Consider the following 67,544-nt stretch of genomic DNA (forward strand, 5'->3'; position numbering starts at 1 on the left):
TTATATTATTTAACTTTCACCTAACAAATTCCATTCATCCCACAAGTCCCCATTAATTAATTATTTTAAAAATTATAAATATAAAATAATTATATATTTTTATTACATGACTTTCGCTTAACAAAATTCATGCATCGCGCAGATCCCCGCTAATTATAAAATATATAAAAGACAGGCCGACAATCAATTTGGGCCCAGTCTAAAACCCGGACCGGAATCATTACGCCGTTTTGTGAGTCGAGAGCGAAGCCGTGGCCACGGTTTTTTGTCCGTCCATGAGTGGATGTTGCTAAAGCCCAAGCTAAGCCTGAGGCGCTCTCTCTCTCTGACTCTCTCTCTCTCATGTTTTCCACAACAATGGCAAATTAGAACCCAAAATCCAAGTACAGAAATCAACTCATCGTTCCATGGCGGTCGTTGCTCTTCACGTCACTAGAGTTTCCCGCCATTTTCGTTTGTTGTCCCCGTTCACACCAATCTCGTCATCGGTTCTGAAGAGGCCCGGAGGCCCTGGACAATTATGTGTTCGAAGAAAATATCGCCGGAGTTGCAGTTTCTTCGGATGGTTTCCTACCCGGGAACTCACTATTGTCGCGTCGGGCTCTCGAGGTACTGCAAAGAAAGTTTAGCTCTCTATCCGTGTCTCTCCGTCATTTTATCGAGCATCCACTAGTTTAGTTGCGATGTCCCATAAATTGGATAATCAAGAAAATTGGAGACGTCAATGGTGAATTATGTAGCTAGGTTATTCATTTAAGTTATTTAAGAAGTCGAAAGTGTTGTTGTTAGTATCTAAGTGAAAGTCGAAAGTTAAGGTATTTGTTCATATGTCATTGCATTAGTTGATCTGAATTACTTTTCATATCCCTGAAAGTGTATCTTTTTTAAAGTTCTCTTTGTTTGAACTACTAACCTCTTCAGACTGCTTTTCTGCACGTAATTGTTTGCCTATAATACATATAGCTAGTTGGTTAGTTTACTTTACTCTGATTTGTTTTGTAATATGGAGATGATTGTTTTCTTGTTGTTCGGAAAACTGTATGAATGCCCTTGGTTACTTTCTAACTATGGATAAAATCTTGTTGAAATCCATTCACCTTTGGGGTTTATTGAAATTAAGCTTATTGTTGTGTTCTGCATCCATATTGTGATTTAAGTTTCTCAGTTGTGTTTTGCCTAGTTATGCATTTTGTTTTGCATCATAAGCTTTTCTTTAAATTCTTAAATAAATTAATAAAATATATTCAGGTGGTATATTTTAAAAGGGCATAGGGTGAAGTAGTGTGAATTAATTTGGAGGCTCATGATCGAACAATGAAATGGCCATTTGACAGAGTTTAATGGTGAAATGAGACTCATTTAACCAAGACCATATAGTTCGTATAGGCTTTGTCAAATTAAGTATTATAAAAGCAGTGCTTTATAGTCTTTGGAACAAATTTTTTCTTCATGACATGGATTTTTAAGAAATAAGTAATCTAGTATCTAGAGTATTGGATACCTCAGTTTGTCCAACACTATTGTTAAAACCATAAGAAAGGAAGTTGAAAAGAAAGTGAATGAAGCTAAATATAGGGCTTATGATGAGTTTTGCCATAATTTAGGCACTAAAGAGGGAGAAAAAGGAATGTATAAACTAGCAAAGCTGAGAGAAAGGAAAGATAGAGGTTTCAACCATGTTAGGTGCATTAAAGATGAAGACCAAAGAATCTTGGTAAAAGATGAAAAAATCAAACAAAGATGGAAAAACTATTTTGAAAAATTGTTAAATTAACAACAAGGAGAGGGTGCTAATAGAGGAAAAACTAGGAATACTAATAGAGTTATATGTACTAAAGTAAAAGAGGTAGTAAATAAGATGAAGAAAGGAAAGGCGTTAGGACCCAATGGGATTCCAATAGAAGTGTGGAAGTGTATGGGAGAGGTAGGTGTATTATTGGCTAACTAAGCTACTTAATAAGATACTAAAAGAAAAGAGGATGATCGATGATTGGAGAAATAGCAGTATGGTGCCTATATTTAAGAACATAGGTGATATATGAAGTTGTAATAACTATCGAGGGATTAAACTCATGAGCCACACCGTGATTTTTTTTTTTTTGATAATTAAGAAGAGAATAAATGAATAAGGATTATGACTTGAAACAAGTGTATCGGAGAAGCAATTTGGCTTTATGCTAGGGAGATCAACCATGGAAGATACATTGTTTTTGAGACAATTGATAGAAAAATTTAGAGAGAAGAAGAAATATCTCTATATTAGTGTTCATTGATCTAGAAAAGGCTTATGATAGAGTTCTTAAAGAGATAATATGGTGGGTCTTGGAAAAGAAAAGGGTTCAAAATAGGTATATAGACCTAATTAAGGATATGTATAAGGGGGCAACAACCAATGTTAGAATAGATGTGATTTAGACCAATAAAAAATAGTAAAAATATTTCTGATTATAGTAGAAGAGGAAGACAAGAAGAAGAAGACAAGAAGAAGAAGAAGGGAGAATGGACAAGAAGGGAGAAAGAAGGAGTTCGATAATCTCCTATTTCTCCACTCTAATCTTTTATTAATCTTACTAAGATTACATAAATTACAAGTTTTCCCTTAAGTGGGCGTCCACCTCATCATCATACTTAGAAAACATAAAAAAGAATTAAAGACCCATTAAGAACAAATAACAAGAATAAACTAATCAATAAGATAGAAATGGGCTAGGGCCCATTCGGCCCAGTCTCTCTACACTCCCCCTCAAGTTGAGCATAGATATCAATCATGCCCAACTTGCTTATATAGTGAACCAGCTTTCCTTTAAGAACACCTTTTGTTAAAACATCAGCCAACTGTTCTTAAGAAGCAACAAATGGCAGATAGACTTTTCTTGAAGCAACTCTTTCCCGTATAAAGTGCCTGTCAACTTCTATGTGCTTAGTTCTATCATGCTGAACAAGATTATGTGCAATGTTGATAATGGCTTGGTTGTCACAATATAACATCATTGGCTTCTCACAGTTTATACCCAATTCTTCTAAAAGTGATCTCAACCACAAAAGTTCTGAAACTCCATGTGCCATTGCCCTGTACTCTGCTTCAGCCGAGGATCTAGCCACTACAGATTGCTTCTTACTCTATGATACAATGTTCCCTGCCACCATAGCACAGTAACCTAAAGTGGACCTCCTATCATCAATACATCCAGCCTAGTCAGCATCAGTGTATGCTTCCAGCTTCATGTGTCCATGCTTAGCAAACAAGATACCTTTCCCTAGAGTCCCTTTTAGACCCTCATAGCAGTTGCTAAATGTGTATCTCTGGGAGAATGCATGAACTGACTAACTACACTAATTGCATAGGAAATATCTAGTCGAGTCTTGCAAAGATATAATAACTTTCCAACCAGTCTCTGGAACAATCCCCTATCAATCAACAGTTCACCATCAATAGCTGACAGCTTATGATTTAGGTCTACCGGACTGGAAGCTGGTCGAGCACCAAGTTTGCCAGTCTTTGCAAGAAGATCAAGAACATACTTACGCTGAGAAATGAAGATACCATCCTTAGACCTTGCAACTTCAATTCCCAAGAAATTTCTAAGTTCACCCAAGTCTTTAATCTCAAAGTCAGTGTTAAGAAATCTTTTGAGATGAGTAACTTCCTAAGTATCATTACCAGTAACCACAATATCATTAACATAGACAATTAGAAGGGTCACTAAAGAATCTCTCTTCTTAACAAACAGGGTATGATCAGACTGAGTCTATATGTACCCAAAAGTAACAAGGGCAGCCCGAAATCTATCAAACCAAGGTCTAAGAGATTGCTTAAGGCCATAAAGGGACTTCTTTAGTTTATAGACTTTCCCTTGCATCTCCTTTCCATACACCCCTAGAGGTAAAGGCATATAGACCTCTTCATGTAGGCTCCCATTCAAGAAAGCATTTTTAACATCGAATTGATGAAGCGGCCAATCAAAAGTAGCAACTAAAGATAGCAAAACTCGAATTGAAGTCATTTTGGTCATTGGGGCAAAAGTCTCCAAGTAATCAATACCATACATCTAAGTGTATCCTTTAGCAACCAAACGGGCCTTAAATCTTTCAATAGTACTATCTAAATGATACTTGATAGTGAATACCCACTTATAGTCAACCGGTTCCTTTCCCCCAGGCAAATCCACAATTTCCCAAGTATTGTTCTTATGCAAAGCATCTAATTCAATCATCATAGCATCCTTTCATTTTGGTTTGGATAAGGCTTCTGGGATAGATCTAGGAATCACATGTGTGGAAACAAAGACAACAAAGGAATAGTAGGAAGGGGAAAGAAGGCTATAGGACAGGTGCTTGGAAATGCAATGAGTTGTACATTTCCGTTTTCCTTTGCAAAGAGTAATAGGGAGATCAAGGTCAGGGAAGGTATCAGAAGTGGTAGAAGGGGGCTGACTTGTTACCTCAGTAGTGATGGGAGGAGCAAGAGGCTCATTTGAAGGTGTGGAAACAACTTGCACTTCCCTGAGTCTTTGTCTCTGGTACCACCTTTGAACAATAGGATGGGAAGAAAAAGCGGGAGGATGAGCAGGAGGAGGGGGAGCAGGAACATGAGAAGAAGACCCAATAGAAGACTCGATGAGAGGAGACTCAATAGAAGACTCAATGGGGATTGGAAGAGGGACAAATGGTGACATTGCAAACAACTCCTCTGAATGCTCCCCCCCTCAGGAGAAGTACCAAAGAAAGGAACAGACTCAACAAATGTGACATCTCTGGAAATAAAGCAAGTGCCACGAACCGGATCAAAACAACAATACCCCTTTTGTGTGGATTCATATTCCCAAGAAGGCACACTTGTGTGCTTTAGGCTCAAACTTATGTCTCTGATGATTGTGAACATGAACATAACAAGTGCACCCAAACACTCGGAGAGGAAGAGAGAAGAGATCCTCATTTGGAAATAGGAGGCTAATGCGGGTTTTAAAACTTAGAACTCGGGAAGGCATCAATCTTATCAAGTATGTAGCTGTAAGGACAACATCCCCCCAAAACTTAACAAGAACATGAGAAGCAAAAAGGAGGCTCCTCGCAACCTCAGCCACATGTTGGTTCTTTCTTTCCACCACTCCATTTTGTTGTGGAGTGTAGGAACAAGAGCTTTGATGAATAACTCCAAAGGTATCAAAGTAGGAGGAAAGGCTCTTCTCAAAATATTGCTTTGCATTATTAAATTGGAAGATTTTGATCCGAGTATTAAACTGGGTAAAAATAAGCTCATGAAATTTTTATACAATATTTAGCACTTCATCCTGGGATCTCATAAGGTAAATCCAGGTGTAATGAAATACTTGTAATCCCCCATAGCAGATAAATGATATGTCCCCCACACATCAGAGTGCACTATGGAAAGGAGAAGTTGATCTTTTATTGCTCATTGAAAAAGATTGTCTACAATGTTTTGCAAGTTCACATGACTCACAATGAAGACTCGATAGGGATATTCCCTTAAACATTTTTGGGAACAAATAACTCAAAGTTGAAAAAGACAAATGATCAAATTTCAAATGACATAACATGACTCTATCAACTGACTCTGATGAGATAAGACTCCAAAGCTACTCCACTAGGTGGTCCAGGACTTCATCAGAGATATCCAACAAATATGTTCCATTTGTTTCATGGCCACTCCCAATTGTCCTCCGAGTTTTCAGGTCCTGAAAAACACAATGAGTAGGAAAGAAGGTTATGCTGCAATTCATTGATTTAGTTAAGCTACTAATAGATAAAAGGTTGGTGTTAAGTTTGGGAACATAAAGGACAAAGGACAAAACAAGGGAGTCGGAGGCTCTAATATTCCCTTTGCCAGAGATGGGAGCAAGAGACCCATCGACAAGGGAAATCTTCTCTCTATCAGAGAGGAGCTGGTATGAACATAAAAGGTTAGATATGCTGGTCATATAGTTTGATGCACCAGAATGTATAATCCAAGGAATTCTACGATTACTTGAGGTTGTAGCATGATTTGCAGAAGCACGAATACCTAAATGGGCAAATGCGGATGAAGAGGTATTACCAGAGGAGGAAGTTGCAATAGTAGTCTCTAAGTGATTAATTAACCTCCCATATCTCTCAACTTCTGCCTTCACTGCTACTAGCTGCTCCACAATAGATTTTTCTTCACTTTCTCTATTTACACCTTCAAATGCTGTAGCAACATTTGCATTCTTGGGCTTTCCAGACTGATCACTTTTCTTAAAGTTGTTGTTGTTGTTCTGAAACCTATCTGGAAGAAGTTTCCAACAAGTATCCTTAGTATGTTTTGGTTTCTTGCATTGTTCACATTATCACCTCTTTCTTCTCAATTGGCCCCTTTGGTTTTATGCATGTACAAAATTGTTCTGGAGGTGGTGGACCCTGTAACTGTACCTGTCGCTTGCTCTCTTCACTACTCACCATAGTATGCCTGAGCAAGTGTTACTTCATCCTTAGCTAGAATATTCTATCTCGTAATATCAAATTCAGGGTTGAGTCCTGTAAGAAACTCAAACACCCTATTTCTTTTCACAAATTTCTTGAATTTCTCTACATCCTTGGTGCTTTCCCATACAACTGCTTCCATAACATCAATCTCCTGCCATAGTGACTTCAACATTGAGTAGTAGACATCTACACTCTTCTCCCCCTGTTTCAGATTTTTCACATCATTCTTCAGTTTGTAGGCCCTTGCAACATCCAATTTCTGAGAATATGTTTCTGTAACACCATACCAAATCTCCTTGGCTGAAGTCATCCAAAGATAATGTTGACTTATGTGGGGTTGCATAGAATTTACCAACCATCCAATAACTGTGTAGTTATCTTGCATCCATTTCTCACAAGGTTTAAAATGTCGATGTCGATGGAAATGTCGCTTACCAAAATATAGGACATATGTCGGAAATGTCGAGGGGAAATATTGTAAAAATTAGAGACATTGTGGAAATATTATGAAATATGTGGAAATATGCAAAGATATTTTGTAAAATGATAAAAGAAGCATTAATACATATTTCTAGACTATTATCTTATTCCCAACCATTATATAAAGCTAAGAAACTAAGATCAATAACAAATTAGTAAATGATGATTTACTGATTTATTATGCATTTTGATGTTTTTACAAGGTTATCTGATATTTTCTTTTCTTATTTTTAATTCTGATTTATTGTAAATTCTAATATATTTATTTCACACTAGTAAATAGAAATACATTTATTCTGATTTTTTAAATATTAAAGTTATAATACATTATGTTTTATTATAAATTTAATAAACTGATTCTCCTTTTTGCAGTATTAAGATTATGATAAATTCTGATTTCTTATAAAACTTAATGAATTTATTATGATTTTTAATACTAAATTTATAATAAATTATGATTTAGTATAAAATTTATTAAATTTATTCTGATTTTTTATATTAAATGTAGAATATGGTTTATTATAAAATTTAATAAACATTTTCTGATTTTAATAAATATTTTAAAAAATACTAACTAGTTAATATTTTATTACTTGAAAAATATTTTATGTTTTATATTATAAAGTAATTAATTTATTCTTTTGTTTTTATATTTTGTTAATTCTTTTTATAAATATTTTATTTGAAATATTAAATAGAAATTATTAATGGAATAATCTATATTAATATGCTGTATTATATTAATATAATATACTAATATATTATATTTTTAATGTACATTAGTCGACATAATAGGAAAAATTGTATTTTTTTGGGTTATTTGGACCGATTTGGTCGACATTTCCGAAATATAGGAAATGTCGACCGACATAATGTAATTTTTATATTACCGTCCACTTTCATGTCGGTGAGCCTCGACATCAACATATGTTGGGCAACATTAGCGATATTTGGCGACATTTGAAACCATGATTTCTCATATATAGGATCAGTCTCTTTTAGTTTCTCCTTACTACCCGTGAGAAATCCTAATTTACCTCTACTGTAGACATGAATCTTTATAGATTTTTCCCAAGCTAAATAATTTGTTCCATTAAGTTTGATTGTAGTCACTCCTGTCAAAATGGAATCTACAAAACCAACCCTCGACACTGGGATCTACTTCATCTCACTTCCAGATTGCTCCATTGATCAAACAAAAATAAAAAAACAAGGCTTTCAAGCTTTATAGACCTAACTGAGGTCAGTTCAACCCTTAAAAATCCCAAAACTAAGGTTTCACTGTACCTGGCCTCCGGGGAGAAAGAGAGAAGAAGAAGCCGCTCCAACCAGAGCTTCCCAAACCTCTTCCAATTGCAACCACCCACTTTTGGAGATCAAAAGGAACCCTCCAAGCCTTGAGCGCATACCCAAGTAGTCTCTTTAACCTGTAACTGGAAACTCTCTAGTCGGCTTGGGTTTTGGGCAAAAAATTAGCAGCCCCACTTTCTTGCCAATCTATAGCTAGATTCTGACTATCCAAACCATCTACCAACTAGGCATACAAGTTCTCTGAATAATCAACAACTTATCTCTTCATATACTCTTCTAATCGAAAGGTGTATGGGAAAAGAAAAGAAAAAAATATAAAAGAATGAAGACCTGCTCTGATACCAAGATGTTATTCTAACCAATATAATAAGTAGTAAAAATAAAAAGGAAGAGAAGAAGAAGAAGACAACAAGAAGAAGAAGAGAGAAAGAAGATGGAGTTCGATAATAGCTCCTATTCACCCACTGGTCTTGAAAATAGAGACAACATATTGCTGTCTTTGTCTCTTAGAATCCCACCAATTTGCCAAGGTTCAACAATAACTCCTATCTATTTGCATCAATGTTTTAAAAACCGACCTAGAACTGGAACCGCTTTGGCCACCGGTTTCTGGGTTAACGGTTCAACCGTTCAGTTTGAATGGACGGCCCGTTCTGATTTAAAAAAATAATTAAAATAAAAAATGGCCAAAAACCGTTGACCGGGTTGACAGTTTGACTGCTCGGGTCAAGGGCCGCTGACCAAGTCAATGGTTTTGGGGTGAAATGGAACCGGTTTCTTGGACGGTTCTTGGGTCAACCGGTCCGACTGTCCAGTTTGATTTTCAAAACCTTGATTTGCATTAATCATAGATGAATTGACTAAACATATTCAAGAAGAAGTTCCATTGTGCATGTTTTTTTGCGGATGACATTGTTTTAATTGATGAAACTAATGAAGGATTAAATGCAAAATTAAGCTTATGGACAAATGCCCTATAAACAAGAGGTTTCAAAATAAGTAGGACTAAAGTAGAGTATATGACATGTAAATTTAATAATAATAGGTGCATAAATCAGGATACATTTACGATTGGAGACCAAGAGATAACACAATGTGACCATTTTCGGTACCTTGGTTCAATAATTCATAACAAGGGAGAGAATGAGGGATTGATGAAACTAATGAAGGATTAAATGCAAAATTAAGCTTATGGACAAATGCCCTATAAACAAGAGGTTTCAAAATAAGTAGGACTAAAGTAGAGTATATGACATGTAAATTTAATAATAATAGGTGCATAAATCAGGATACACTTACGATTGGAGACCAAGAAATAACACAATGTGACCATTTTCGGTACCTTGGTTCAATAATTCATAACAAGGGAGAGAATGAGGACAATGTTACCCAAAGAATTAGTATAGGTTGGGCAAAATGAATGCATCTGGACTTTTGTGTGAAAGGAGAATACCACTTAGGTCTTGTTCATTTTTCAGATTCTGGAGGGGAAAGAAATGTGAGAGAGAGGGAGAGAGAGAGAGAGAAGACTAAGATGGTTTGGTTATGTGCATAGAAGACCACCAACAACTCCAATTAGAAGAAGTGATTTGTTACACATTAAGGGGCTAGAAGAGCTAGGGGTAGACCAAAAAGGACATGGATAGAAGTAGTAATAAATGATTTAAGCACTAATAATTTAACGGTGAATATGGCTTTAAATAGGACGGATTGGCAAAACAGAATTCATGTAGCCAACGCCATATAGCTGGTATAAGGCATGGATGATGGTGATGATAATGATGATGAAATAGAGGATACTATGATTTGGCCAGGGAAAAGTGAAAGAAGATGAAATTGTTTGGAAGCAGAAACCTAAAGGAAAGTTCATGGTTTCATTATTCTATGTTGCTCTTGCTATGGGGTGGTTCATTTGGTTGAAACTTCTTGGTTTTGGAGTGGCATGTTCTTCCTTATGTTGAGGTCTTTTTGTGATTCATTTTCCTTGATAAGATGCTTACTATTAGTTCCCTAAACCACATGCAAATGTGGCTTCAATATTATATTGTGTTCAAATTGATGCCAGTCTGTAAACCATTTTTGTTCATTTTGTCTCTGGGTCTTCCACCTTATGGGGAGTCCTTTCTTTCATTACTTAGGTCGCTTGGATTTTGTCTCCCTTGATCCATGAAGTAGATCTTTCTTGGTCCTTGCTCTAGAGTTTAGATGGAGTTTTTGGGGGGTTTCATTCTCTAGAACATAGTTTATTTTCTACTAGTTGGAAGGTATGGAATAAAAGGAATTGGAGGATTTCTGAAAGTCTTCTATTTTTTTGGTGGTTTGAGAATTAAAAAAAAAGGAATTGTAAGCTTTGTAAAGGCCTATGGTGCACCTATACACAATTGCAAATAACTTGTGATGGATTGGGTGTAGCATTAAAAGACTTTGGGAAAGATTCTTTTTTTATTGGGTGTAGGTAGAGGTGGGTTCTATCCGAGCCAAATATTTGACTATTCAATCTTTGGCTCAAAAAAAAAAAAAAAAGAGGCTCGAGTTTGGGCTTGAGCTCGATTCTAGCTAGAAACATGAGCTCGAATTTGGCTCGACTTGGATCGAGCTTAACAGTGAGCCAAGCTTCATATAAAAAATTTATAGATGTAAAATTTTATACATATAATAAAATTAAAAAGCTCGATTAGGCTTGCAAGCTTCATGAGTTGAGCTTCATTGGGCTCGAGCTTGGCTTAAACCCATCCGAATTATTTTTTCACAAGCCGAGCTCAAATAGCTTGTGAAAAGCTCGAATTGTATCCACCCCTAGGTGCAAGTGGACCTTGCCATTGGAGCTACATGGACTCTTCGACCCATCCACCTTTAGATGGCTGAAGAAGAGAGACAGAGTTCTCTGGAGGTGCAAAAGGGCAGCTTTGATTTGGACTTTATGGGAAGAAAGAAACACTAAAGTTTTCAAGAGAAAGAGAGAAGCATGGAAGTGATAGAAGAGTGTACAGTCTTGAGGGTGATACACTAGGTTAAAACCTTTGGACAATTTTCACAGTTCTCCTTTGATGATATCTGGAGGAATTTCGGTACAGTGGCAAAAAGTTTTCATCTAGGACAAACCTATTTCTTCTTGGACCCCTCCCAAAGAAGACTTGATTAAACTTCGATGGAAGCAGCCTAGGCAATCTAGGGCCTTAAGGAATAGGTGTCTTAAGAAACAAAGAGGGAGGGGTTATTGCATTGTTCTCAGGTATGGTTGGTATGGGAGATTCAGCTAGAGCTGAGTTTCTTGCTGCTCTTCAAGGTTTACAGCTAGCAAGACAGTTGAGCTTCAATAAACTGGTGATTGAAGGGGATTCTAAGTTGGCAATAGGTTGGTTGAAGAACCCAGAGACAATTTTATGGACTTTCAGGGAGGAGATGAAGAGGGGGGGGGGGGGTTGCACCTCACACCTCTCTTTGATCCATGCACTTCTTTTGTTTAATCCTTTAATCAAATTTCCTTGTTACTGATAAAAAATCTTTAGTGGGGAGGTCTTTTTAGGGTCTTTTGAAAGGCCTATGGGGTGCCTATTGCACAGAAGTACTTCTTAGGCATTGACATTGAAAGACCTCGGTGATTTTAACTGAAAATGTTTTGTATTTAACTAGTGCACTGTTTTGGTTGTAGAGGGGTCCTTACATTTGAAGATCTCTTGTTGATTTTGAGGCACTCTTGATTCATATTTATACATTAAGGAAATACTCTTCACAATATAGAAAATGCAAAGATTAGCAAGGCTTTATTATACTAAATCTTCTTTCACCAATAAGTTGCACTTCTTGTATACATGCATTTTCTTGCGGCCTTCTTATCTAATTAACTTTTCTGCTTTTATACTTGCATATTATGTCATATATCTTCTTTTAAAAAATTTTTTATGCCAATTATTATGTCGGTTTTTGTTTATTTAGGACCCTTATGGTTGCATGGCATTATCACAACCCTCCTATACTCTTCCTTTTCTTTTAAAGCAGTTTAAAGGATGTGGTAAAAGTGTTTTTTTTTTTTTTCTATTACTCTTTTATTCTAAGCTTAAACCACTGCACATAAGAATCCTTATTTAATCTTTCTTAGGCTGGGAAAACCATGTTGAAGCTGTTGAAGAAAGATATGATGTCATTGTGGTTGGTGGAGGACATGCAGGCTGTGAAGCTGCTCTTGCATCTGCTCGTCTGGGAGCAAAGACCCTTCTTCTTACACTAAACATTGATCGCATTGCATGGCAGGTCAATATTTTCAGCTCTGGTTAATGGTTCTTATCTTTGTTAGTTGATGTTTTCTGAGTTTTCTTTTGAGAAATAACAAAAGTTTACTGATATAGGTGATACACATCCTGTGCACATAGGATTCTCTTCCTCAGTTTCTTTATGAACTCTCTTCCACTGTTTTGACTTCTGACCTTCAGCTTGTAGACAGTCCAGTCCTAAAACTTATGGGGGTTCCAAGAACTAGTTGAAACTGAAAACAAAACGAGAAAAAAATAACTATCTTTCTAACTTCATCATCAGGACTAGAGTTCTGATCATGTATGAAAACTGTGAGGTAGGGCATGGTTGATAGTTGTAGCCATTTGTACGATCAGATGATGTTAATAAGTGAAGATTCTTCAGCACCTACCACTGTTAAAAGGAGTAATGGCCTTATTGTAATTGAACTTCAATATTGTTGTTACTGGCTTCTTTCCTGTTATTTGTAGAGAACCAATGTTCAAGCTATTCGAATTGAATCATCTTTCTTTCTTTCTTGTTCTTTTTTTTTTCTGGGTGAGGAGTTTTATATTAGATTCTGAAATATGTTTTGTGATATGAAAGAGACATTACATGTAACCATTGTTTTTAACACAATACAGCCTTGCAATCCAGCAGTGGGGGGACCTGCAAAGTCACAACTGGTACATGAAGTAGATGCACTTGGTGGTGAAATTGGGAAAATTGCTGACAGGTGACATTCAAGAACCACTGAATTTTGGCTCAAAGTTATTTTGTTGTTCTTGTCACCACTATTTATTCTCTTGCTAACGTCCGTTCAGTGTTTTGACACAATCCCTGTTGCTTTTTTTTACCTAGCTTTTCATTAGCCAAGTTTTGATTGTCCTCAATAAAGGTAGTTGTATATCTAGGTCAATTTCTTCCATGTAAATCAGTTATGAGGTGTGAAATTTTGTTTGCTGTCATGTAAGTTGAGATTCTAAATCCCAGTTCCAGCATTTATATTGGTCCCTTCCAAAATCCTTTTAAAAAAATTCTCATCTTATGAAATGCTGGATAGTTTGAAATTGTTCAGGATTTTTTTTTGTCTGATTTGACTTCCAGCATAGTTAATGCTTGACAATGATCTGGCATTTAAAAAAGCGCTATTACTTTGATGTAAACTCACTCTGTTCACTTGTCAAGTCTAGGATTAGACTGTTGGTTAGTTTTTGTATAGAATTTGTTATGGTGATTTTTCCCCAGGTAGGGGTCCTTTTGAAGTTGCTATTGCTTGCCCTTTGTTTGGCCTCTATCCAGTATACCTTTCATCCTTTTTAGATTTAATACATTTGAACTTTGTTATAGAAAATTTGGAGACTTGTATTTTTGGTGTTTGCAAATAGGTCTACTGGAATAAACAGAATGTTGGAGGATTATGTCTAACAGGTATGACAGAAAAATAGAGTGCTGGAGAACAATGCAGGAAATGAAAAAATAAAAAAGATGTTGAAATTTAGAAACTTGGTGGTTGAAGGGGACTCCAAAGTAGTGGTTTGCTGGATTTGCTGGATGACAAACAGCAGACAAACAATGTAGCAGCATGGATAAGTTATTAAGGAGATTAATTGATTGACAAGGGAGTAAGGCACAAGTATTCTGTGGATGCAGTGATCGGAAAATGCCATGGCTGGTTCTTCAGCTAAACAAGGAGTATACAGGGAACATTTATTTTGGGCTAAGATACAATTTAATAAATTCTTGGGATAAGTGGTTGGTTTGGTTGACGTGTTAGAGCATGAAATATTGTAAATGCACTATTTTTTCTATGAATCAGCAATAAAAGTTTTGTTATTTCATTAAGAAAAGAACAATAAAGGTAAAGATATGGTGGAAGCCTAATTACTAAATGATGCAAAGATACCAAAAAAATGCATTGGTTGGAAAAGAAAAGAGTTAAAATCAGTGAATATGCCATGGCAAAGGAAATGCTACCCATCATGAACCAGGTATAAAGAAGGTGCCTGAGATACAGCAATGAAACCCTAGAAACAGAACTGTTATATGAGTATTCCTTCCTTTGATCTGATTAAAATGGGCCCATGACTATGAGATAGATTACTATGCTTCTCCCTCTACTCTAGTCAAGATGGGTCCATGACTTTGAGATAGGTTTTTATGCTTCTTTGGCACTAGGACTAATAATTCACCCTTTTTCGATAGGTAAGTTTTTAACCAGGTTAGTATGTTTATTGCTTGTACGAGATATAATCCTTGATGTTGCCCTGTTATCTGGAATACATCACATTTTATTGAAAACCGTTATGTTATAACATTGTGGATGGTCAATTGTTGTATTCCTTTTAACCAGGTTAGTATCATGCTATAACAATGATACCGGGCAGATTATGTATTTCCCCCCATGTTTGTGTTTTGTCTCAGTGAGGGAGAAACTTCCCATCACACCTTTCTCCTTTGTCAGGAAAGAAGAAAAATCTGGTATCATTTTCTCAATCTTATTGGTTTTAATAGGGTTGCTCCTGCACACATTTTAGAGTTTATTTAGCAATGGAATGGCAAGGTCTTGGCAAAAGGGGTAAGATTTATTGGATCATTGCTTTGCATGCAGTGTTGTGGGGTGTGTGGGAAGAAAGAAATAACCACATTTTTGAGAACAAGGCTAGATCCCCTTGAGGAGTTGTTTGCCCATATTACTTTTCTTTGTGATTCATGGGCGGCAAATGCTGTGGAATTTCAAGGTTTTTCATTGTGAGACTTGCAAAGTAGTCTAGTCTAGTAAACAACTTTAAACTTTGATGGCAGTGCTCTTGGAAACCATGTTGGCATTGAGGGTGTGATTAGGACAGGTGATGGTAATTGTCGACAATATATGATTTGCGGCAAATTAAGAAAGATATGATTTGCTGCAAACTTAGAAAGATTTGATTTGATTGATTACGGATTTGAATAAATTTAGAAAAGATTAGATTTGAATAAAATTAGGAAAGTCATATCCTAGGATTAAGGGAAAGATTTAATCAATCCCTAATTGAGAGAGATTCTAGGAGTAATTGAGAGAGATCCTAGGAGTTTGTCTCTCCTATCTTTTCTTATTTAAGTTGTATGCTCAACTTGTTTTATCAACACATTATCAATACAGAAGTATTTCTTCTTCTCTCCCTCTTCATTTTTTCTTCTCTTCCTCTTTATTTTTCCACATGGTATCAGAGCTTTAGGGTCCGATCATGAATTTTAAGGCCGCCATGGTTGGCTCTGGTTCAGCCTCTTCAGATGCTACCAGTGGTGTGACATCTTTGGAGGGAGGTATTCAGTCAGCGGCCATCTCTCTCTCTGAGAATTCTCTTCAGATTACCATTCACAAATTGAATGGAAAGAATTATCTTGAGTGGTCTTAGTCCGTGCGGTTGGTGATCGACGGCAAAGGGAAACTCGGCTATTTGAATGGCGAAGTAAAACCACCAACCACTGATGATCCAAAGTACAGGCAATGGCGTTCTGAAAATTCTATGGTTACCGCCTGGCTGATCAACTCTATGGATCCTGTGGTTGGAAAACCATTCATGTTCCTTACAACTGCTTGTGATGTGTGGGAAGCTGTTAGGGAAACCTATTCAGATCTAGACAATCATTCACAACTGTTCGAACTGAATACCCGAATGTGGAAGATGCAACAAGGTAAGCGTGAAGTAACTGCTTATTATAATTAGATGATGGCTGTTTGGCAGGAGTTGGATTTATTTGAAGAAGAAGAATGAGAAAGTCCGAGTGACAGTGCTCGGTACAAAAAGAAGATAGAAAGAGGTCGGGTCTTTGTCTTCTTGGCTGGTTTGAATAAAGAACTCGATGAGGTTCGGGGACGTATCTTAGGGCGAAAGCCTTTGCGTAGAGAAGAAGCACTACGGCAAGTGATGTTGAAGAATGTTAATGAAACAAAAACTGAGAATGAAGGGTCCGCTCTTGTGGCCTGAGGTGTAGACGTTGACGGAGATAAACGAGGAGGAAAGCAAAGGCCTTGGTGTGATCATTGCAAAAAGCCATGGCATACTCGGGAAACCTACTGTAAGCTGCACGGGAAACCAGCAGGTTGGAAGAAAAAATCAGTCAGGGGGAGATGTCCGCGCGCTTCAAGTAAGCAATTTGGATCCAGGGCAGCAATCATCATCATAGTCTATTCCTTTCACAAAAGAACAAATAGAGCACTTGTATAAAATGTTTCAATCTCAATCGTTAAGAAACTCTAACCCATCCTGTTCTCTAGCCCAGTCAGGTGCCACTGATCATATGACCGGAACTTCACAATTCTTCTCTTCATATACACCTTGTGCAGGGAATCAAAAGGTTAAAATTGCAGATGGTTCCTTTGCTACTGTTGCTGGGAAAGGATCTGTGTCTATTTCTCCTTCTCTAAACCTTAAAGATGTTCTACATGTTCCTATCCTATCATACAATCTCTTATCTGTCAGCAAACTAACCCTTGATCATAATTCTCGGGTTAATTTTTGGTCTTCTTGTTGTGAATTTCAGGATTTAATCTCGGGGAAGATGATTGGGGGTGCTAAACTGGATGGTGGCCTCTACCTCTTTAATAAAGGATCAACCTTTGGAAGGCAAGATCAACAGACTTGTTTCAGTTCTATCTCAGTTTCTAGTGACAGTGAAGTTTTGTTATGGCATTATCGGTTAAGACATCCTAGCTTTCAATATTTAAAGCATCTATTTCCCAAGTTATTCATGAATAAAAATCATTCATGTTTTAAGTGTGAATCTTGTGAATTAGCAAAACATTATCGTGCTGTTTTTCCGTCCCAACCATATAAAAAATCAAAACCATTTACCATGATTCACAGTGATGTTTGGGGTCCTTCTAGAGTAATAACTCTTTCTGGAAAGTGTTGGTTCATTACTTTTATTGATGATCATACTAGGGTCACTTGGGTTTTCCTTTTAAAAGAGAAATCAGATGCTGAAACTGTGTTTAAAACTTTCTATAACATGGTTCAAACACAATTTCAGACTCAGATTAAAATTTTTCGAAGTGATAATGGAAAGGAATTTTTTAACAATGTGTTAGGGAATTTTTTGGCTGAGAAAGGAATTGTACACCAAAGTTCGTGTGATAATACACCTCAACAAAATGGGGTGGCTGAAAGGAAAAACAAACATCTCCTTGAAGTTGCTAGAGCCCTAAGTTTTCAAACTAAGGTTCCTAAGTATCTTTGGGGAGAAGCCGTTTTAACAACCACTTATTTGATTAACAGACTGCCTATATGAATTTTAGATTTTAAAACACCCATACATGTTTTCATTGACTGTTTTCTAAACTCTCGGCTAGTGACAAACATTCCCTTAAAAATTTTTGGAAGTGTGGCCTTTGTTCATAACCATGATCCTAAACGTTCAAAACTTGATCCAAAAGCACATAAATGTATTTTTGTAGGCTATCCCACTAATCAGAGAGGTTACAAATGCTTTGATCCAGTTTTGAAAAGGATGTTTGTGAATATGGATGTCACATTCTTTGAAGGAACCTACTACTACAGACACTCCCATCTTCACGGGGAGAGCAACACTAGTGAAGATGGTCTTTTAGTTGGTTCTGATTTAATGTTTGAATTTGTCCATAATGATGTTCCTCACAACCAGTCACCGAAAGAAAGGCAGAAAATACAAAATCAGTGGAAGCAAATGAATTAAATATTGAAAATGAACAACCTTCGGTGATGCCATCTCAAAATAAAAAAGTTGAAACAACAGAGATGTGTGCGAAACAGTATAAAGGCCTTGTATATTCAAGGGAACATCTAGCACTGAAAAGGAGAGGCACTATTCCGCAACATCAACAAGAATTTGATATGAGGGAGGATCATGAAATTCATGATAATTCTCCAAAAATACCTGAAAATATTCCTCTAGGTATTTCTAATTCTTCCAGTCAGCTTGATCTTCCCTTTGCTCTTAGGAAAGGTGTTAGGTCTTGTACAAAACATCCTCTATCAAATTTTGTATCTTACAAAAATATTTCACCTTCATATTGTGCCTTTATTTCACAAGTGTCTAGTGTTTCCATTCCTAACAGTATCCAGGAGGCTCTAAATGTTCCTGAGTGGAAAGAAGCTGTTTTTGAGGAGATGAGAGCTTTGGAAAAGAATGCTACTTGAGAGAAAGTGGATCTGTCGGATGGAAAGATAGTTGTTGGTTGTAAATGGGTGTTCACTCTGAAGTACAACTCAGATGGATCCTTTTTTTTTTGATCAATAACACTTTCATTAACTCATCAAAAGAAGATTTACAATAGGAAGACAAACACGCTTATCTTCCAAGAGCAACAAAGAACCTCAAGAAAAGAAAAAAATAAAGAAAACACACTATAGTTACAGCTTAGTCCAAAAAAGTGAATCTCTTTCTGCCCCTTGTTTAGCTAAACCGTCCGCTAGGGAATTAGCTGATATTTTAACCCAAAGTATCTTAACTTCCATCTCCCGCACCAGCCACTTGAATTTCCTCCTCTCATTATTGTACTTCCATAAGCCATTGTGATCTTTAATCAGCCACCCTATCACCACTTCTGAATCCCCTTCAATTAAGAGTTTCTTGATGTTCAACTCCTTAGCTTTCTGTACTCCTTCCATAACTGCAAAGATCTCAGCTCTAAGGGAGTCACCCACTCCAATTGGGCCAGTGAACATAGCAGAAATGACCCCATTTTCATCCCTAAAAACACCCCCAATCCCCGATTGTCCCGGATTTTCCCTGCTACACCCATCAAAGTTTAGTTTCACGAATCCACTAGGTGGAGGGGTCCAAACCACACTCATTACTGACTTAGTCTGTGTGCAATTTGCAATTTCACCCCACTTCCTCAACATGTCATCCACAATGTAATATGTGAAGAGCTCCAATGATTTCAGCCACTGTACCGCCCTAATATGAATGATAGCCCTCAAATCTGTTATTCCTCTCTGAACTTCTGAGAATATCCTGGAGTTTCTTTCTTCCCAAAGTGTCCAACATACTGTAGCCCTTATCCTCTCCACATTGTCCTTCCCCTTTTTATCCGCCACCTGAAAAGAGAAGGAGAAAAAAGGCCTTGCAAGTTTGATGGGGTATTCCAACTACATCCAAATAGGGACAAAGCCCATTCCCAAATTGACCTCGCAAAGTGGCAAGACACCAATAGGTGAAAACCAGTCTCCCCATCTGCTTTACAAAGAACACACCACTGAGGTGACAAACAAGTATTGGGTCTCTTCTTTTGGAGTAGATCACCAGTGTTGATTCTTTCCAGATAGGCTTCCCAACAAAAACTACCAACCCTAGGAGGTATTGCTCTGCACCAAACCTCATCAACAGGAAAAGGAGGGAAGGTAGGACTGGTGGACTGACTTAAGACTTTGAAGAAAGAAGCACAAGAAAAAATGTCGTTGGGAGAAGGTGTCCAAATTCTAGAATCCGCCCTAGTGGGGTCTAAGACAACGTTATCAAGAATTGCAATAAGGCTCAAAATATTGTCAAAGTCTAAGTCCCTCAAATCCCTTCTTAGACCCAAGTTCCACCCAATTCCAGAAGTGGAAGAGGACGGGGTGGTAAAAGACGAGATTGGCTCATTTTTCAGATCAGAAAGAGCAAACAAAGAAGGAAACTGATCCTTTAGAGGGGCACTCGCCACCCAGGTTTGTTCCCAGAATTTTATGGAGTTACCGGAATTCAAATCATACCTGATATTAGGAGAGAAACTGGTAGCAGGTCATGAATGGCTTTCCAAGGAGAATTACTTGTGGTCCTAGCTTTGATTCCAATGTCCCATCCATTATGCTCCAGCCCATGAATACTTGCCACTATTCTAGCTCATAGCTTCTCCTTCTCCAAGGGGAATCTCCACAACCACTTTCCCAACAGAGTCTCCTTCTCCTAATATTACCAAGCTCCAAACCACCACATGTCTTACTCCTACAAACTATCTCCCAGCTAACTCTATGATCCCTCTTTTCCTCTCCCGGTTCCCACAGGAAATCTCTCATTAACTTCTCCAATCTATTAGCAACCTTCACTGGGATTTTAAACACCGACAGGGAAAAGATAGGTAAATTAGCAAGCATGGCCTTAATAAGAGTAATTCTCCCACCAAGAGAGAGGTAGTTCTTTTTCCATGACACCAGTCTTTTTTCAAACCTTTCCACCACCGGGTTCCAAAAGCTCTCTCTCATAGGATTATCACCTAAAGGCAACCCTAAGTAGTTCAAAGGCCACCCTGAGACTTCACACCCCAGCACTTCAGCACTCTCCCTGATCTCTCCCTTCAAATTCACCCCCACAACACTGCTCTTCCCAAGGTTAACCTTCAAGTTGGATATTTGCTCAAACAGTTGTATCACCGACTTCAAATTCCTGATAAAGCTCACATTACCGCCTTCACAAAACATAATCGTGTCGTCAGCAAACTGCAAGTGAGTAAGGGGGGTTTCTACCCTCCCAACTCTCCAACCTCTAATAAGCCCCCTAGAATCTGCTTTGTGAATCAGTTTCCCCAAAACCTCCGCAATTAGAATGAACAAGAAAGGAGAAAGGGGGTCTCCTTGTCTTATACCCCTACTGGCTGGAAAGAAATCTACCACTGTCCCATTCACTAGCACTGAGTAATGACAATTCCGGACACAACCCATAATCCACTTACACCACCTATCCCCGAACCCAAATTTAGTCAAAACTTTCCTAAAAAATTCCCAGTCCACCAAGTCATAAGCCTTTTCCAAGTCCAACTCAGATGGATCCTTGGAGAGATATAAGGCTCGCCTAGTAGCTAAAGGCTTTACTCAGACGTACGAAGTGGACTACTCTGAGACCTTTTCTCCAATGGCGAAACTAAATACAGTTCGAGTACTCTTATCTGTTGCAGCTAACCTTGACTGGCCACTGAATCAGCTGGATGTGAAGAATGCCTTTTTGAATGGAGACTTGGAAGAAGAAGTATATATGGAGCCTCCACCTAGTTTCACTGAGAAGTTTGGAACTAAGGTATGCAAGCTAAACACGTCTCTATATGGATTTAAACAGTCTCCCATAGCCTGGTTTGAAAGATTCACAAGGTTTGTTAAAAGTCAAGGATATAGTCAAGGACAATTTGATCATACTCTTTTCACAAAAAGATCCACCGAAGACAAGGAATCGGTTCTGATTGTCTATGTTGATGACATAATCTTGACTGGAGATGATATTGAAGAGATGAGCAGACTAAAGCAGAGCTTAGCCAAGGAATTCGAGATTAAAGACTTAGGCCAGCTAAGGTACTTTCTTGGAATGGAAGTGGCTAGATCAAAGAAGGGCATTGTGGTTTCGCAACGAAAATATATTCTAGACCTCTTGAAAGAAACTGGAATGAGTGGATGCAAACCTTCAGACACTTCGATAGAAGTTAAGGCTAAACTTGGAGAAGTTAAAGATGGGGTTCCAGTAGATGCAGGTAGATACCAAAGGCTGGTAGGAAGATTGAATTACTTGTCACATACACGTCCTGACATTGCCTTCGCTGTGAGCATGGTGAGTCAATTTATGCACTCCCCGTACGAAGAACATCTTGAAGTTGTGTATCGAATTCTTAAGTATCTAAAAGGCACACCAGGAAAAGGACTCTTCTTCAAGAAAAATGAGAAGAGAGGGGTTGAAGTGTATACAGATGCGGGTTGAGCAGGCTCAATCACTGATAGAAGGTCAACTTTGGAGTACTGCACATTTCTTTGGGGCAATTTAGTTACTTGGAGAAGCAAGAAGTAAAGTGTAGTTGCTAGAAGCAGTGCTGAGGCTGAATTCAGATCAATGGCTCAAGGAGTGTGTGAGGTTCTTTGGCTAAAGAGGGTGCTAGCAGATCTTAAGAGACCAGTGAATTTTCCTATGAAACTGTATTGTGATAACAAGGCAGCTATCAGCATTGCTCATAATCCGGTTCTACATGACAGGACTAAACATGTTGAGATTGGCAGACACTTTATATATAAAGGAGAAACTTGAAGAAGGAATAATTTGCACTCCGTTTGTACCAACCACACAACAAGTTGCAGATGTTTTGACTAAGGGCTTGTTGAGACAGCCATTTGAACTTCAAGTTAGCAAGTTGGGCATGATAGATATCTTTGCACCAACTTGAGGGGGAGTGTCGACAAGATATGATTTGCTGCAAATTTAGAAAGATTTGATTTGATTGATTACAGATTTGAATAAATTTAGGAAAGATTAGATTTGAAGAAAATTAGGAAAGTCATATCCTAGGATTAAGGGAAAGATTTAATCAATCCCTAATTGAGAGAGATTCTAGGAGTAATTGAGAGAGATCCTAGGAGTTTGTCTCTCCTATCTTTTCTTATTTAAGTTGTATGCTCAACCTGTTTTATCAACACATTATCAATACAGAAGTATTTTTTCTCTCCCTCTTCATTTCTTGTTCTCTTCCTCTCTATTTTTCCACAGTAATATCTGTTGGGTTTTTAGTGGCCCTATCAAGACTTCTGATTCAACCAAGGAAGAGGTGCTAGCTGTTTTTACTGGAATCCAAATTGCTAGAAAAGTAGAAATTTGGGTATCTTGAGATTGGCCATTGAAGGAGATACCATAAACACTATAAAGTGGTTAGGAGTGAAAGATGGTGGTCCTTGGAGGCTGGCTCATTCCAAAATGACGCTAGAGACATTTTGGGCACAATGACTGTCCTTGGAGGCTGGCTCATTTCCTAAACAAGGCTAGAGACATTTTGGACACAATGACTGTGACATTACTTTGGATTCCCAGAGGTTTAAATGCTCTGGCTGATAGTCTAGCTAAGTCGGGGACCTTGAGGGATGGATGCTCTGTATGGCAACAGAATTCTGCCTTTGTAATCTGTCATCTGTGACTTTAGTTGTGTTGCATTCAGATGTACATCTTCTCATGTACCTCTTTTTCCTCTGTTAATGAATTTTTGGTCATCTTCCCTCAAAACAATTGTTGCATTCTTTTTATTATATGGTGGATTGTGGAATATTTTGGCTGATTTTATTGTTCAGATTTCTAATATTATTTTGTACCTCCCTGGAAGAGCTTTAACATGTCATTAAATTCTGATTTATCCTTCTGTTCAAGATTATACTTAACATTTTTACTGCAGGTGCTACTTACAAAAGCGTGTTCTCAACCTCTCAAGAGGCCCTGCAGTTCGAGCACTACGTGCACAAACTGATAAGAGGGAATATGCCATGGAGATGAAAAAAGTCGTGGAAAGGTAAATGCATTTGATTTTGGTTTTCTATGTAATTATATTAAGGTCAGATTTATTTTTCTTCATCTAGAATATGCTCAGCCTATTAAAAAATTAATAATAATATAACAACAACAATGTTGATGGTGAAGGTGGTGGTGTTGATGGTGATTTCCCAATAACAAAATAATTTCAGAGTTAAGCTGATGCTTCATCTGCAACCTTACAATATGTTGCAATTTCAGCAGATGAACTATTTTCCTTTGGTAACAACAGATGCAAAAATATCCTTTATCACATCTTCAACATTCCGGCAATGATAGCAGTAAGGGTGGAAAGGATTCAGGGCTTACCATGGGCGGAAGATGCAAGAGCATTCCATTTAATGAAGTGGGATTGGGTATTTAGACCTAATTCAGAAGGTGTATTGAATTTCCCAGGTGTGAGGGCAATGGATAAAGCTCTCTTGGAGAAATGCCATTTGGAGATTTTAGTAGAAAATGGGGCATTATATGAGAGGATGGGTGGTAAACTATGGTTGTGGTTTTGGAACCACATCTGCCTTCTGCCATGCACGGGACATTTGTATACAAAAGCATGATGAAATTCCATCATAAGTTTGCATTCAAAACAAGTTTTTTTGGTGGAAAATTGGATAAAGGTGAGATTTTGGGAGGATAAATGGTGTGGAATTAACAAACTGTGTTTTGTCTCTAGGCTCTTTATCTCTAGTAGATCAGCTCTAAAGATGTAGCTAACTATTAGTTAATACTTTAAAATGGCATTAAGGAGGTGGTTTTGTAGCTGGTGTCAATCAATTGATTGAGAGGTGGAAGAATGTTTGAGGCTTCTTAGCCAGTAAATGGAAGATTCACGGTTGGTTAGATTATCTAAACAATTTGACTAGCAAATCTGTACAGTGTGCCATGGTGTACTTAAACTAATAAAGGATATTATGTTTCTGAGAAAGCATTGTTTTAAAAGGCTTAAGCCTTGAAGTGAGGCACACAGATTTTTCCTCAAGGCTTAAGCCTCACAACTTTGATAAAAGGCTTAAGCCTTTGTCAGAACGAGGCGTAAAAATGCGTAAGCCTCAAGTGTCAATGATTATTTAGTAATCTAATACAAAAAAGTATATTTTATACATTTTTATAGTTTAAAATATATGGAAGAAGCACTTCAATAATCATGGACCAAATAAAAACAGTAAAAATGAAAAACCAATAGATCAAATCAAGTTCTATTAGTTACTCTTGGTGTTTTAGGAGAGTTCAATGTAAAAAGGGTCAATCAAGTTCCTAGTTTCTCTTGGATAAATCAAGTGATTTTTTTCTTATTATTCTAAATCTCACATCCCAAGTTTGTTATTTTTCTCATTTTTTCCTAATTGATTTATTTTCTTTTTATCGACTTTTTTGCATAGATCAAAATAACTAAGTTGTTTCCTTTCTTTGAAACTATATGTTGGATGACCATAAATCTAACAGTACTTAGATGGATGATTCTTCATGTGTTTCCTTTCCTCTAAATTGATCACTTGAATAATTTGAGAAATTTGCATTTTGAAACATGAAATGTGTAAACATACGAGAAATCAGGAAGAGAGAAGAGATATAAGAGAGGAGAGGAGAAGAAGAAGAAGAGAAAGAATGTGGGAGTCGAAATCTTGGAGCTAGCAGCTACTGCTCCTCTTTTATTTAAAATGTTATAACTTATAACAAATATAAGAAATTGCAATTAGGCCCCTGGGGCTCACCCTAATACAAAGAAAAGAACATGCTGACAACAGTCTAAGCTGACAGCATTGTAACAACATAAATAAAGAAAAAACTATTTAAGTCTAACAACACTCCCCCTCAAGTTGGGTTGAATATATCTATCATATCCAACTTGTCACACAACTCATTGTGCCGTAAGTGTGGAAGTCCTTTTGTGAGAACATCAACAAGTTCCTCCTTGGATTTGACATAAGGGGTGCAAATTTCTGCCTTTTCCAACTTTTCTCTTATGAAATGCTTGTCTACCTCAATGTGTTTGGTCCTATCATGTAGGACTGGATTACTAACAGTGTTAATGGCTGCCTTATTGTCACTGTAGAGGGATATAGGGTTGTGGACAGTAACCCCAAGTTCTCCTAAAAGGTTTTTCAGCCAAAGAACTTCAGCCACCCCATGTGCCATGGCTCTATATTCTGCTTCAGCACTTGATCTTGCCACTCTACTTTGCTTTTTACTTCTCCATGTCATTAGATTTCCCCCTACAAAGGTACAGTACCCACTTGTGGATTTTCTATCATCCACAACGCCTACCCAATCAGCATCTGTGTAGACTTCCACCTTCAGATGATTATGTTTGCTGAATGGTAACCCTATTCCTGGATACTTCTTCAAGTACCTAAGAATCCTCTCTGCTGCCTCCATGTGTTGTCTTTTAGGGGAATGCGTGAATTGGCTTAGGACCCCGACTGAGTAAGCAATGTCAAGGCGAGTCATGGACAAATAAAGCAACCTTCCCACTAGTCTCTGAAACTGTTTCACATCTTTTAGTGGTTCACCATCACAATTTCCTAGTTTATGGTCAACATCCATAGGGGTATCGGCTGGTTTTGCACCTAACTTGCCTGTATCCTGTAACAAATCTAGGATATACTTCCTCTAAGAGATGAAAATGCCCCTTTTTGAGCGGGCAACTTCAATTCCAAAAAAGTACTTTAGGGGCCTCAGATCTTTTACTTCAAATTGAGAGGCTAAGAATTCCTTCAACTTTTGTATTTCTATGCTCCAGTTTCCTGTAATGATGATATCATCTACGTACACTATCAACATAGCCACTTGTTCTTGATATCTCTTCACAAAGAGAGTGTGATCAAACTGACATTGCTTGAACCCCACTTGTTGAATTGCCATATGAAATTTATTGTACCACACTCGAGGAGATTGTTTTAGACCATAGAGAGACTTTCTTAGTTTGCACACCTTACTTTCACTTCCTTTGGCACAAAAACCAGGAGGTTGAACCATGTACACCCCTTCCTCCAGATCACCATTTAAAAAGGCATTCTTAATATCCAGTTGATGCAATTTCCAATCAAGATTTGCAGCTAATGATAGAAGAACCCGTACTGAATTCATCTTGGCTACTGGGGCAAATGTTTCATCATAGTCAACACCATAAACTTGGGTGTACCTTTTAGCTACCAGCCTTGCTTTGTAGCTTTCAACCATCTTGTTTGCCTTGTGTTTCATTGTAAACACCCACTTACACCCCACTGGATCTTTCCCTATTGGAAGATCCACCAACTCCCATGTTTGATTCGTGGAGGGCATTGATCTCCTCCTTCATAGCATATGTCCATTTAGGGTGTTTTAAAGCTTTTAACACATTTCTGGGTATGAGAATACTATCAACTGCAGATAGGAAGGCACGGTGAGAGGGGGAAATGTAGTCATAGGACACATATTGGGTAATGGGATGTTTGTTAGTGCATTACCTGACCCCTTTTCTATGAGCAATGGGAATGTCAAGGTCATCCACAACTGAAATGGGGGCTATGGGATCAACAGGTGTTGGACTTACCTCCTGGGAATCAGACAGTGTTGGTTTCTCAGTGTTTGGTGGCTCCACCTCTTTGTCACATTGCTGATCTCTACGGTGTTGATGTTGGAAGACACGAAAAGGAGCAAGATCCTGGAATAGAAGGAAGGGAGACCTGACAAACCTGAGCCTGCTTCTCCTCTTCCACATTACTCTTCCCCTGAGGAGGGGCAGGGAAAAACGATTCAGACTCAAAAAATGAGACATCCATGGAGACAAAAAACTTCTGGCCAATAGGAGAAGCAGACAAGTCATGGAGTAGACCGTGGATCCAACTTACCCCGGGATGGGGACAAATCATGGACAAACACACGACAACCAAACACCCTCATGGGAATGGAAAAAAGAGGAGACTGAGGAAAAAATAACTGATGAGGGGCCTTGTAGTTTAACACTCCGGAGGGCATGCGGTTTATGACATAAGCAGCAGCAAGTACAGCATCAGCCCAAAATCGTTTGGGAACATTCATATGTAACATCATCCCCCAAGCTACCTCAAGGAGGTGTCTGTTCTTTCTTTCTGCAACACCGTTTTGTTGTGGTGTTCTTGCACATGAGCTTCTATGAATCGATCCATGGGAAACAAAGAACTCATTTAGCTCACCATGGAAATATTCCTTCGCATTGTTGGATTGAAAAATTTGAACTTCCACATGGAACTGTGTAAACACCATCCTTTGGAAATCTCTTACAATCTTTGGGATTTTGTCTCTACTACACATGGGAAAAACCCATGTATAACAGGAGAAGTCATCAATCAATGTGATAAAGTATTTATGCCCACCCTCTGAAGTTATGGTAGTAGGCCCCCACACATCAGAATACATAATATGGAAAGGGAAACTTGATCTTTTATTTCAAAAGACACATGACCTAACCGATTATGCCACAAAACAATTTGACCCTTATTTGACCGACTATGAGACTTTGAAGATGACATCGAGAAACCAGCTTTGTGGTCGAGAGTTTAGAGACCATCCACTAAGCTTTCTTTACCAATCGTCCTCCTAGAAGTTAGGTCCTGAAAAAAGCATGAATCCGGAAAAAAGGTTACACTGCAGTTTAATGAATTTGTGATACTACTAATAGAAAGAAGGTTCATAGGAAGCTAAGGGACATGTAAAACATTATTCAAGTTAAGTCCTTGGGGAAGGGATATTGATCCTTGACTTGCAATGAAAGAAAAAGATCCATCTGCAAGTCTCACCTTATCCCTTCCTGACAAAAGGTTATAAGAACTAAATAGGTTTGGTTTACCGGCCATATGATTAGAAGCCCCTGAGTCAATGATCCAAGGGGAATCGGTGGTTGTAGAGACATGGAAGGCAAAAGTTGCATTACCTGATGTTGACACAAATGAAGTAGAAGGGCTACCAGTGGCTGATCTGTCCATCTGGCGCAAGGCCCTACCATATGATTCCAAGTGACTATGGAAGGAGTTCATAATGTCTTCCTTGGGGTCAGAACCAATCAAGTGTTCTCGAGTAGTATCAGTTGGCACCCCCACAGACTAAGCTTCTTGGGTTACAACATTTTCTGTATTGTGGGTTGTATTAGGCTTCTTCTGACTCTGTACCTTACCCTGTTCTTGGTTCTTTACAGCCCACTTTGGTCTCCCATGGAGCTCCCAACATGTGTCACGTGTATGTCTTGAACGACGACAATGGGTGCAGAACAACTTGTCCTTATCATTGGCTTTCCTGGAATCATTTTTCTTTCCCATGTTATTTCCACCCATTGCAGCTAATGCTACCTGTTGCTCCCCCTCAGTTGTAACTGTAGAAACCACTGATGTGGTCCCCACCTCTTTCTATTGTACTCGTATACAACTATTAGTTATTTAAGTCAGTCCACAATTAGTTATTAGTCTTTTATTAGAATTTTATTTTTGCCATGTAAGCAGTTTTATCCTTACTTCAGAATTAATATAAATAGAAAGAAGGGGGCGGCAGATTAAGCATCCTCTTCTTTTCTAAAACCCTTCCTTCGAATTCTTCTTCTCTGCTTCTCTCATTCTCCTCTCATCTTCTTAATTTCCTATTGATTATACACCACAGCTTGGGTTGTTAGTAGTCTCATACGACTACATGGTATCAGAGCCAACCTAGGATATCTTATGATAGTCTGACATGGCCAGCTGCATAAGAATTTCCTAGGGTTGGAAAATTTCCAGCAAAAGGGATCATCGGCTGAATCTTGGAGATTGTTGGTGAAGCATCAGAGGGTGACCAAGAATCAGGAAGAGTCAAAAGGAAGAACTCTCAAGATTAGGGTTCAAACTTGATTTTGAAGGTTGTAGCCAGAAAGTCAGAAGGAAGAACCCTCAATATTAGGGTTCAGATTTATTTTTGAAGGTTGCGGCCAGAGTTTTGCTGAAGTAAGTTAATCTTTGATATTGAAAGATTACCTTTTCTGGTTATTTCAAAGGTTTGACTAAAAGTTTTTTTCCTCCTGAACTGTTCTTGATACATTAAAATGATAGTTTTTGGTTACTTTAAGAGGTGCGGCTGAGAGATCCCCCCCTTTTCTAGCCATTGATTGTGTTCCTGGCTTGTTTCTTGACCTTTGATTGGTTCTAGGTTTAAGATTCTAGTTTCTTGACTGTCGCCAATTCTAGGGCTGCAGTTAGTTTCAGCCCTGCACTCTAAGTTGTTCTTGGAAGGTTACCTTTTTAGGTGGATTGTCGACCTAGAAGGATAAAGTAGGTTTGACTGTTAACAAATTCTGGGTGAGATTACCCAGTCTTAGTGATAGAAAGGTATTGTTTCTTGATCTTAGGTTCGGCTGATAGCAAATTCTGGGTGTAATTACCCAGTTTCAATGATACAAGAGGCATTCTTTAACCTTTTCTTAACAAAGAATGGAGTATAAGAGCCAAGGGGAAAACCTTTTAGGGGCTGGTATCATACCTGAGAATAGTTTTCAGATTACCACTGTAAAATTTGATGGGTCAAATTACCTAGAGTGGGCCCAATCAGCCATGATGGCTATTGGGGGTAAAGGAAAGCTAAGTAATTTATTGGGAGATGTCAAGGAATCAGCCAAGGAGGACCAAATATATATCAAATGGGTTCAGGAGAACTATTTGGTTATTGTTAGTGGTGTTAGTGAAGGGGTATTTTGGTCTTTGTACTTGTTGAGAATGTTGATATGTACTGTTATGTTAGTTCGAGTGCCTCTTACTTAAATAAGGGCACTTAAGTCTTTTCCAATAAGTTAATAATATAATAACAGGTCTGGCCGAATCTAGGGATGACTTTTTCTCTAATTCGAACCAGACCTTCTCTCTTTTCTTCCTTCTTCTTTCCTCTCCTACTTCTTGCTGTTTACTTTACTTTACAGTCAACGAACAAGACAAAATTCTAGGGCAGGTCGAACTTCAACATGGTATCAGAGCCACATTAAACAAATCAGACTTGCTAGAATTCTGTCTTCTGCGCATTCGAACTAGGGTTTCTCTTGGGTTTCTCAGCTGTGAGTTGGAGACTAGGAAAAGGGCTGAAAAGGAGTGATCGCCCTCTTCCCTTGGAGGTTCCTATGCCTCCGATTGTGTCGTTGGTGATTGGTTGCTGTGGTTTCTAAGCCCTAATTAGGGCTGGTACGTGTGGTGCAGTGGTGTCTCATTCCTTCGTGTGGTTGGCCTTCAGGTGATGAGGTAAAGTTTTTTTATGCATATTTTCTGTTATGGAATACATGAGAGGTGTAGTACAGTTCGTATGATGGGTTTTCAGATTGCAGTATGCTAGGGTTTATGCTAGGGTTTATTCTGGTTTGTGTGTGATTCGAAGGGCAATAGTGTCTACTTAATGGTGAAACTTCCGGTAGCTGTGGATTAGGGTTTGTGGTGTTACAAGTGTGGTTTTCAGCATTTAATATTGCTGAAATCAGTGTGCAGACTTCGGTGAGTAGGGTTTGTGGTGTTGCAGTTTTCAGCATTTAATATTGCTGAAATCAGTGTGCAGATTTCGGTGAGTAGGGTTTGTGGTATTGCAGTTCTCAGCATTTATTATTGTTGAAATCAGTGTGCAGATTTCGGTGAAGTGTCTGTGTGTAGTGTGCAGTGTGTAGTGTTCAGAATTCAGTGATAAGGGAGTTCGGCAATGGCAGATAACAGTGATAGTAAACCTAGTGTCATGATATCTACTGACTACCTGAATGTCCAAATGACCTCCATTAAACTGAATGGAGAGAATTATGTCCCTTGGGCCAAGTCTATAGAGGTTTTTCTGAAGGCGAAGAAGAAAGTGAAGCACATAAGAGAGGAGAAACCCCCCGCTAATTCTCAGGAGTATGAAGACTGGGAACAGGAAGATGCACAGATCATCACATGGTTGTGGAACAGTATGGAACCCAGAATCAGTGTGAACTTCATGTTTCTTGACACAACCAAAGAGGTGTGGGGTCATGCTAAGAAACTGTATTCAGGTCAGGATAATACCACTAGGGTATATCAACTGTATCAGGAATACTTCAATCTGCAACAAGGAAATCAGAGCCTTGAGGAGTACTATGCCAGTGTGAGAAATATCCGTAATGAGTTAAATGTCTATCATCCTCTCACTTCTGATGTCAAAGTTCAACAGCAACAGCGAGAGCAGCTTGATGTGACACGGTTTCTGGTGGGGCTGAAGTCTGAGTATAAACCAATACGAGCCCAGATACTAGGGGGGTCTGCTCTTCCATCTTTAGAGGAGGTGTTTGCTCGTCTTCGGAGGGCTTCCATTGGATCTATGGATTCTAATGTCTCAGATAAATCAGCATTTGCAGTGTCGAGAGGTCGAGGTGGCAGAAGTGGGGCTCGAGGAGCCCAGCCTGGCAGGAGTGGTAGTGGTGGATCTACACATATCCGTGGTGGTGGTCGTACTGGAGGCAGAGATTCAAGGGGAGCTCGTGGTAGAGGACGTGGCTCGGGTCCATGGAAGTGTACTCATTGTGGTTTGGATGGACATACTATTAACTACTGCTATGACTTACATGGTCCTCCCTCGACGTGGGCCAACCATGCCATGACTAGTGACACCAGTTTCAGCTCTAGACAGGAGAACCGGTCAGCTGACCCGATGCCTTCTACTCCCTCCGATGGTCTAGGCAAGGAGATGGTGAGTGTTCCTCGGGATAAGTATGAAAGGTTTGTTCAATCCAAGTCGCAACAGAACACATCTACCTTTGCACACTCAAGTATGGCTTGTTTGGCATCCACACCCAACCCCTGGATTATTGACTCTGGAGCCTCCGATCACATGACGGGAACTCCAGGTGTGTTTTCATCTCTCACTCATTGCTCAACATCACAATCTGTTACCCTTGCTAATGGCTCCACATCATCTATTTGTGGTGTTGGTAATGTTGACCTAGACCCTGTATCCCTATCCTCTGTTTTATATGTACCTAAGCTTCCATTTAATCTTATGCCTGTTAGTAAGCTGACCAAGTCCCTTAAGTGCTCCATCACATTTTACCCCTTTATGTGTGTTTTTCAGGATATCAAGACGGGGATGAAGATTGGTGGAGGGCATGAAGCCGGTGGACTGTATTATCTTGATGGTGATGGAAGAACATCAACGGCCCTTCAGTCATCCATTTCTCCTCTCCAGTGGCATTGTAGATTTGGTCATCCTTCGCTGAAAGTGTTGCAGTCCTTAGTCCCTTCATTGAGTCAACTTTCTGTTTTAGATTGTGAGTCATGTCAATTTGGGAAACACCATCGTGTTCCCTTTCGTTCTAGGGTTGATAACCGTGTGTCGAGTCTTTTTTCTTTAATTCATTCAGATGTTTGGGGTCCTTATAAAGTGATGTCATATAATGGATATAGATATTTTGTTATTTTTGTTTATGACTGTTCAAGAATGGCGTGGCTCTATTTAATGAAAGAAAGAAGTGAATTATTTGCCATCTTCCAGAAATTTTATGCTGAGATCCGCAATCAATTTGGTGTTCACATCAAAATTTTCCGTTCTGATAATGGTCGTGAATACTTGTCTTCATCCTTTCAAGAATACTTGGACCAACATGGCATTATACACCAAACTTCATGTACTTACACTCCACAACAAAATGGGATTGCTGAGAGAAAGAACCGACATCTTGTAGAAACGACACGCTCCCTCATGCACCACATGAATGTTCCCAAAACCTTTTGGAGCGATGCAATGCTCACCTCTTGTTTCTTAATTAATCGGATGCCCACGTCTATTCTTGATGGTCGTTCTCCTTTTAGTGTCCTATTCCCCAACATGTCTCCGTTCCCGCTTTCTCCTCGGGTATTTGGGTGTGTCTTCTTCGTTCATAATCTAGGTCCCGGGACTGACAAGTTAGATGCACGTTCCCTGAAGTGTATCTTCCTTGGCTATTCCCGAACTCAGAAAGGGTACAAGTGTTATCATCCCAGTTCTCGTCGTTCCTTGGTATGTGCTGATGTTACATTCTTCGAGTCTACTCTGTTCTTCGTGGGGTCCGGTGATGCTGCTTCCTCCACATCACCACCTCCTCTTTCTCTTCCTGTGACTGATCCACCTCCTCTGGTTCCAGTCATGCTACGTCCTTGCCTCCGGTGCCATCGTCTGTTGACCGTCCACCTATCTGTCATGTGTATACACATCGCCCACGTGTACCGGCTGCAGCTTCTCCGGCTTCATCACCGTCGACAGATCCAACTCCAGCTCCGACACTAGCGTCCGACCTAGATCTTCCTATTGCCTTTCGGAAAGGTAAACATACCTGCACCCTTCACCCTATTTCCAATTTTGTTTCACTTACCTCTCCGCCTCCCATCGCCAGTTCATCTCTTTGTTATCCTCCGTGGTTGTTCCCAAGGATGTCCAGGAAGCCCTTACCTCTCTAGAGTGGTGTCGTGCTATGGAAGAAGAGCTCTCTGCTCTGCATCATAATCACACTTGGGACCTCACTGCTCTTCCTCCTGGGAAGCAGGCTGTCGGTTGTAAGTGGGTGTATAGTGTTAAGTACTTGCCAGATGGTCGTGTTGAGCGCCTGAAGGCGCGGCTGGTTGCCAAAGGGTACTCCCAAACCTATGGCATTGACTACACAGAGACATTCTCCCCGGTTGCTAAGATAGGGTCAGTTCGTGTCGTCATCTCCCTTGCAGCTATGTACGATTGGCCTCTACATCAGCTAGATATCAAAAATGCCTTTTTGCATGGTGATTTGCTCGAGGGGGTCTACATGGAGCAACCACCAGGGTTTGTTGCTTAGGGGGAGGATGGTAAGGTATGCAGACTTAAGAAGGCTATATATGGACTTAAACAGTCCCCTCGAGCATGGTTTGGTAGGTTCAGTGAGGTGGTTAAGAAGTTTGGTATGAAACAGTGCCAAGTTGATCACTCTGTCTTCAGTCTTGACTCTTCGGCAGGCAAAATAATATTGGTGGTGTACGTGGATGATATCGTTGTGACTGGGAATGATAAAATGGGCATTGACAGATTGAAGGCATTCCTACAAGAACACTTTCAGACAAAGGACTTTGGCAAGTTGAAATACTTTTTGGGCATAGAGGTAGCAAGATCTAAGCATGGCATTAATTTGTGTCAGAGGAAATATGTGTTTGATTTACTGGAAGAAACAAGGTTGTTGGGTTCTAAACCGACTGAGACACCTATGGAAACAAATACGAGGCTGAGCAGTGATATAGGTGAAGTATTTGAAGACCCTGGCAGATACCGACGACTTGTAGGCAAACTAAACTATCTAACCATTACTCAACCAGATATTTCATTTGCGGTTAGTGTGGTGAGTCAGTTCATGCAGAAACCTTTGGTCCCACATTGGAATGCAGTGCTAAGGATTGTGAGGTATCTGAAAGGAGCTCCTGGTCGTGGTTTGTTGTACAGGAGTGGTGGAAAACTGGTAGTAGAAGGGTACATCGATGCTGATTGGGCCGGTTCTATGTCTAACAGACAATCTACCACAGGCTATTGCACCTTTCTGGGGGGTAACCTGGTAACGTGGAAAAGTAAGAAGCAAACAGTTGTGGCATGAAGCAGTGCAGAAGCAGAATATAGGGCCATGGCACATACTGCTTGTGAATTAGTGTGGCTAAGGAACCTTCTACAGGAGATAGGATATAACATCAGTACTCCAATGAAGTTCTATTGTGACAATCAGGCAGCGGTTCATATCTCTTCCAACCCGGTGTTTCATGAAAGAACCAAGCACATTGAAGTTGACTGTCATTTTGTGAGAGAGAAGGTGCTGAATGGAGTGATAGAAACTACATATGTTAGTACGGGAAACCAGTGGGCAGACTTGTTTACAAAAGGTTTGAGTCGGGAGAGAGTGGACTACATATGTAACAAGCTGGGATTATATGATATATACTCACCAGCTTGAGGGGGAGTGTTAGTGGTTTTAGTGAAGGGGTATTTCGGTCTTTGTACTTGTTGAGAATGTTGATGTGTACTGTTATGTTAGTTCGAGTGCCTCTTACTTAAATAAGGGCACTTAAGTCTTTTCCAATAAGTTAATAATATAATAACAGGTCTGGTCGAATCTAGGGATGACTTTTTCTCTAATTCGAACCAGACCTTCTCTGTTTTCTTCCTTCTTCTTTCCTCTCCTACTTCTTGCTGTTTACTTTACTTTACAGTCAACGAACAAGACAGAATTCTAGGGCAGGTCGAACTTCAACAGTTATGACATGGCTGTGTAACTCCATGCAGCCACATATCAGCCAAAATTATTTATGGATAAAAACAACTAAAGAAAATTGGGATATCATGAAAGAAACCTACTCTCAACCCCTCAATGTTGCTTGGGCCTATGAGCTAAAACGTAAGGTAAATAACTTTAAGCAAGGAGAGAAGCCAGTCTCGGTTTATTTTTCCACCTTGAAATCCTTGTGGCATGAGATTGATCACTTAGAAACAATTGAGTGGGAAAGCCAGAGGGATGCACAGACCTACAGAAAACAGGTTGAAACCAATAGGGTATTTGAGTTTCTAGCTGGTCTGAATTCTGAGTATGACATTCTGAGACAACAGCTTCTAACAAGAGATAGTGGACCCTATCACAAGCATACTCTCTAGTGCATAGTGAAGAAAGTAGAAGGAAAGTTATGTTACAACATTCGCCATTTGAATCAACTTTGGTAGCAACTAAACCCAAGTTTGGGGGGGATAAGGAGAGAGATATGAAGAAGGAAGACAAGGACCTAATATGTGAACATTGCAAGAAACCTAAGCATACCAAGGAAACCTGCTGGAACCTACATCCTCATCTAGTTCCAGCAAAACTCAGGAACAAAAAGGGGAATGCTAATACAGCTGTTACTATTGATTGTGCAACCTCATCAGGCACAAGAGCAACACCACTAGACACTCTAGCTGCTATCCAAGCTGCCTTGACTCAGTTGGAAAAGGAGGTTGGTAATTCAGCATCATCATCTCAGCCAGTCACAACATCAGCTCCTCCCACATCGGCATTTGCTCATTCAGGTACACAGGCTGATGGATCACTTGTTGGGTGCATCTAATCTACATGTTCCATTTCCCTTGGCATAGACTCAGGTGCATCTGATCATATGATTGGTTTGCCTTCACTATTTACTACCTATCACTTATCCTCTGGTAAAGACAAAGTGTCTATTGCTGATGGATCACTTGTTCTCATTTTTGGCAAGGGAGACATCAAGTTGTCTAGTGCCATTTCCCTGTCTTTTGTTTTACATGTTCCTAAACTCAGCACCAATTTACTTTCAGTTAGCAACACTACTAAAAACCAGAATTGCTCGGTAACTTTTTTTCCTGATCAATGTGTTTTTCAGGACTTGGAGACAAGGAAGGTGATTAGGACTGGCCGTGAGACGAATCGAATCTATCTGCTTGGAGGAAGTTCACAATGGGAAGATAGTGAAGTTAGAGGGTCTTTTGTTCCTCAGTCTATTGGTCAAGTCATGCTTTGGCATAACCGATTGGGTCATTTATCCTTTAGGTATTTGAAAAGCTTGTTTCCTAGTTTATTTGAATCTATCCAGATGTCTAATTTAAAGTATGAAAGTTGTGAGCTTGCAAAGCATTGTAGAACAACCTATTCATTAAGTAATAAGAAAAGTAGTGTTCCTTTTGACACTGTGCATATTGATGTTTGGGGACCATTATCACATCACTGCTATGAGGGGGGGGGGACAGATACTTCTTGCTGCTTGTTGATGACTACACCCGGTTTTCTTGGGTCTACTTGATGCATTCTCGAGATGAGGTTCCTACCCTGACCCAGACCTTTCATCAGATGATTTTAACCCAATTTGGGGTAAAAATCAAAATTTTCAGATCCAATAATGCGAGAGAATACTTTAAAATATCACTAGCCTCTTATTTTCTTGACCATAGGATTATCCATCAGAGTACCTGCCCTCATACCCCTCAACAAAATGGGGTGGTTGAGAGAAAGAATAGGCACATATTGGAAGTAGCTTGAAGTATCATATTTAACTCCAATGTGCCTATACATTTATGGGGAGATGCCATTCTCACACTTGTGTATCTCATCAACCGAATCCCTTCATGGGTTCTTGACATGAAACCTCCATTCACTCTTTTATATCTTGATAAAGAGCTATTTTCTGTCCCTCTTAAAACCTTTGGTTGTACCTGCTTCGTGCAAACTCTTGGCCCTCACCGTTCCAAATTTGACCCTAAAGCCTCAAAATGTATTTTCCTTGGCTATGCACAAATTCAAAAGGGATACTACTGCTATGAACCTACTTCGGGAAAGAGATTTATATCCATGGGTGTTACTTTCTTTGAGGATGTACCTTATTATTCTAGGGTTTCTTCTCAGGGGGAGAGTAGTAAGGTTGGGGTTAACACATCAGAAGTCCCTTTACTTGTTCCATTGAGTGAAGAGGGGTGTAATGGGGAGGGTTGTCAAAAATGTCAGGATTTGAGAGTTTATCACAAACGATGGAGGCAGGTTAATTTCGGTCATCAGCAGTCCAGGCCAGCCCCAATTCCTTCTAAGGATCCAGATCCAGGTACTACATCTCTTTCATCTCCCATTACAGATGAGCCTTCTGCTGTTGAGCCTTCTCCATCTTCTGAACCCTCACTTCCATTGAATGACCTTGACCTCCCCATTGCAGTCCGTAATGGCAAACGCCGTTGCACCTCATCCACAACCTACTATATCTCACAATTCTTGTCCTATGATCATCTGTCTCCCTCTTACAAGTCATTTCTTACATCCATTGCTGATATTCCTATTCCTAGAACAGTACAGGAAGCCCTAACCATTCTTGAGTGGAAGGATGCAATGAAGGTAGAAATGGATGCCCTTTTGAGAAACAATACCTGGGAGCTAGTTGATCAACCTAAAGGGAAGAAACCAATTGGATGTAGATGGGTGTTTACTGTGAAACATAATGTTGATGGTTCCATTGAAATGTATAAGGCCTGGTTAGTTGCAAAGGGGATTTACTCAGACTTATGGTATAGATTACTTGGAGACTTTCGCACCAGTAGCAAAAATGACCACTACTAGAGTGTTATTATCTCTTGCAGCCAGTTACTCTTGGCCCTTGTTCCAAATGGATGTTAAAAATGCCTTCCTCAATGAAGACTTGCAAGAAGAAGCGTACATGTAGCTACCTCCTGGTTTTTATAGTACAGATACAGGTAAGAAGGTTTAATGGCTGAATAAAGCTTTGTATGGACTAAAACAGTCCCCTAGAGCTTGGTTTGATAGATTCAGACAAGCCCTTGAAAAGTTTGGCTTTGTGCAGGCTCAATCAGATCACACTTTGTTTATTAAGAAAGTGAATACTTCCTTGACTCTACTTACTGTATATGTGGATGACGTTGTAGTAACAGGGAGTGATAACAGTGAAATTGAGTCTCTTAAGAAACTTCTCCATCAAGAATTTGAGGTAAAAGACCTGGGAGAGCTACGATATTTCTTGGGTATTGAGATAGCTCAGCCCAAGCATGGAATCTTTGTTTCTCAAAGGAAGTATGTCATTGATTTGTTAGAAGAAACATGAAAGTTGGGTGTTAAGCCAACCGATACACCTATTGAATAGAATCACAAGATTAGTGCAGAAGGTGGAGAGCCTCTTGAAGATAAAGCTATGTTCCAAAGATTAGTTGGGAAACTACTTTATCTTTGTCTTACATGACCAGACATCAGCTATGCAGTCAGTGTTGTTAGTCAGTATATACACTCTCCTAGAACTACCCACCTACTTGTTGTTGAGAGGATATTGGCATATGAGGTGTACTATTTAAGGATAATAATCACATGAAGATAGAAGTTTACACAAATGCAGATTAGGCCGGTTGTGTTGATGATAGAAGGTCTACCTCTGGATATTGTGCCTTTGTAGGAGGTAACCTTGTTTCTTGGAGGAGTAAGACACAAAATGTTGTTTCTCGTTCTAGTGCTGAAGTTGAATATCAGCCCATGGCAATGGTGTGGCTGAAATAATATGGTTGAAATCACTGTTTGATGAATTGGGTATTACCTATGAGAAACCTCTAATCTTGTATTGTGATAATCACTATTAATATAGCTCATAACCTGGTACAACATGACAGAACCAAGCACACTAAATTAGATCGACATTTTATTAGGGAAAGGGTTGCATCTCAAGAAGTCCATCTTCCATATATCAGCTCCAACATGCAGCTTGCTGATCTTCTCACCAAGGCAGTTTCAAAGAAGAAGTTAGAAGCAGATCTATGCAAATTGGGAATGACAAACATCTATTCCCAACTTGAGGGGGAGTGTAGAAACCACTGATGTGGTCTCCACCTCTTTCTTTTGTACTCGTATACAACTATTAGTTATTTAAGTCAGTCCACAATTAGTTATTAGTCTTTTATTAGGATTTTATTTTTGCCATGTAAGCAATCTTATCCTTACTTCAGAATTAATATAAATAGAAAGAGGGGGGCGGCAGATTAAGCATCCTCTTCTTTTCTGAAACCCTTCCTTCGAATTCTTCTTCTCTTCTTCTCTCTTTCTCCTCTCATCTTCTTAATTTCCTGTTGATTATACACCACAGCTTGGGCTATTAGTAGTCTCATACGACTACAGTAACCATCACACTCAGTCTACTTTCCTCAGACTGAACAAGGGCATACACCTTTTGGACTGAAGGCAACTCTTTACTTCCTAAAATCTGAACTCTAAGGGGTTCTTATATGGGTTTAGTCCCAACAAAAAGGCAAAAACCCGCTGCTGAGAAACCAGCTTCTTATAGGCTCTAGCATCATCCTCATGTTTCCATTCTATAGCCCGATAGTGGTCTAATTCCTTCCAAACTGAGGTAAGAGCTGAATAATAGGCTGATAAGCTGCGGTTTCCCTATTTACAGGTTGAGGATTCAGCTTGTAACTAGTAGATCTTAGCAAAGTGCCTTTGCTCAGAATAGGTGGTTTTGGCCTGTTCCCATATCTCATTTGCAGTATCTGCCCACATAAAATTCTTCTTCACATCCGATTCCATGGCTGCAAGTAGCCAGGACATCACCATACTGTTTTCTTGGTCCCACTGGTCATTTCAGTAGTCCAACTATTGGGTTCTTTAACCCTTCCATTTATGTAACCAGCTTTCACCCTTGCTGTTACATAAAGTTTTACACCTTTGGCCCACTCCAGGTAGTTCAAACCATTTAAAGGAGTGGTCAGCATAGGAAGCATCATGCTTTCAGTCCCTATACCTATTGTACCATGGGTCGATGTAACCCCAGATAATGCAGATTCATTATTCGCCATTTTCAAAGGCAGGTCTACAAGCCACAAACAAAAAACTGCAGGTGCACAAGACCAGTCCTCACACCAGTACTACTTCTAATAGTCACAATTAAGGCACAAAACTCCACACACTACTTCTGAAAACATGTACACACTACTGCAGCACATAAACAGTCCAAAACACAGTCCAGGAAGAAGAATACTGCTGTACTTCACACTTCATACACTACTGCAGCACATAAACAGTCCAAAAACACAGTCCCGGAAGAAGAATAATGCTGTACTACTTCATACACCAATTCTAGCACATACCTGGACAAAAGGGATCACACACCCCTGTACAGCACCTGTACGAAGGTGCAAAAAAAAAAAAACCAGGTCTTCAACAGCATCAGCCGAAGGTCAAAAAAGGATGTTTATGCCTTCACAGCATCAGTCGAAGGAGCTAGGCCTTCACAGCCTCAGCCGAAGGTAAAAAAAAAGAGGTTTAGGTCTTCACGGCATCAGTCGATGGTGCCAAGCCTTCACAGCTTCAGCCGAAGGTCAAAAAACATAAGTTTAGGTTTTCACAGCACCAGTCGATGGAGCCAAGCCTTCACAGCCTCAGCCGGAGGTAAAAAAATGAAGTTTAGGTCTTCACAGCATCAGCCGATGGAGCGAATGAAGCTTCACAGCATCAGCCTCTACCAAATAGGGTTACCTTGGTGCTACGACCAAGGAGGAACCCAGAAGAAGTGCCAAGAGATATTTCTGATCAGTCCGGTTGAGTATTTTTGTCTTTACAGTCCAAGAAAACAGGTGCCTGGGTTGAGTGAATACTTCTCAGTGAGAAAACCACACTTCCTATTGCCCAGAGTGTCGCTCTGATACCATGTAAACATACGAGAAAACAGGAAGAAGAGAGAAGAGAGAGGAGAGGAGAGGAGAAGAAGAAGAGAAAGAATGTGGGAGTTGAAATCTTGGAGCTAGCGGCTACTGCTCCTCTTTTATTTAAAATGTTATAACTTATAACAAATATAAGAAATTGCAATTAGGCCCCTGGGGCTCACCCTAATACAAAGAAAAGAACATGCTGACAGCAGTCTAAGCTGACAGCATTGTAACAGCATAAATAAAGAAAAAACTCTTTAAATCTAACAACAAAATGTAAAATGTTTATAATAGTTAGTTGGTTAGTTATTAACTTGTTTTATTTAATGATTAAATGCTGAAACTTATTGCTTATAAACTTTCTATTATATGGATATTTGTACCTTCTATCATTCTAACTTTATATATTATATGTCATTTTTACTAATCTATAAACTTTAATTAAAATTTTTCTTAAGTTTTGAGGCTTACAGCCTTAAACTTCACAATGCCTTGAGGCTTATGCCTCATTTTTTTGCGCCATTACGCCTCAACTATGCCTTTAGCCTTTTAAAACCATGTGAGAAAGAATGTTTAACTAATTGACAGTCTTGTTCTAGAAAATTATATTCCTAGTGGCTTTTTTAGTATTCAAGGTTTCACAAGCTTCTGTCCAAGATATTTAGCAGTTTATTAGGAACATGCACAACAACATAGATGTGTATTCAATTCTCTGTATCAAAAAATATATATATATAAATATAATTTCAGTTTTTGTTATTCCTTTGAAGCTCAAAATCTGAATTGTTCATCAACTATATTAGTCCATTTTTCCACCATGATGTGCACAATGCGTGTATGTATACTCAGACATTTGCATTTTTTTAGTTGCACTCTATCTTCTAATCTGCATGTCGTATTGTCATTTCAGTACTCAAAATCTTTCTATCAGAGAGGCCATGGTAACTGATGTTTTGCTTGGAAAGAACGACAACATTGAAGGGGTTCGAACTTTCTTTGGGATGAACTTCTATGCTCCTTCTGTTATTCTTACAACTGGGACATTCATGAGTGGTAAAATTTGGGTCGGAAGAGCATCTATGCCTGCAGGGAGAGCTGGTGAGGCAGCATCTCATGGGCTGGCAGAAAATTTGCAACAGCTTGGGTTTGAAATTGATCGGCTGAAGACTGGAACTCCTGCTCGTGTTGATTGTCGTACTGTTGATTTCTCTGGATTAGAACCTCAACATGGAGATGAAGAGGTCCTCTTATCTAATCTCATTTGTAGGATCATAAGATTTAATGCTAATTTTGCATTGTTATCTTAAACAAAATGCTTGCTAGACTACCACAAAATAAGAGATTTGGATGTGGCATCACATTTGTTGCCCCAAAGGGCTTTACATGTTTCATCTCCACCCCCTCCATTCAAGGGGGAAGGGTTTACAATCTGAAACTTGGTTTATTGATATTGGGTGGAAAGTTGCATTCCTTGGACCCTTTTAGGTTCAAACCATGCTACCATGTGGAAGACTCTTGGGTTGTATAACGTGATTCACCCATTTCCAAATTCTTCTCACTTGCATACTAATTTCATGCCCTTCAAGCTTAATCAGAAGATTTGTCATTTTCCTAATCTCCCAATCCTGCAAATATATCTAGAAACAAGGTGCCCAAATCATTCTTCCACCAACCACTTCAAACAGTTGGGACACCTTTTTGTCAACTTCCAAAGTAAACAGTTTGTCTCCAAGTGTTCCTGAACAATAACTAATCTCAAACTTTATTTATTAGTATTTTGATGCATTGTTGGAACATCTTCCTTCAACCCATTTACCTAATTTTGTCCTTTCCTAATGAAGATAATTGTTGAGTGGGCCGGTTTGTTTTGTTGAGTGGGCCGGTTTGTCTTTAGTTTGTTTTTATTTAATTAGGAAGTTGTTGGGCCAAGGCCCATTAGTTTTTATTTTTTAAAGTTGTGACTGTTCAGTTTTAGTAGCCGCCCTACTAAGGGCATCCTTGTAATATCTCATCTTTAAGTTAAATATAAATATAATGAGGGGCTGGCGACTAGGGTTAACTTTCTCATAACTCTAGTTGACCTCCTACTCTTTTCTTCTTCTCCTTCCTTCTCTACTGCTGAAATCTTCACCTTCCCTCCTTTTCTCTCACAAGAAGCTTTGACTGAATCAGCAAATAGTGATTTCTACTATAATGATAAACAATTTACACAATTTGGTATCCTTATGCCCTTTTTAAAACTCATGTGGCCCATTGGACCACCCCCGTTTCCCAAGTTGGCTTGTTAGTTTAGTCCTTCCAATATTTCAGGTTGTTCACACAATATATATATTTTTCTCTCAGCATAATGTATATTATCATCTTTATGTTTCCTTTATGATGAGTATTTTCTGAAAGCAATCTTCTTTTAAACAGGTTAGCTGGTTTAGCTTTGATCCTGATTTCCACATTGAAAGGGAACAGATGTGCTGCTATTTAACACGTACCACGAAAGCCACACACCAGCTTATAAAAGAGAACTTGCATGAAACCCCAACTTATGGAGGCTGGGTTGAAGCCAAGGGACCTAGATATTGCCCTTCTATTGAAGACAAGGTATAATTAATAGTTATATTGGCCCATAGTGTCAGTTGCATGTCTGCTAATTCAAGCTCAAAGAAAAGTGATTTACCACATATTCTGCATATCCAAATAGTGTTTTTTTCTTTTTTCGGTAATGATAATTTATTTACAGAGAAGAAGAAGAAAGAGGATTTGATTGATGGGTTGCTCCATTTGTGACCTGGGTGACTGTGTACATCTGTCCCTCCCCAGACCCCGCATTGACAGGAGCCTTGTGCACTGGGTTGACCTTTATATTTTGTTGTTTATTATTAATTACATATAAATGAATCTGCTGCACTGCTGTCATTGCAACAGTTCTTGCCATCAATCAAGAGGAATAAAGCATATTGAGTTTTGTTTTCAGAAAGACGAAAGGATTACATTTAATTACTAATACCAATTTGTTTACAAATCTGCCCTGGGAGATGCTTTTTACCAACCCATAATTTGCATCCAACAGTTGTTTACCTTTGGTGACATCCACAGATTGGTCTCTATAAAGCATCTTTCTTTGATTTATTTGATGGTTACCTCTTAGAACTTCTGTTATGGGCATCCTTTAAGCAAAGACTAACTGTTTATCAATAGTAGAAGAGGCCTAAGGAATTCTAAATCAATTTAGGTCATTAACCTATTACAATCTCTAGAAAACATCTTTTTTGAATCCTTTAACTACAGAGTATTTGAACAGTCACTTCTTCGGAAACAGCCAAGTTGTACATGCATGTTTTTTACCAGCAACAGGTTGATAGGATTTAGTAATCATTACGAAGGGAGAAGATAAAGAGAATCAATACAAAACTGAAAACATCATAAAGAAGATACCCTAAGGCTATCACACTTTGTTGGATAGGCATGTTGGTCACTCAGGTATCTAGTTTGTATTTAAAAATATGCTCATGGTTTTAGAAGTCCAATTAAACTGAAATACTAGGTAGAGGGATAAAACTTCATCATTATGGAACATGTTGGGACAGTCTTCTAAGCCGGCAAGAAGGCTTAACAGTTGTCTTGGCCATTACACATGAACATGCATTGGTATGGATGCTTTAGTTTCTTCTGAGTGAAGACTCATGGTTAATCAAGTAGGAAAATAGAGATGTTGCCATAGAGTTCATCTTTTTATATATTAAATTTGTTTTTGTTGTTTGAAATGTTAGTTTATGTTTGATACTTTAAAATTTCTATAAACCATGTAATTATTAACTCTATTTGCTTTTCAGATAGTGAGATTTCAGGATAAAGATTCTCATCAGATTTTCCTTGAACCAGAGGGCCGAAATGTGCCTGAACTTTATGTGCAGGTGTGCTGCCTGAACTTTAAAAATAACTTTTTATTTCTGACTTTTTTAAGTAATGAATATTATCTCATCTTCTTTTATTCTATCCTTTACATATTTTGCTATCTTTTTCAATAGTAATATATGTTTCTTGAGTTCATCATATCCAACCACTATGTGAATGGCTTAACGCGTCTGACTTTTGGCAAAAAAAAGTCTGACTTTTGATGATTCTTGTCTATTACTCACAAAAAACTACAGAACCTTTGTTTCTACTTTGCAAATATATTTTTTATGATAGTTTTTCATTTGAAGTTTCAATTTTTAACTATAAATGATGTTATTTTTCTTCCTAAATAGGGTTTCTCAACAGGTTTACCTGAAAGGCTGCAGTTACCACTCTTGAGAACATTACCGGGCCTTGAGAACTGTTCAATGTTAAGGCCTGCTTATGCCGTAGAATATGATTTCCTGCCTGCTCATCAGTGCTCTAGATCTCTTATGACAAAGAAAATTGATGGACTCTTCTTCTCAGGCCAGATAAATGGAACAACAGGCTATGAGGAAGCTGCTGCACAGGTTTTTTTGTATCTTTTATGATGCTCTCCGTTTTTTTTTCTGTAGTCCTCAAGATTTCATCCCTTGTGTGGTGTTATTGTCTCAGTATTCTGAAAACACAAATGCACCATAACCCATAATGTCTCTTACATGTAAGCAAAGGAAGTTGTTGCTATCACCTTCGAATTTATTTTTGAGACCTATGTCTCAGCTTATGCATTCATGTGCACAGGGTATTATTTCTGGGATTAATGCAGCTAGACATTCAGATGGAAAGCCTCTCGTCATTCTTGAGAGGGAAAGCAGTTATATAGGGACCTTGATTGATGATCTGGTCACAAAAGATCTTCGGGAGCCTTACCGCATGTTGACAAGGTATTTGGGGCAAGGTGTTCCCTTTGACCATTCAATAATATTGTTCTCACTGAGTGACAAAATATGCAACTTATGTTTTTTTTATCAATAATGGCATAATTTCATTTCATTAAAGAGAAAGGGATAAGTGTACAACATAAGAAATACAGAAGTACGTGTCAGTCAATGAGAGATAAATACTCTTATCCCAATTAATCACTCATTTACAGAAGTGCCCAGAACATAGGTTCTCTCTCCACCCCTTGTTTGGCTAAAACATCAGCTAACGTGTTAGTGCAAAATTTAACCCAATTGAAGGAAATTTCCATATCTCTTGTCAACCACCAAATTTTCTTATTTTCATTGCAGTATATCCAAAACGTTGAATCCTCTCCCCGTAACCAACTTACTACCAGTTTGGAGTCACCTTCAACAACCAACTTCCTAATGTTCAGATCATTTGCTCTTTGAACACTTTCCAACAGGGCCAGCACTTCTGCTCTAAGGGAGTCCCCCTCCCCAGCTGGACCTGAGAAGAGAGCTAAAATCTTACCCTCCTCATCTCTATGAACCCCATCAATATTTGAGTTGTTACTTTTTGAATTGATGCAACTAGCTATCCATGCCATTTGCGAGGTCGACTTGGGGCAGGATCTGGTGAGTGTCAATGATTTGGCTCAAGGTCTAGATAGGTCACTATTTTAGATCGCTGTCCATAGTCTTCTTTCTGCTTTATTCCCTTGTCTTTCAGCTACTCTATCACCCACCTACTTTGGATTCATGTTTCTGTGAAATATGTTCATGAATCGCTTCAAGGATCTCTTTCATAGCTGTAAAGTGACTGATATAATAAGGGTGTGGAATGAAGTGGCTCAATCTTCCAAAGAAAAAGAAAGAAAATTGATGGAGTGGAAGCCCCCACCGAGCAATAGAATAAAGATGAACTTCGATTGTAAATCGATGGGGGATCTGGGATTGGCAGGTATTGGTGGTGTCTTCAGAAATGACTCAAGCAAATTGTTGGCTATGTACTCAGGACCTATAGGGGTACGGGATTCCTTAAATTCTGAGCTGATGGCCCTACTGCAAGGCCTAAATTTGGCAAAACAATCAAACCTTAGAAATCTGGAGGTTGAAGGGGACTCAAATCTGGTTGTTCATGGACCACAAACAAGTGCAATGTACCTTGGATCTACAGACATGTTCTGAGGAAAATATAAAGCTTGGCAAGAGACTTAAATGCCAACTTTAATTGGACAAGGACTGAAAATGGGATGGCGCACACACTAGCTAAACAAGGGGGTGGTCTATAGGCAGCAGGTGTTTTGGGCTTTATTGTAATCTTTTGGGATAAGCTTCTCAGTTCTCTGTTTCTTGGTTGAAAGGTCACCCTTTATAATGTACTTTAATCTGTCTTTTTAATAAAACCAATTTCTTCTTTCTGATTAAAAAAAAAAAAAAAAACTGAACCTCTTTTCTGGATCAACAAGATATCAATCATCACGGTTCCTCACTTACAGATACATCTATTAAAAAGGCTATTACTCAATGTTGGTCCCAGTTATCTGGGGTCTTGGGGAGGGGTGGACTGGATACAGTCCTAACCTTTGGCGTTTTTTTGCACAAATTGGCTGCTCTTCGACTGAAACTTGTGTTCTCATGCTTGACAGCCCAAGATTTTACCATTACACCAAGTAATTGGCCCCTTACATACAGCTGTTTATTATTTTAATAATTGCTACTTTGGTTTCTTTAACAAATTATTTTTTTTGTAAAACAGTTTCTTCATGCTTGATTTGAAAGGTATTGTTAAGTCACTTTAAATATTAACAAGATTACTTACATCAGAAGTAAGGGTTAACAATTTCTATTATTTTCCTAACAAGATTAACAACATAAAGGAGTCATCCCAGGCCTTTAAGACTACAAAGCTATTATATGAATTTATAATAACCACTTTATGGATCATTATTTGTCTAGTTTCGTAGTTGGTGATGTTTTTACAGATTTGATTTCTCTGTAATATTTTCCTTTTGGTGAAAAAAAAAAAAGTTCTTTGGCATTGATATTATCTATTGATTTATTGAGCCTTTAAGATTATCAATGCTAATACCATAAAAAAGGATTATCAATGCATGAATTGCAGATGCTTCATATTGTTGAATTGTTCTTTTTCCTGAATAAGATTTGATTATTTGATCTCATTAAACATTACATTGTCCTCTTAGCCGCTCAGAATATCGTCTACTTCTCCGTGCTGATAATGCTGATAGCCGTCTCACACCTCTGGGGCGAGAAATTGGTTTGATTGATGATAGACGGTGGAAACTATACCAGGATAAGCAAGCCCGTATCTTGGAAGAAAAGAAGCGATTAAAGGCTGTGAGGATTTCAGGTTATTATCATTTAGCTATATTATACTAATTGTTTTTCCTCAATTATGTTATTGAAATTAAATCAAAATGTGCAACTTGGGTAGGTTGGGTCATGTTAGGTGCCAGCCCAAGTCCAATGGTAAGATCTAAGTGGTCAACCCCATAGTAACCAGAACCCTAGGTTGACGTATCTGATTCAAATTGCAATTATGTAGTCAGGAACAGGAACTTACTGAAATGTATTCAACAAAAATTCTTGGATCATGCTCCCAAATTTTGAAGGCAGATATAAAGATAGGTGATAAATTTGTTTTTTGTGGGACAAAAGAGTAGAAAGGTTATGGTATAATGGTATTTACTGGGTAGCATTTTGCCTTCTATGCTACATAGGGTTCTCCCATGCACAGCAATTTCCTCATTCCCATCCAAATTCAAGAAATGTTTCTGTTCTTTCCTCTTTCTCTAACTCCCATTCCATAATGTGGTTTCTTGGGTCAACCTACAGACCAGAACCCAAACCTAGATGGAGTTGGATTTGGTTGGTTTAGATGGAGCTAGGTTTGATAACAATGTATAACATGTCCTAAGACTCAGTTTAAAGACCAAACTAAAATGCACATTTTGACCTGTCATCTTGAGAAGCAGGGCCCTGTTTAAGTTTTAGGATGGACCTCTTGACTTTGTTGTATGATCCAATCTTATAGGATGGATCTTGTTAACAGCTGTTACTTTTCCTATGTATAGTACCGCAGGGGTACTATTGTACTTTTACTCTTTTTTATTTTAGTTGCTGTCGCCCTAGTATATATATTAAAAAAGCTGCGCCGCCAGTAGCATCTTTGCTCTCAGTTCTCTCTTCTCTCTTCTTCTCTCTCTTTTCTCTCTTCTTCCATTCTTCTCTCCTGCATAACATGGTATCAGAGCGGGACTATCAGATCTGAAAGGAGAAGTCGAGTGAACAGTTTTTTTTTTCTTCTTCGCACCAGATTTCCAGATCTGCCGCCCTCATCTGCTGTTCGGCTGATTGAAGATCTCACACACTGAAGTAACTTTTGTTATGGTCACACCATCCGGCAGCGCACTGCAGCGCAGTCATAGGCAGCAGCACGCACAGCAGGCCGCACAGCAGCAGGCACCGCCTGGCAGCGCTGCACAGCAGCACGCACCGCCGATAATGCGCAGCACACACCGCCAGGCAGCACGCACCGCGCACACGCCCGGCACCGCACGGCAGCGGCACCATGAGCCGCGCGCACACACTGCGCGGCAGCAGCACCATGAGCCGCGCGCACGCACCCGGCAGCAGCAGCAGAGCGGGGCCCACACGACAGCTCATAGGGGTGGGCCCACCCTTATTTGGACACGTCAAGCCAACTCGCCGCCAGCTTATCTTTTCCCTTATCTCTTATCCCTTATCCCTTATCTTATTTTATCTTCTTAAGTAAGAGTTATGAGTTTTAGTTTGAGTTGGATTACCCTAGCCTAGCCGAATCCAACAAGGAACTCTCTTCTGTAATCTCCTATTTAAGGAGCTACGAATTGAAATAAAGCATTCAGTTTTCCAGCCAAGAAAAGAGTGAGGAGAGTTCGGGTGGTCTCTTGGACAAATCACCCATTCAGTTTCCGCAATAGGGTCTGCACGCAAGGGAAAGCAGGGCTTTCGCACCGTGGACCGACCCGTGACGGGATCCTACGCGCGGGACCATAACAAATTGGTATCAGAGCCAAACATCATGGGTGATATGGAGCAGCTGTCTTCCAAGGTCCACGAACTGGAACACCAACTTGTAGAAACCAGCATGGAGGTTCGTGAAGTCAGGGAAGACGTCCGGGAGATGCAACGCCTGCTGGAAGCATTCCTCTCCAACAAAGAAATGAGTTCGGAGGGAATTGCCAACACCAACAGACGCCGTCCGGACTGGGCAGAGGCATGCAGCAAACAACAGATCGCTGCCCCTACAGCCGCAGTTATTTCCAAGGATCAACGCATGGAGGATGAAATTGTGAAGTCTCCTCTTTTGGCCGGGGACAATGTCACGAACATTATTGTAGAACCTGCAGAATGCGCTCCTTTGACGAAGACAGGTGGGCTTGGCAATGTTGCTGGGGCTTTACCGAAGGCCTTGGCTCGGCGTGGACATAGAGTTATGGTTGCGGCACCACAGTATGGTAACTATGCAGAAATCCAAGAAACAGGAGTGCGCAAGAGATGTAAGGTGGAGGGGCAGGATATAGAGGTAACTTTCTCTCAAGCTTATATTGATGGCATGGATTTTGTGTTCACGGACAGGCCTATGTTTTGCAATATTGAGGAAAATATATATGGGGGAGGCCGAGAGGATATTTTAAAACGCATGATTCTCTTCGGTAAGGCAGCTCTTGAGGTTCTCTACTGTAAGCATACCCGGTGCATTCCTGTGATCCACAACATAGCACACTGGGGTCGTGGTCCAGTACGCGATTTTTGTTATGTGGATCTTCCGCAAAGCTACTTCAAACTATATGACCCAGGAGGTGGGGAACACTTCAATGTCCTTGCGGCTGGATTGAGTGGAGCAGATCATGTAGTCACTGTAAGCCATGGTTACGCCTGGGAGCTGGAAACTAAAAAAGGTGGCTGGGGTCTGCATCAAATAATCCAGCTTTATGCACGGAGATACGGGGCAGTCCCTGTTGTTCTTACTGTTGGTGGACTGAGAAATAGTGTGTAGCCATTTGATCCATTCGCAGAGTCCCAAGCCATGTATCCGAAATACGAGCTTGAGGACAAGCTCGTAGTCCGGGAGGGGTGTAATGTTATGGTCACACCATCCGGCAACGCACTGCGGCGCAGTCATAGGCAGCAGCACGCACAGCAGGCCGCGCAGCAGCAGGCACCGCCTGGCAGCGCCGCACAGCAGCACGCACCGTCGATAGCGCGCAGCACACACCGCCAAGCAGCAGCGTGCACCGCACGGCAGCACGCACCGCGCACACGCCCGGCACCGCACGGCAGCGGCACCATGGCGCGCAGCACGCACCGTGCACACGCCCGGCACCGCACGGCAGCGGCACCATGAGCCGCGTGCACGCACTGCGCGGCAGCAACACCATGATCCGCACGCACGCACCCGGCAGCAGCAGCAGAGCGGGGCCCACACGACAGCTCATAGGGGTGGACCCACCCTTATCTGGACACGTCAAGCCAACTCGCCGCCAGCTTATCTTATCCCTATTTTATCCCTTATCCCTTATCTTATTTTATCTTCTTAAGTAAGAGTTATGAGTTTTAGTTTGAGTAGGAAATTAGGAGTTTTAGTTTGAGTTGGATTACCCTAGCCTAGCTGAATCCAACAAGGAACTCTCTTCTGTAATCTCCTATTTAAGGAGCTACGAATTGAAATAAAGCATTCAGTTTTCCAGCCAAGAAAAGAGTGAGGAGAGTTCGGGTGGTCTCTTGGACAAATCACCCATTCAGTTTCCGCAATAGGGTCTGCACGCAAGGGAAAGCAGGGCTTTCGCATCGTGGACCGACCCGTGACGGGATCCTACGCACGGGACCATAACAACTTTTCTCTCTCTCTCTCTCTTACCTTTTTTTTCTGGTCGTGTTCCAGGGAAGAACCTGTACTAGGTCTGCGGATTGGATGTGAGGTGATCAGCACCTCTTTCTTTCCTTTTTTGTGGGGTCGACTGATCCCTGTGAACTGTAGGTCATGAGGACCTTTTGTGTGCTGCAACAACGGCTTTTATGATGAACTGAGGGTCAGAAAGTGACCAGTACCTCTTGCGTGCTGCAATAGCACCTTTTATGGTGAACTGAAGGTCAGAAAGTGACCAGTACTTGCTGTAACAGCAGTCCTATTGATGCGTAGGTCAAGAGATGACCTGTATGCACTGTGGCAACACTTGTGTTGAGCTTGTAAGTCAAAGGATGACCTGTTAGTGCTGTAACAGCACGTGTTTTTACAAAAGGAGGTGTGTTTCTGAAGAAAAAAAAATGTTCCCCCTCAATGTTGAATTTCTTTAAGGCTGTGTACCCCATTTAAGAGTTGTTTTTGAATCTGAAATCATGAGTGGTGAAGATTCTGCTATATCCGGTGTTTCCTCAATGCTGAATGGAATGAGTGGGGGTGTGGACCTATCCTTTCCCATGGCTGTTATTCCTCTTGATGGTTTAAATTATTTAGAGTGGTCAAGAGGGATCAAGCTGTACATCACTACAAGGGGAAAGATAGGTTATATTAATGGGAGAATCAAAGAACCACATTCTGGGAGTGCTGAATATGACAAATGGAACCAGGAAAACAGCATGGTCATGTCTTGGCTTTTAGTTTCTATGCAACCTCAAATAAGAAGGAATTTCATGTGGGCTGAAACGGCAAATGAGATGTGGGAACAAGCAAAATCAACATATTCGGAACTGCGACACTATGCAAAAATCTACCAGCTACAGGCAAAATCGTCTACTTGTAAACAGGGGGAGAGGTGTCTATCTGTGTACTACTCAGACTTGACCTCTGTCTGGAAGGAGTTAGATCATTATCAGAGTGTGGACTGAAAGTGTGATGAAGGTGCAAAACAGTACAAAAAACTTGTCTCCCAATAGAGAGTGTTTGCTTTCTTACATGGTTTGAACCCTACATATGAATCTATCAGAGTCCAGATCCTAGGTAGCAAGGATCTTCCATCAGTTCAGGAAGTTTATGCTCTTGTACAATCAGAAGAAAGCAAAAGGAATTTGATGAACAATTCTGGAGGAGATGCAGTTGTGTTGGCAGCGAAAGGGAGTGTTACTACCAGTGGGGGAAATACTTCTAAGAAGGGGGGATCTTCAGAAAAAGATGGATGACAAGGACAAATTGTGGTGTACTCATTGCCAGAAACCCCGACACATGCTGGGATCTTCATGGGAAGCCGAAATGGGCTCAAGATCTGAATAAGAAGCAAGGTTTAGATATGAATAAAAAGTTAGGACAACAAGGTACAAGAAAACACACTATGGTAAACATGGCTACTCAGGAGAATCACCCCCCCATTCATACTATGACTCAGACACATTCATCTGGATCTGACCCAAGGGAGGATATTATAAATTCCTTCCGTGACCATTTAGAGCTCTATGGTAGAGCAGTTCATCAGATGGATGCTCCTCCCTCAACTTCATTTGAGTCTACATCAGGTAGCTCTGCCACAACTTTCCATGTTGCTTCTCATAACCCTGGCACTCCCTGGATCATTGATTCTGGAGCGTCAAAACACATGACTGGTACATCCTCTTACTTTCAAACCTATCACCTTCTTTCTAGAAGAGACAAGGTGAGGCTAGCTGATGGATCATACACTACCATAACTGGTCAAGGAACCATTCTCTCCCTCTCGGCCTTATCCTCTCTGATGTTTTACATGTTCCAAAATTTCCCATTAATTTGTTCTTTGTTAGTAGTATTACTAATTCCTTAAACTGCTCAGTGACCTTTTTCCCTTCTTACTGTGTGATCCAGGATCTGGCCTCGGGGAGGACGATTGGTAGAGGATGTTTGGTTAATGAACTTTACATGCTGGAGAATAAGGCTAGTCTTCAAGTCACAGAGTCTAAGAGTCAAGTTTATCTATGGCATTGTCGTTTTGGTCATTTATCTTTTGAGTCTTTGAAAGTGGTGTTTCCAAAATTGTTTAAGTCAATGTCCGTTTCAGATTTCTCTTGTCAAACTTGTCAATTGAGTAAGCAGTGTAGAACTCCTTTTCTTTCAAAAAATAATAAATCTGAATTTCCTTTTCACATTGTTCATTTTGATGTGTTGGGCTCTGTTACTTTACCATCTGAGAGTGGCTACAAGTATTTTATTACCATTATCGATGATTATTCTAGATATACATGGGTATATCCCATGCGGACCAAAGATGAAGTACCAAAAATTATCCAAGATTTTCAGCGGATGGTCTTCACCCAATTTCAAATTGAAATCCAAATTTTTCAGTCAGATAATGCCAAAGAGTATTTTCATAGTGATTTCACGGAATTTTTTGCTTCACGTGATTCACTTCACCGTATCTCTTGTGCCCGAACACCACAACAAAATGGTGTTGCTGAAAGAAAGAACCGACACCTCCTTGAAGTGGCCCGAGGTTTACTACTCCATATGAATGTCCCAAAACACTTTTGGCTTGAGGTTGTCCTTTGTGCTACCTACCTCATCAACCGTATGCCCTCTCGTTGGTTAGAGTGCAAAGCCCCACATCAACTTCTCTTTCCTAAGGCCCCCCTTCTTTCCATTCCTCCTTGTGTGTTTGGTTGTCGTTGCTTTGTCCAAAATCTGTCACCCACTCGTGGAAAATTGGATCCTCGTGCTATTCCTTGCATATTCCTGGGGTACTCCTTCACTCAGAAGGGATACCGTTGTTTTGATCCTGTTTCTCGGAAATTCTATGTTACGTTTCCATGGATGTCTCTTTCTTTGAGAGTGAGCCTTTTTTCCCTGTTTCTCCTCAGGGGGAGAGTAGGAATGAAGAGAAACTGGTTCAGCTCCCTCCTCTTCCTAATCCTCCTTTTCGTGTCTTCTTCCGTCGTCACAAAGGCCAACCAAATTCAAGAGCTGTGGAGAATCCAGAAGTTGTACCTCCAATGCCATTAAACTCTTCGGGGGCGGATCATACTCACTCAGGTATCTTTGTTCCCATTGATGTCCCTGACCCCATTGCAATTGATACCTCTGTTGCTAATGACCTTGACCTTCCTATTGCTCACAGGAAAGGTGTTAGATCGTGCACCACTAAACACCCCATTTCCCACTTTGTTTCCTATGAAAACATTTCACCCTCTTTTTGAGCCTTTCTCACATCCATTGACAGTGTCCCTATCCCTAAGAATGTGGCAGAAGCTCTTTCAGTACCTGAATGGACAAATGCTATGAAGGAAGAAGTTAATGCCCTTCATAAAAATGGCACATGGGAATTTGTAGATCTTCCTAAGGGAAAGGGTCCAGTTGGATGTAAATGGGTGTTCACAGTCAAACATAGGGCTGATGGCACGGTGGAGAGGTATAAAACTCGTTTAGTGGCAAAGGGGTTTACGCAAGTGTACGGAGTTGATTATGTAGAGACTTTTGCACCTGTTGCCAAGATGAACTCCATTAGAGTTCTATTCTCTCTTGCTGCTAATCTTGACTGGGATCTACATCAGCTTGATATCAAGAATGCATTCTTGAATTGTGACCTTGAAGAGGAAGTTTACATGATACAACCCCCTAGTTTTCAAGCTCAAGGCAATGAACAAAAGGTGTGCAGGTTGAAGAAGTCTTTATACGGGCTGAAACAATCACCGAGAGCCTGGTTCAGTAGATTCCATGCAGCGATTCAGCAGAAAGGATACAAGCAGTGTCAATCTGATCACACATTGTTTGTGAAAAGATGAGAAGGTAAAATTGCTGCTTTGATAGTATATGTTGATGATATAATTATCACTGGCGACTGGAAGGATGAAATCCAAAAGTTGAAGAGTTCTCTTGCCACACAATTTGAAGTAAAGGATTTAGGTCCTCTAAGATACTTCCTAGGAATTGAAGTTGCCCGCTCGAAAAGGGGTATCTTCATTTCTCAAAGGAAGTATGTCCTAGATTTACTCCAGGATACAGGAAAAATGGGAGTGAAGCCAGTTGATTCCCCTATTGATCCTAACCATAAATTAGGTGACATCCAAGGTGAACCTATCAAGGATATGAAACAGTTTCAGAGACTTATAGGGAGATTGTTTTATCTTTCTATGACCTGCCCAGACATTGCTTATGCAGTTGGTGTCCTTAGCCAGTTCATGCATGCCCCTATGACCACTCATCTTGAAGCAGCAGAAAGAATCTTCCGATACCTTAAAAGTTTTCCAGGTGCTGGCTTGTTGTTTCAAAGGCACGGAATTTAAAAGTTGAAGTGTATACTGATGCAAATTGCGCAGGATCCCTAAATGACAGAAAGTCAACTAGTGGCTACTGTACCTTCATAGGAGGAAATCTAGTTACCTAGAGAAGCAAAAAGCAAGGTGTGGTAGCTAGATCCAGTGTTGAAGCTGAATATCGAGCAATGGCTCATGGAGTGGCTGAAATTATGTGGATAAAGAATATGTTGAGTGAGTTGGGTTTTCCAATGGACAGACCTATGACCCTATTTTGTGATAACAAAGTAGCCATAAACACTGCTGCTAACCCTGTGCTACATGATAGAACTAAGCACATCGAAGTCGACAAGCATTTTATCAGAGAGAAGGTTATCACAGGGGAAGTGTGTACTCCCTATGTCAGCTCTGAGGATCAACTTGAAGACATCTTTACAAAAGGACTACACCACTCACGGTATCAAGATTTATGTGACAAGTTGGGCATGATTGACATCTATGTCCCAACTTGAGGGGGAGTGTTAACAGTTGTTACTTTTCCTATGTATAGTACCGCAGGGGTACTATTGTACTTTTACTCTTTTTTATTTTAGTTGTCGCCCTAGTATATATATTAAAAAAGCTGCGCCGCCAGTAGCATCTTTGCTCTCAGTTCTCTCTTCTCTCTTCTTCCATTCTTCTCTCCTGCATAACAGATCTCTTAACAACTCCTCAATTCTTTGTTATAATTTTATCTTTTCTAATTAATAGTAACCATTACCTATCAACAAAAAAAAGGTTGGGGAGAGACCTTTTAAAGATGGTTTGGAAATTGAAACTAGGCAAATATAAAAACAGAAAGCCAAAACCAACCCCCAGTTTCCAGAAAACTGTTCAACTCATAGAATTACCTTTAACCACATGGGCTTGTGTGATAGTTGGATAAAGGTAAAAACATTAAAGAAAAGGGGGGAAATTCCAAATGGAAGGTAAGAGTATCTTGAGAGATTAGTCACCCAAGGAAAAGGAATTTCAAGTTCAAATGGCAGTCAAGGAATTCAGAAAGAAGAGATGGACAGGAAAGAAGAGGAAAGAGGTGTATGTGTATGCTCAGCCCAACTCAGCCACGGGTTGGTTTTGGAGTTTTTGGGACCAAGAGCAATATTCAAATTTTAATATATGCTCAACCTAGGACAAGGGTGGGCCTTGGCCCAACAGTTGGATTGCTCCATTCCGACCTGGGTGACCAGTGTTCAAATCTTGGAAACAGCCTCTCTGTATATGCAGGGGCAAGGCTGTGTACATCTATCCCTCTCCAGACCAGCATTGAGAGGAGCCTTGTGTGCTGGGCTCAACCTACGCCCACCCAAGTTGCATTGAATTCTTGCCTCTAGTCATTCGTCCTATAATCTCAATGTTGTACCTCCAGATATTTTTCTAAGTTAAATATTATACAGACTATTATTCATTTTTGGATGGCTGAAACTTGATTATCTTTGTCTACTTTCTAAAGGGGGAGATTTGGCTTCCGATGTTACTCGGTTGTCTGGTCAGCCTGTGAAAAATTTTTCAACATTAGAGTCTCTCCTAAAGAAACCACATACAGAATATAAAGTTCTTGATAAGCATGGTTTTGGAAATGAACTCCTGTCTCGGGTGGAGAAAGAATGTGTAGAGATTGATATCAAGTATGAAGGTTTTATTACGCGCCAGCAAATCCAACTCCAACAGGTAAGCTGATTTTTTGGTGATGAATTTCCATGAGTTTCATTTCCTTTTTCTCTTCTGGTAAAACATATCATATTGAAATTTCTCGGTTCTTGTCTACGTGTAGATTGCTCATCAACAGCATAGAGCACTTCCAGAAGACCTGGATTATTTCACAATGTCAACTTTGTCCTTGGAAGCACGTGAAAAACTTTCTAAGGTGTGTAATTGAATTATCCAATTAAGTGACAAAGTTATGTGTTATGGATCTCCTAGGAACACCTCTTGCTAGATATTAGAGAATAAATTGTGATTCCACTTTAAACGGATTAATTGAAGAAATACTATTTAAAAAGGAAAATCCATTTTAAGAATTGTCATGTCAAATTTGTTTGGTCATGCATGTCAGACACTGATCAGACCTGCTGATATTACTGCTCTCCTCATTATCACTCTCAGGTCCGACCACAGACAATAGGCCAAGCTAGCAGAGTGGGTGGTGTGAGCCCTGCTGATATTACTGCTCTCCTCATTATCCTAGAAGCCAACCGAAGGAAGGCACAAGAACAGAAGAGGCAAAAAGTGCTGATGTCTGTCATGGCTGAAACTGATCAGACCTCTAACTTCACTGCTGTTCAGACAACCTCCTAAGATGACTGGTATATCCTCAATGCCCCCTCCTCACAGGTTCTGATACACATTATTGGTTATATAGGTGATGATCAAGGGCTCCAATTTTGAATATGGACCTTGTGAAAAAGAAGCAAATGGAAGAGTTGGAAGAGTGTTATTCTTTGGGCTTATCTCTTTTGAGTGCCTTCTAGTTCTAGGAACTTACTGGCATTAGATAAGCTGCCTGTGGATGGAATATAGCTGTTGGCAACAGACAGGAACTTCCTTGCTTTCCTTCAAGAGGGGACCATTGAGATCTTTGGTTGGTCCAAAATCTGCACACCATTGAACACAAGCAAAGCTTAGAATGCATGTCTCTTTGTCTACTAGAGGAAACTGGATGGGTGAATACAAATGTTGGATGACAATGTGAAGGCATGAATGATGAATCTCCTGTTAGTATGATCAAATCTCACTAAATGTGCATGAATAATCGTTTCCTCTTTCAATAAGGCTTATGTATTTTATCTTATTCTCATTGAGCAATGCATTACATCTTCCTCTTTTTTTTTGATGATTTTTTTTTTTTGTTATTTGGTGAATATTACATTTATTTTAACTAGCTTGAGGGGAAGCAAATTTGCTGTCCATGGGCAGGCGAATGGATGGATGGATGCTTGGGGGGGGGGGCGAGCAGAGTACCTCATGGAGCTGGTTTCTTATGAGAATTCCTCAATATTGTAAGGAGATAGGTATGGGCTATTAATTTTATCTTTCTACAGTATGTTTTTACATCTCAAGACGTCAAGCACAAGCGCGGTCGTTCTATATGGCTTCTGGCGAGGATCCATCAGATGACAATTGACATCGAAAGGTTCGTGGTATATTCTATAGACATTGGTGTATGACTGTGATCGCCATGTTAATGCAGGCAAACCTACTTTAGGCTGAATTTGGCATTCTTTATTTTAAGGACTTATCTCCTTTTTGCACTTAAAACTCACTGTTCATAGGGGCATTTTAACTGCAAAAAAGAGATAAGTCTTAAAAATAAGGAATGCCAAATTCAGCCATACTCTCTGTAGACAGTGTATGACTGTTTTGAGGATTTTCACTTTTACTCTTTCCTATAGTATCAAGCGATACCTACATTTGGCCTAACCCCTTATTAACCAAGTAACAAAGAAAGTATAGATTTTGGGTAGAAATTATAAATTAGTGTCCTAATCGCTCATGATTCATGAATATCGCCTATGCCAAGTTTATTTTGACTACAATGGTGTTATAACACTCATAACCAGCCAACCAGGGGCTACGACAACCCAATCACATTCAGCTACGTCTCCATATACAGCAAAGATTCTCCTGTGGCAACATTGATGAAAATGCAAATGACAAGTTCCTCAATGCTGAACTCATATTTCAGTTTCACTTGAGGGATCATGGCACGATATGTTGGATATTCACGCTCACAAGGAAGCCAGCATTTAAAAGAATCATCCCGTAATTTGCAAATAGCTCCTTTAAGATTCAGAACATGTTCTCTCATAATGAAATGGATCTGATCTCTATTTATAGACATGGTCCACGACTGTGTTTGAGGATATAAATTTTAGTCACCCAAGAACTAGACAAGGTGATCAAATTGGCAGGTGGCTTCATGTACACACAGTAGTCAATGTCTCTCTCATGTTTCCGTCATTCCATGTCGTGGGTTTCTTTAATTAAACCTTGTTTTACGTAAACTACCTGTTGAATCTGTCCACCGTGTGAAATCCCATTCCTCAGGCTTCCTGCAACAACAGAAACCCATCCACTACCCAGACAAACGCAAGATACAGAGGAAGTTGCAGCCCATCTCATATGAATCCTGTTTTCATCTTGCCAAGATAACCATTGTTACATAAAATTCAAATGGACGAAGAGGAGGAGAAAGACCAAATTTTCGTCCTCAGCTCTCTCTGATTTCTTTGTTTCACCATCAATGCCAGTTCCAGATCCAAAGACAACTAGCAACATCTGCATATGGCTCATTTCCTTCATTTTTTTTTGGCTGTCATAGTCGGAGTAATCCTATTATTGTACGCTCCTTGCATTACCTGGTTCCCAGTTGCCGGGACGGTCCTTGTGGGGAATTCCTTGGTTTTTTTGGTTTCTTACATTGTTGTATAGATGCATATCCCGTTCTGCTATTACTGGTATTGGTGCTGGTGCTGGTGGTCGTGTAGCTCTTGCTGACCGTGGTGGTGGTGGTGGTGGGTGGGGTGGCGGTGGTGCAAATTCTGGGGCACAAACTATTAATGTGGGCGATGCTACACATGCAGTAGATGACGCTTCCAACTCTGGCAGCGAAGTGTCATGGGGGTAGTTCTACAGCGGAAGAAACTCGTGTGGCGTCCAAGCCAAGGTAGGCGAGGACAAGCCTTTGTGCGCTTAGAGGCTAGGAGTTGCCCGATGGGATGGCTCCACCAAAGTCAGTAGCACTAGATCATGACCTCAAATCCAATGGTCGGGGCACTCTGTTAGCTCAGACCGGTCCATGGGAGGCGCCGCTTACGCGCTAAAGGGGGACAACCATAATGCAAGGCGACTATGCATCGGAGAGGTGACTGGGCACCGATGTGATGGGTTTTCTGAATGCCGATGATGACAGGCACCTGTGTGCCATGATGATAGGCAACCGCTTGGGCCAGAACACACCCGTGCGCTAGAGGCAACGGGGTAGATCACTCAGCTTGGGCAAGGGGCTAGCGTGGTGAAGGGTCATGCTTGAGCCAGGCCCGCATGCCAAGCCTCCCTTGAGTATCGGCAGCACAGTGCCGGTCCAACACTGTCCCCATGAGCATGTGTGCGCCCATGAGGAACCCTGGTAGCCATGCTAGCCATTAACCAGGGCTGCCCCGCAAGGGATGAAGGTCTAGGAGTGCCAAGGTTAGGCACCCAAGGAGGTCGACCACCCCTCCTCAAAGAGTACGTTAAGCTTTTGGTGGTCTGCCTGAAGATAACATCAATTCTCCCAAAAATCTTACAAGCGAAAATGACAGTGATGTCCCTAACATAAGCCTGCCAAGCGTAGGCAAGGCTAAGCCCGTGTCAGACCATAACAGGCTCCCCCACTCAATCCATTGTCGTCCTCGACAATGGTCTTCCTCGTGAATGGGCACCTGTGTCCCGCGTCATCCACTTCTTTGCCAGTTCCAGGGCTCGTCTGGCTAGCCCGGGTCTTGCCTATGTTGGTGTCCATTTATAGGGACGGAACCATTTCACCATGTCGGCCTGCCTGGACTTCACCCCCTGTGTTGAGGTTACTCAAACCGCACAATGGCTATGCTGTTGAACTGTGAAAGAAGGGCCCTCGAAGAAATGTGTGTGGTGCTTCGCGGAGGTTCGCCCCATGTATCATCTTACCTCAAGGTTCAACCGTCTTCTTGGTAGCTTTTCAGTGATGCTACCAAACACGTTGATCGGTCTACTCATGTTGGCAATGACTTGGGTACCCTTTCACCATGCTGGCCTGCAGACTTCACCTCGTCGATTCGGGTTACTCAAACCTAGCCATGGCTTATGCTCTCTTGGCCCTCGAAACTACGCTTCGCCCCACCGACTCGAGCTACATCTTCACTCCAAGGGGGCCCCACTGCTACTGCCTCAAGGAGACCTGACCGCTTTGAACACGAGTGTAGCAACTTTTACCCATGAGCTGCCGAACATGCACTCACCTTGTGATGCGCTTCTACTGCTGCAAGTGATCCACCTGAAAACTGAGCATGTCCACCTAATACTTTGCCGGTGTAGGGCCGCTATGCTCCAACGGCTAGTGTACCCACATTCCTATCAAGGCTCACGCGTCTGCCCCGCATGAGGACAACAACCAATGCGTCTACCACCGCAAGGGAAGTTGTTTTAGGGTCATTGGAATGGGGACACGAACAATGAAATGGCCTCTTGCTAGGCCTGATCTGAATTCTGCTCTATCCTGGGTGGAAGTGCCTAGGGACCGCACCCCACAATTTGCTGCTTGTCGTGATGACCGCTTCAATTGGCTCTGGGCTAATCTGCTGAAAACCAACTGCGGCTGCAATTGGCTAGCTCGCTCTGATACCAATTGTCACGGGGTAGTTCTACAGCAGAAGAAATCCGTGCAGCGTCCAGGCCAAGGTAGGCCAGGACAAGCCTTTATACGCTTAGAGGCTAGGAGTTGCCCGATGGGAAGGCTCCACCAAAGTCAGTAGCACTGGATCATGACCTCAAGTCCAATGACCGGGGCACTCTACTGGCTCAAACTGGTCCATGGGAGGCGCCGCTTACGTGCTAAAGGGGGATGACCATAATGCAAGGCGACTATGGCCGAGGAGGTGACTTGGCACCGATGTGAAGGGTCTCCTATATATCGATGATGACAGGCACCTGTGTGCCATGATGATAGGCAACCGCTTGGGCCGGAACACACCCGTGCACTAGGGGCAACGGGATAGCTCAATCAGCTTGGGCAAGGGGCTGGCGAGGTGAAGGGTCATGCTTGAGCCAGGCCCGCATGCCAAGCCTCCCTTGAGTGTCGGTAGCGCAGTGCTGGTCCAACACTGTCCCCATGAGCATGTGTGCGCCAATGAGGAACCCCGGTAGCCATGCTAGCCGTTAACCAAGGCCGCCCTGCAAGGGATGAAAGTCTAGGAGTGCTAAGGTTAGGCACCCAAGGAGGTCGACCACCCCTCCTCAAAGAGTACGTTAAGTTTTTGGTGGTCTGCCTGAAGATGACATCAATTCTCCCAAAAATCTTACAGGCAAAAATGACGGTGATGTCCCTAGCGTAAGCCTACCAAGCATAGGCAAGGCTAAGCCTGTGTCAGACCGTAACAGGAGGGTGGCGCCTCCATTTTGGATCCGTTGTCGTGATGGGTGAACTACAAACCTCGAACCAGGAACAGGATGATGATGATCACCAGGTATCGTCATCATCAAGTGCTGCAAGCGCCGACTATGATAACATATCTTCACAAATCACAAGAAAGTGATGAATTGCCATTGGCCTTATCAATGCACTTGAATTCATCAGAGATAGATCATACAGGCTAACAAGAGTTTTTGATTCATTACTGCACCAGCTGGTTGGATCTGGGATGAAGAACAAGATGGATAAACACACCTCGGGAAGTTTTCGTTTATTCTTTTTGTTTCTCCCATCTCTGCATTTCTATGATCTCATGATACATCTTCAGAGGCTCCGTATTTGTATCATTCAGTTGTTCTTCGATATTCATATCTAAAGCCACCAGATCCTAATCCTCCTGCAGATCTGCAGCCCAGATAGATTAGATGTGTGTGTAGAAAATTCTATTGATTTTAGATCTTGCAATTTTTCGGCACTCAAATATGTTTCCTGGGTTCATCTTAATTGCAGCTCTTCTCTTTCTTTGGAAGATGGGTTAATACATCAAACTAAACCTACAGATCCATTTATTATAGCCCATCAGGCCATCCTCTCTCTTTTCTTGGCAGAGAATTCATCTATATCAGCATAGAACATGAAATCCATTCACAGTTAACCTCCTTATCACCCAAACTCCTCTACATTTTTCTCTCCATTCACAGTTAACCTCCTTATCACCAATCGGGACCAGTAATGACAACAAAATAGCTTCCTTTGATTCAAAACTTGTGCCCATTTGTAGATTCTGCAAACATGGCGGTGCAGTTTCCAGAAGGGAGCTTCTGGTTTTTTGCATAGGTTTTGAGTACACAAAACCATTATAGATTCTGCAAATATACCAATGCAGGATTGAATAGGGATGGCAACAGAGCACCGGGGAGAATTTTGTAAATTTTAGACCTTACCCGCCTTCCTAAATTTCTCAATCCGTACCTGCCCCAAAACACTTATGGGTTGGATTTTGAGAATCCAAACCCTCCTCTCCCCGTATGTGAAAATACAAAACCCTCCCGAACCTTAACCCCCCCCCTCCCGGCATTCAAGGGTAGGGGTGGGTTAGGCATCTAATTTCCTATTATTTTTTGTCATATATAAACAATAAATAAGTAAAATAACATAAATAAACAACAAAATTTCTAATTATTTGATTAATACATGTAGAGAACGCTTAAACTATCAATTACTCTTCATATAAAATTCAAAATATTATTAAATTCTACACCTAGTACATAAAATGTATATATTTTCCAACAATATGCGGGTTGGGAGGGTCAGTTTTATCTTAATACCATACCCTACCCATACCCATCCTTCAAGGAAAAAAAAAAAAAAAAAAAAACCTCCCATCAGGGAGAGTAGAGTAGAAATGGCCATCCCTAGGATTGAAGGAGAGGTCATAAGTCTGCTTCTTTTTTCTTTTCTTTATTGTGAAGTTTTGCTAGCAGTTTTGGATGCTTGACTCTTTGTTAATATACAACAACTTGGGATGACCTAACCTTGTAGAAAAATCGTTCAAGGTAGTATTTCCTAGATAAGGTTCCAACCCCGCAATTAAAATGGTGTTCCTTTCCCTTTTCTGGTCAGCCATTAAAATGGAAATAGAATAGAACAGATGATAATTTGATGCTTCATTTCATATTCTAACCTCTCTACAGTGTGGATTTCTTTCAACTGTAGTCTAAGCAAAACTTCCAATCTATGTATTAGAAAGAGGAAAGAGGGAAAGTAAAGGGTCGTCTCACCACAGAGCTCAAACGGACCTCTCATTTCTTGGTTATCTATTTTTAAATTAAATCATTAAAAATATAAGAAGCCACATCAAAACCCTTTTATGTCTTATTTTTTCTCTTATAAAATTCATCACTGCTAATTGGCCAAGGTGGTGCACTGGGTTAAGTTATGGAGCTATTCTCTGCTTATACACATGATGATTTGTGGAGGAAGTGGAGAGAAATTGCAGCATCTTCATCAAAGAAACCAAAGGTTTATATTCCTTGGATGTTGGACACCATCTGAGGGATTCATCAAGCTAAACTTTGATGGTAGAAGTATTGGAAACCTGGGCCCTTCAGGTTGGGAGGGTGTTTAGAAATGTGCAAGCGTTGTTATGTTTTCAGGACCAATTGGCCATGGGAAGTGGGAACTCTGAAAGGGCTGAGCTTCTTGCAGTGTTACAGGGATTATAGCAGGCAAGAGAACTGAATATCACAAAACTCATCATAGAAGGTGATTCTTATGTTGTAATTTGTTGGCTGCAAAATGGTAATAAAGCAGTTTGGGGTTACAGAAATGAACTTAAACAGATTGAATACAAGGAACATGGCTATAAAGACACAATGGGTGCACATTTCTGCAAATAGGTTAACTGATTATTTAACTAAGCAAGGGGTTAATAGGGATCAATTGTATTGGGATTTCTTGTAACAACTACTTGATATTGGGGTAGATCAGTAATTGCTACCCTACCAAAGGTTTGTAATATTTTCACTTTTCTGATATTAATCAATAAAATACTTCAGTTATTCATCAAAAATAAACACCATTACTCTCTATAGACGGGTTGGGTCAACTTAAGAGTCAACCCAAGACTAACCCTGGCCTGGACCCAAATTTGCCAACCCTACTCTAATCAGTTTTTTATTCAATCCCATGCACATAGGTTTACTTGCTAGTATAGTAATTGAAGGAGACCATGTTGCTCAAACAGTACTTGTTTTCAGGAGAACATCAAGTTTACATTATCTACTTAAATAGGTGTCTCTAGTGTTTGATTGCTAAATAAATAACTAGTTGAGAGTTGATGTTTCATTTCCTTCTAATTCAGCATGATACTTTTTTTTTTCAATTCGTGCTTTTCGTTTGGAGTAGAGGTCAGTTGTAATTAGGTTGGCGTGTAGACAGGTTTTCAATTCCAGATATAGACAAAATTTATAACAAACATGGGTTGCCTCATACAGATGACCTATCATATACAAACATGAGATTAACCTTCCTTCCCCCCTCTGGATTTGTGATAATCCTTGAATAAGCACCATGTCTTCATCAACAGTGTAGATTACAAAGTAGACATCATAAGAAGGATCAAGAATGATCTGGTCCCAACGCTACTTCGTTTATTTTCAGCGGAATAAACCACACGGAGCCACCAAATGCATCAGACATTCCATGACTAGTGTAAGATGATTAATCGAAGGCACAACTGAGATGCGATCAAGACAACCAAGTGATTACAATGTACAACAAAAAGTTCACTGAATGCGAAATCAACATCTGCTAGGCAAAAAATAATAGCAGGATCAATGATTAATATCAAAGAAATATACTCCTTATCACCAGCCAGGTTGCTATTTAACATAAGAAAATGGTACAACTGTTTCTCTCTTCAGTTAAACATAAATGCATCCGTTGTC

General features: G+C 40.2%; 1 protein-coding gene across 1 annotated transcript; it reads left to right on the top strand.

Moving 5' to 3' along the window:
• The first annotated feature begins 212 nt into the window (after nucleotides 1–212).
• On the top strand, nucleotides 213–59,739 carry LOC104606684 (glucose-inhibited division family A protein). Its single transcript, XM_010272009.3, has 13 exons — nucleotides 213–609; nucleotides 12,353–12,504; nucleotides 13,128–13,219; nucleotides 23,618–23,731; nucleotides 42,785–43,115; nucleotides 44,290–44,469; nucleotides 45,702–45,782; nucleotides 46,119–46,337; nucleotides 46,549–46,691; nucleotides 48,899–49,065; nucleotides 58,402–58,619; nucleotides 58,723–58,815; nucleotides 59,055–59,739. Exons 1-13 carry the CDS (start codon nucleotides 408–410, stop codon nucleotides 59,244–59,246), a joined length of 2,184 nt encoding a protein of 727 aa, XP_010270311.1. The 5' UTR covers nucleotides 213–407; the 3' UTR covers nucleotides 59,247–59,739.
• Nucleotides 59,740–67,544: the final 7,805 nt, after the last annotated feature.

The sequence above is a fragment of the Nelumbo nucifera genome, chromosome 5 (genome assembly GCF_055504915.1).
Source record: "Nelumbo nucifera cultivar China Antique chromosome 5, China Antique-T2T, whole genome shotgun sequence".
In the NCBI taxonomy this organism is placed as follows: domain Eukaryota; kingdom Viridiplantae; phylum Streptophyta; class Magnoliopsida; order Proteales; family Nelumbonaceae; genus Nelumbo; species Nelumbo nucifera.

Coding starts and splice junctions, on each gene's coding strand:
- LOC104606684 (XM_010272009.3), top strand. CDS start 408: ATGGCGGTCGTTGCTCTTCACGTCACTAGAGTTTCCCGCCATTTTCGT. Junction 44,470..45,701: donor GCCCTTCTATTGAAGACAAG/GTATAATTAATA, acceptor TTTGCTTTTCAG/ATAGTGAGATTTCAGGATAA. Junction 45,783..46,118: donor TGCCTGAACTTTATGTGCAG/GTGTGCTGCCTG, acceptor CTTCCTAAATAG/GGTTTCTCAACAGGTTTACC.